Genomic DNA, 72,089 nt, shown 5'->3' on the forward strand with positions numbered 1-72,089 from the left:
TATACTGTATCTGATACTAGGGGGAGACCCTTAATAAATCTGCGAACCCGCTTTCGAACAGTAGCAACTAAGGCTGGTGCATGCCTAGCCAAATCACTTAATCGGACCGCATATTCTGACACGGTCATAGAACCCTAGCGCAGCTGCTCAAACTCCGCGCGCCATGCATCTTTAAGACTTTGAGGAAATACTCCCTTAAGAACATATCTGAAAATTGAGTCCAAGTACGTGAAGCTGCCTCAACCGGACTATCCAACTCATATGCCCGCCACCACTGGTAGGCTGCTCCTCTAAACTGGAATGCCGTGAAAGAAACCCCACTGGAATCCACAATACCCATAGTACGAAGGATACAGTGACATTCCTCCAGAAAACCCTGACCATCCTCTGAAGCTAAACCGTTAAAAGTGGGAGGGTGGTACTTCTTATACCTCTCGAGCCTGAGCTGCTCCCCCTCTGATACTGTTGTCCTAATCTCAGGCTGAACTGAGACAACTGGTTGCACTGGTATAACCTCTGGGGCATGGTCAACTTGGGCCCGTGGCTCTGGAGTACGGGCGGCGGGAGTTTGCGCTCCTCCCCCAGCTTGAGATGTGGCAGGTGCAAGTGGAATTAATCCTGCCTGAGCTAAAGTGCCAAACATGCTCAAAAACTGGGTAAGAGTCTCCTGAAGTGCAGGAGTAGTAACAAGCGTCTCAGGTGCCTGCTCTCCAACTGGAGCTACTGGTGGCTCTGGTGCAGCAGCTCGTCCAGGTGCTCTGGCTGCACCACGTGGTCTTCCTCGGCCTCTGACTCGGCCTCTGCCCCGTCCCCGGCCTCTTGCGGCTCCAACAGGGGGCGTGGGTGTCTGATCATCAGATCCAGTTATGCGTGTCCGCACCATCTGTGAGAGAATAGAAAGATAATTGTTTAGAACTTTGAAATCAACAAAGGCGCACGATAAGGAATCAAAGAAGTAAATATTTCCTAATAGTTCCATAGCCTCTCGAAGATAAGTACAGACGTCTCCGTAGCGATCCGCAAGACTCTACTAAACCTGCTTGTGACTCATAACACCTATGAACCTAGTTCTCTGATATCAACTTGTCACGACCCCAAATTCCCTCTGTAGGATGTCGTGATGGCACCTAGTTTCTAAGAGTAGGTAAGCCTATCAATGCGGAATAATAATAAATATATGAAATAAATAAACTACTATTCAAATAATTTCAACTCCCAAAACCCGGTAGAAATAAGTCACAAGCTTCTAAGAATTTATTCTCAATGTCTCTATATATCAAGGTCTAAAGAAAAATAAGGAAGCAACATAAAAATGATAGAAGGGGACTCCGGAGTCTGCGGATGCTGACAAATATACCTCGAAGTCTCCGTGCGCAGGTAACTCACTGACGTCTAGGCTGGTAAGATGTACCTGGATCTGCACAAAACGATGTGCAGAAGCGTAGTATGAGTACACCACATTGGTACCCAGTAAGTGGCAAGCCTAACCTCGGTAGAGTAGTGACGAGGTCAGGTGAGGCCCTACTGGAATATAATAATGGCATGGTAAAATGTTTAACAATATAGTAAAATAAAATGACATTAGAAATGAATCAAGTAGTGAGTCACCATTTAATTAAGCAAAATAATGGCAAATAATATCTCGTGAAAACAAAACAGAATTTCAAATAATATCTCGTGAAAAAAAAAACCGAATTTCCTTTCAACTTTAAGAAAATCACAACAAATAATCAAGGCAACTGCGGCCATAAATCAATATCAACAAGGACACTCTCGAGGTACCGCCTCGTAGTCCCAAATCATAAACAAATTCACAATATCTCATTTCCTTATCTCACCGCGGGAGCCTTCACAATTTATTTGAAAGAAAATATTTTTTCCAAAATAGCATCCCGCGTTTTAGCCATCCTTATCACACCGCATGACTTCTAGTAGTCCCCCCTACTAGCCACGCGTATCAAGCCACCCTTATCTCACCGCATGCATTTCAATACCCAGACCTTATACCACCGCATGCGTATCAATATCACAATATATCACAATATGCACCTCAAATGCTCAAATAATGTTACTTGCCAAAATAATTCAACAACAATAATTTTCCACAATAAAGAACTCACAGCTCATGCCAAAATAAATCATTAAGAATATTTTTCCACAATAAAGAGCTCACGGCTCCATCACAATGAGTACAAAAATCATACAAAATATTCAAGAATAAATAATTCAGGAAAATAATATTTTAAAATCTTTAATATGTTGCTTCAATATCAAATTTAAAATGCCAAATACTTCATATTAATAATGTTTAATTTAAAGAAAATCACCTTTCAAGTAATGCACATAATAAAAGAAACCAAGTTTTAACTAAACAGGTATAACAATTAGCAGAAAAATGTCAAACAAATTTCAGGTATATATCTCAGATCAATGATGAAGAATATAACAAGATAAAATAATTTAATAAATGCGCAACAATAATCTACACAATTTAAAAATATAATCTTTCATATTTAGCCCGTGTACATACTCGTCACCTCATGTACACGACTTTTAACACATTTTAATAATCACATTAATATCAATTCTAGGGGAAATTTCCCCCACACAAGGTTAGACAAGTCATTTACCTCGACTTGCTCCAATTTAACCAAGTAGTATGCTTTTTCCTCGATTTTTCGATTCCGATCGACTCGTATCTAGTCATAATTAATTCGATATAGTCAACAAAAATTATAGAATCAATTCCATAAGAAAATACTATATTTTTCAATAAAATCCGAAATTAACTCAAAAATGGCCCGTGGGGCCCACGTCTCGGAATCTGGTAAAAGTTACGAAATATGAACGCCCATTAAACTACGAGTCCAACCATACCATTTTTACAAAAATCCGACATAAACTTGACCTTCAAATCTCAAATTCTCATTTTGAAATCCCTAGACCCAAATCCTCTAATTTCACCTCAAAAACATGTAATCTATTAGAAATATTCAATGATAATCCAATATAATTGACTAACAATGATCACATGTGACTTTCCTCAAGTTTTCCCGTGAATTCTCTCTGAAAAATCGCCCAAAACCGTGTTGAAAATGTCCAAATGACAAAAATATTGGAACCCCTCTGTTTTTGTAATCTGGTCAGTGCTTTCGCACCTGCGGACAAAATTCTTGCACTTGCGGTCCTGCATCTGCGGAAATTGCTCAGCCCAGCTGCCTTCGCTTCTGCGAGCTTTGGACCGCATCTGCGCCTTCGCAGGTGCGTAAAATTCCATCGCACATGCGGACCTGCCCGCACCTGCGCCCTTTCTCTCGCTTCTGCACAACATGAGCCGCATTTGCGGCTCCAACTGGGCAGCCCTTCGTCTGCTTCTGCGAGCCACAACTCGCTTGTGCGAGTCCGCACCTGCGGTCAGTCCCTCCGCAGGTGCGATGACACTAGAAGCTGCAAATTTCAGAATTTGCTAAGTCCAATAATTGATCCGATTTCGATCCGGATCGCACTCGGGGTACTCGGGACCCCATCCGAAAATACCAACAAGTCCTAAATCATCATACAAACTTAGCCGAGTCTTCAAATCACATCCAACAACACTAAAAACATGAATCACACATAGATTCAAGCCTAATAAATCTTAAAAATTTCCAACCTCTTTATTCGATGTCGAAACCTATCAAATCAAGTCCGATTGACCTCAAATGTTGTACACAAGTCATAAATGACATAACGGAGCTGTTAAAGTTTTCAGAACTGGATTCTGACCCCGATATCAAAAAGTCAACTCCCCGGTCAAACTTAAATTCCTATTTTAGCCATTTCAAGCCTAATTTCACTACGGAATTCCAAATAAAATTTCGATCATGCTCCTAAGTCCAAAATCACCATACGGAGCTGTTGGAATCATCAAAATTCTATTCCGGGGTCGTTTGCACATAATTCGACATCCGGTCACTATTTGAATTTAAACTTTTAATTTTTCTTCAAAATTCCATATCTCGGGCTAGGGACCTCGGAATTTGATTGCGGGCATACGCCCAAGTCCCAAATCACGATACGGACCTACCAAACTGTCAAAACATTGATCCGAGTCCGTTTGCTAAAAATGTTGATCAAGGTCAACTCAGTTGAGTTTTAAAGCTCTAATTCACATTTTAATTTATTCTTCTCATAAAAACTTTCCGAAAAATTTTACAGACTGCGTACACAAGTCGAGTAATGATAAATAGTGCTTTTCGAGGTCTTAGAACACAAAATTAATTATTATATTTAAATATAATAATTTGGGTCATCACAACCCCATACCCGTTCTACACCTGCTATTCTTGATACTAGTTTATTACAATTACCGAGACTGAATTTTGCTATAATATTACACCCGGTGAACATTTAGACAATGAATTAATAAATGCTCTCTATTCTAATAATTATAATACTATTGATGAAAACGATGATGAGGAAATTGATCTTGATGAAACTCAACCAGATGATGATGTACCCAGCTCCTGATGTTAACCCAATTAGTGATAACGATGCTAATCCAAATGACAACCTACCAAACGTCAGGAAACATCTCATGTTTGGTCATTTTTTACTTAACTAGTTCCACAAAATAAGGATAAGTGTAAAACTTGTGGTATGGAGTTAGCTTTTAAATATTTTGGATCGCGAAGCGGGACGGGATCTTTGGCTAGACACATAAAAAAAACACCCTAAAGATAACGTCAGATATCAACGTCTGAAAGCTTTGGCCGAGGGGAAAAGTATACCTAGTCCTAGTCGGGCTGACCATAGTACTGGTTCAAATAAATTTCAACTGAGAATTAACACTGTTGCCGGTGGTATTTTATATTATGATCCAAAAATAGATCGGGAAGAATTGGCAAAAATAATAACTGTTATGTGCTTACCTTATAGTTTTTCTTCTGACCCTGTATTTGTGCATTATATTAAAAAATAATTTAATCCTACTTATAAAGATTTTTCTCGTACAACCATAAAGAGCGATATTTATAAATATAAGTATGAATATGAAAAATATTTGCGTTATTTATTTACTCATATAAATTGTCATGTTGCTATTACAACTAATATCGGTAGAAGTAACAACGATTGTGATTACCTTACTGTTACATGTCATTGTTAAATCCTTGTATGAAATTAGGAGGTCCTCAATTTTGGTATGAAACTATTTATAGTGGTTTAGCACTTGAAGATGATGAGTTGCCTAAACTTCCGGAAGCAATAGCCTCAGTTAGAATAAATGCTCAAATCATTTATAATGCTTATCAAGTTGTATTAAATCATGCTAGACCAAATGTTCCAACTCCTTCTTCTTCTGATTCTCAATCATCTAAATGAACTGCAGGAGTAAGAGCACTTAGTGCTTGGGCGTGATTTAGGGGTTCTTTTGGTTTTAGTAGTAATAATTTTTTCACAACTAAATGAGCTTGAAGTTTATTTGTCGCGGCAAATTGAGGAAGAGAATCCCGACGGCTCCTTTAATATTTTGCAATAGTGGAAGGACAAAGAAAAACACTTTCCGGTTCGTTCAAGGATGGCCCGAGACATTTTAACCATTCAAGCTTCAACAGTGGCATCGGAGAGCGCTTTCAGTCAAACAAGACTTCAAATCGGTGATTATAGAGCATCTATGAGGGAGAGCTTGGAAAAATTAATACTTTTCAGAGATTGAATCCATTCAGAAAGAAGAAATTTTGGACTTGCTGAATCACAACCAGAGGAAGACGAAGCTTACGAAGAAATACTAGCTGAACTTGCTGAGGATGCTGCTTCGCCGATAATGGAAGTGGCGATGACCAGGCTACTTTTCCACCACCAACAACGGAAATTCCTCCGAACCTTGAAGGATTTATGAAGTTTGTAAGAGATAGCGTGTAACTTGTATGAACAAAAATTAGTATGTATTATGTAACTTGTATTTTGGCACATCTTGATTAGTTTTTTTTTCTTCTCAATGGTGGTATTAGCAACTTGTTGTACTCATTTCATAGAGGGGAGGAAGACTAAGAAAGATATTTTCATATTTTTTATTGCTGTAATAAAATTACAAGGCATTGTATTTGAAAATCTTATTACAATATTTTTGTCTTTAAATTTGAATTAAAAATTATGTCACAATTCTTTAATAAATTTACAAGGCATTGCCTTAGATATTTTTTTAATATCTTTTTGTCTCTAATTTCTATTTATTTTTTTAAAAAAAATCACAACTTAACCGTTGGGCCCACTTAGTCCACTTAGCACGAGTTCGTGGGCTCGGTCCCGGGCCGGTTCCTATAAAAAGACCGTTTAGTTCAAGACTGCTAAGCCCGTTTATTGAAGGACCGGGACCGGCCCACTTGGCCCGTTTAAGGCCCGGACCGGCCCACTTGCCACCCCTAGTTAGTGCCCTTACCAATTATGAACGATCGTAGAGAATTTTTCATCTATATAATTTGGCGCCCATAGTGGGGCCCTAGCAATGTATTCTCCCTCCTCTAGCCTCATTTTCTCATTATGCTATTTATTCCCTTCCCCTTTAGGATCTTCAAATAGATAAATTCTCTTCCCACGTAGTGCTAAGAAACAACATCGACTCTATAAAGTAGATCTTTCTTTCTCCATTCATTCGTGAATAAATGCACTGACTCTTCCCACATGTATTTTTCTATTATTTTTTATACACGTTGGCTTTTTGGCGTTTTAGGGCAATAAAAAAGAAATTCAAGATGATTTTCAATTTTTCATATGCTACCACGTCATCAGGCGGCGTGAGCTATAACACACGAAAATCAGGGAATCATGCTAAATTTCAGTTATATGGCCCTAAAATGTCAAAAAGCGAGTACCAGTCATGGCGAGGAGATGACCATTGTTCCTTAGGTCATTTTTGATAGGCCAGCAAAATTTTAGGCGATCAGGGTCCGAGCGCCCGGGCCTATGCACGAGGCGTGGATAACACACAAAAATATGGGAATCATGCAAAATTCCAGTTTTATTGCACTAAAACGCCTAAAAATAAGTAACGGTCATGTCGAGGCGGTGATTGTTGTTTCTTAGGTCATTTTTGATAGGCTAGCAAAATTTTAGGTAATGCGGATCCGTGCGCCCGGGCCCATGCAGGAGGCGCGAGCTATAGCACATGAAAGTCTACGAATCGTACGAAATTCCAGTTTTATTGCCCTAAAACATAAAAACGAGTAACGGTCATGGTGAGGGGTGACTATTGTTCCTTAGGTCATTTTGGATGGGATGACAAAATTTTAGACAATCTGGGTCCAGTCACTTGGGCCCATGTAGGAGTCTGGGTTATAGCACACCAAAATATGGGAATCAGGAGAAATTCCAGGTTTATGGCACTAAAATGCTAAAAAGGGAGTAACGTTCATGGCAAGGTGGAAACCATTGTTCCTTAGGTCATTTTTAATGGGCCGAAAAGTTTTTAGACGATCGGGGTCTAGGCACTAGAGCCCATGTCGGAGGTGTGGGCTATAGCACACAAAAAATTGAGAATTGGGTGGCGTTCTAGTTTTATGGACCTAAAACGCCAAAAATGAGTAACGGCCATGCTGAGGCCGTAACTATTGTTCCTTAGGTCATTTTTTATTGGCCGGTAAAATATTAGGCGATTCGGATCTGGGCGCCCGACCAATACAGGAGGCACGAGCTATAACACACGATCAACCATCAATCGCTCCTTATGATTCTAGGGGTTTAGGATAGGAAGAGGGCTAAGCTCAACTCAAAGGAAAAATCTGGGAATCAGCCAGAATTCTTGTTTTATGGCCCTAAAACGCCCAAAATGAGCAACGGTCATGGTGAGGTGGTGACTATTATTTTTTAATTTGTTTTTGATGGGTCAGTATATTTTTAGGCGATCCGGGTCCCGACACCCGAGCCCATGCAGGAAGTGTGGACTATAACACACGAATATTTGGGAATCAAGTGAAATTCCAATTTCATGACCCTAAAACCCCAAAAATGAGTAACGGTCATGGCGGGGTGGTGACTATTATTCCTTAGGTAATTTTTATGGTCCGGTAAAATTTAAGGCGATCTGGGTCTGGGCGCCGTGACCCATCACGAAAATCTGAGAATCGGGCGAAATTCTAATTTTATTGTCCTAAAACACCCAGAAATGAGTAACGGTCACGGCGAGGCAGTGACTATTGTTGCTTAGGTCATTTCTGATGTACGGAGGTAATTTTAGGCAATCCGTGTCCGGTCGCCCGGGCTCATGTAGGAGGCATGGGCTATAAGCACACGAAAATTTGAGAATCGGGCGAAATTTCAGTTTTAAAGGCCTAAAACTCCAAAAAATGAGTAACGGTCATGGCGAGACGGTGACTATTGTTCCATAGGTCATTTTTGATGGGCCGGCAAAATTTTAGGCGATCGGTTAACACACAAAAAATTTAGGAATCGAGCGGAATTCCAGTTTTATGGCCTTAAAAAGCGAGAAAATGAGTAACGGTCATAGCGGAGTGATGACTATTGTTCCTTAGATAGTTTTTGATATGCCAGCAAAATTTTAAGCGATTCGGGTCCGATCGTCTGGGCCCATGCAGGAGGCGTGGGCTATAACACATAAAAATCTGGGAATCAGGTGTAATTCGAATTATTTGCCCCTAAAACGTCAAAAAATGAGTAACGGGGCGAGGTAGTGACTATTATTTCTTAGGTCATTTTCGATGGGCTAGAAAAATTTAGGCTATCCGGGTCTGGTCGCCCAGTACCATGCAGAAGGCATGGCTATATCACATGAAAATTTGGGAATCGGATGAAACTCTAGTTTTATGACCCTAAAATGCCAGAAAACAAATAACTGTTCCGGCGAGGCGGTGACTATTATTTCTTAGGTTATTTTTGATAGGCCGACAAAATTTTAGGCGATCCGAGTTCGGTCGCCTGGGCCCATGTAGGAGGTGTGGACAATATCACACGAAAATCTGGGAATCGGGGCGGAATTCCAGTTTTATGGTCCTAAAACGCCATAAAACGAGTAACGGTCATGGCGAGGCGGTGACTATTGTTCCTTAGGTATTTTTTGATGGGCCAGCATAATTTTAAGCGATCCAAATCCGAGCGCCCGTGCCTATGTAGGAGGCGTGGGCTATAACACACGAAAATTCGGGAATCGGGCGAAATTCTAATTTTATGGTCCTAAAACGTCAAAAACTGAGTAACGGTCATGGCGATGTGGTAACAATTATTTTTAGGTCATTTTTGATTGGCGACAAAATTTTAGACTATTCGGGTCTAGTCACCCGGGCCCATGCAGGAGGCATGGGCTGTAGCACATGAAAATCTAAGAATCGGACAAAATTCTAGTTTTATGGCCCTAAAATGGCAAAAAACGAGTAACGATCCCTGTGAGGTGGTGACAATTATTTCTTAGGCCATTTTTGATAGGCTGGCAAAATTTTAGGCGATCCGGGTATGGTCGCCCGGGCCCATGCAGGATGCGTGGGCTATAGCACACAAAAAATCTGGGAATCGAGTGAAATTCAAATTTTATTGCCTTAAAACGCCAAAAACGGAGTATCGGTCATGGCTAGGCGGTGACTATTGTTCCTTAGGTCATTTTTTATGGTCCGACAATATTTTAGGCGATCCAAGTATGGTCGTCCGGGCCCATGCAGGAGGCATGGGCACACATGAAAATGTGGGAATCAGGTGAATTTTTGATGGGCCGATAATATTTTAGGTCATTGTTTATGGACCGGCAAAATTTTAGGCTATTTGGGTCCGATCGCCTAGGTCCATGTAGGAGGCTTGGGCCATAGCGCAAGCAAATTTGGGAATCAGGCGAAATTTCTATTTTATGGCCCTAAAATACCGGAAAACAAGTAATAGTCCTAGCGAGGTGGTGACTATTGTTTCTTAAATTATTTTAAATGGGCCGGCAAAATTTTAGGCGACCCGAGTCTGGTTGCCCGAGCCCTTGCAGGAAGTGTGAGTAACGATCATGGCGAGGTGGTGACTATTGTTCCTTAGGTCATTTTCGATGGGCCTATAAAATCTTAGGCGATCCGGGCTCGGGCGCCCTGCCCCATGAAGGAGGCATGGGCACACTAAAATCTGAGAATCAGGCAAAATTATAGTTTATGACCCTAAAACGCCAAAAAATGAGTAACGGTCATGGCAAGATGTTGACTATTGTTCTTTAGGTCATTTTTATGGGCTGGCAAAATTTAAGGCAATCCGGGATTGGGGGCCCTATCCCATATATGAGGTGTGGGCTATTGCACACAAAAATCTAGAAATCGGGCAGAATTCCAGTTTTATGGCCCTAACATGCCTAAAAATGAGTAATGGTCATGACGAGGTGGTGACTATTATTTTTTAGGTCATTCTTTATGGGTCGACAAAATTTTACGCGTTCCGAGTCCGGGCGCCCGACCCCATGCAAGAGGCGTGCGCTATGCACATAAAAATATGGGAATCACGCGGAATTCTAATTTTGTGGCCCTAAAGCCCCAAAAAAATGAGTAACAGTCATGGCGAGACAGTGACTATTATTCCTTAGGTCGTATTGATGGTCCAATAAAATTTTAGGCGATCCGGGTCCGGTTGCCCGGATCCATTCAGGAGGCTATAGCACACGAAAATCTGGGAATCGGGCGGAATTCCAGTTTTATGGCCCTAAAATGTCAAAAATCGAGTAACGATCATGGAAATGTGATGACTATTATTTCTTAGGTCATTTTTGATAGGACGGTAGAATTTTAGGCTATCCAGGTCTTGGCGCCCAGTCCCATATAGGAGGCATGGGCTTTAGCACAAGAAAATCTTAGAATCGGGCGGAATTCCAATTTTATGGCCTTAAAGCGACAAAAAACGAGTAAGGTCATGGCGAGGCGGTGACGACTGTTCCTTGGATTATTTTTGATGGACAGATAAAATTTTAGGTGATCCGGGTCCGGTCACCTGGGCCCATACCGGAGGCGTGGGTTATAGCATATAAAAATCTGAGAATGGGGCGAAATTCCATTTTATGGCATTTAAACGCCAAAAAATGAGTAACGGTCATGGCAAGGTGGTTACAATTGTTCCTTAAGGTGGTTTTTGAAGGAACAATAAAATTTTAGACGATACAAGTTGGGGCGCCTGGGCCCATACAGGAGGTGTTGGTTATAACACACGAAAATCTAGAAAGCCGGCGGAATTTTAATTTTATGGCCGTAAAATTCCAAAACACGAGTAACAATCCTAGCGAGGCGGTGACTATTTTTTCTTAGGTAGTTTTTGATGGGTCAGCAAAATTTTAGGCGATCCGAGTCCGAGCGCACGGGCCCATGTATGAGGTGTGAGCTATACACACGAAAATTTGGGAGTGAGGCAAAATTTCTGTTTTATGGCTCTAAAATGCCAAAAATGAGTAACGGTCATGTCAATGCGGTGACTATTGTTCCTTAGATCATTTTCTATGGGTCGACAAAATTTTAGGCGATCCAGGTCCCGGCGCCCGGGCCTATGCTGGAGGTGTGGGCTATAGCACATGAAAATCTGGAAATCGGGAAGAAATTCAATTTTTCGGCCCTAAAATGCTAAAAAACGAGTAATGGTCATGGCGAGACAGTGACTATTGTTCCTTATTTCATTTTTGATAGGAAAAATTTTAGGCTATCCGGGTCTGGTCGCCCGGGCCCATACAGGAGGCGTGGGCAAATAACATAAGAAAATCTAGGAATCGGGCGGAATTCCAGTTTTATGGCCTAAAATGCCAAAACGTGAAAAAGAGTAACTGTAACGGCGAGGGGGTGACTATTGGTCTTTATGTCGTTTTTGATGGGCTGACAAAATTTTAGGATATTCGAATCCGGACGCTCGGGCCCATGCATAAGGCATAGCACACGCAAATCTAGGAATCAGACGTAATTCTAGTTTATAACATTAAATTGCCAAAAAATGAGTAATGGTCATGACGAGGCGGTGACAATTGTTCCTTATGATATTTTTTATGTGTCGGAAAAATTTTAGGCGTTCCGGGTCTGGTCGCCTGGGCCCATACAGTATTCATGGGTTATGCAAACGAAAATTTAGAAATTGGGCAGAATTTCAGTTTTATGGCCCAATTGTTACTCTTTGCCAAAAAATGAGTAACGGTAATGGCGAGGCGGTGCCTATTGTTCCTTAGGTCATTTCTGATGCTCCTCCAAAATTTTAGGCGTTTCGGGTCCGGTCGCCCGGGCCCATGCAGGATTCGTGGGCCATAGCACATGAAAATCTAGTAATCGGACGGAATTTCAGTTTTATGGCCCTGTGTTGCCAAAAAATGAGTAACAGTAATGGCGAGGTGGTTACTATTGTTGCTTAGGTTATTTTTTATGGGCCGACAAAATTTTAGGATATCCGGGTCCGGATTCCCGGGCCCATGCATGAGGCATGGGCTATAGCACACGAAAATCTGAGAATCGTGCGGAATTTAAGTTTTATGACCCTAAAACGACAAAAAATGAGTAACGGTCATGGCAAGGCGGTGACTAATGTTCCTTAGGTCGTTTTTTATAGGCGTGGGCTATGGCACATGAAAATCTGGAAATTGGCAGAATTCCAGTCTTATGGCCCAAAAACGCCAAAAAATGAGTAATGGTCATGGCGAGGCGTGGACAGCATACGAAAATATGGGAATTGGGCGAAATTTCAGTTTTATGGCCATAAAATGCCAAAACACGAGTAGCGGTCTTGGCGAGGTGGTGACTACTGTTTCTTAGATCATTTTTATGGGTCGGTAAAATTTTAGGTGATTCGGGTCCGGGCGCCCGAGCCCATGTAGGAGGCGTGGGCTAACCCACAAAAATCTGAGAATCGGGCGAAATTCTATTTTTACTGCCCTAACACGTTAAAAAATGAGTAACGGTCATGGAGAGGGGATGACAATTATTCCTTAGGTTGTTTTTGATAGGCCGGCAAAATTTTAGGCGATCTGGGTCCGGTCGCCCGGGTTCATGTAGGAGGCGTGGGAGTACACGAAAATCTAAAAATCGGACAAAATTCCAGTTTCATGGCCCTAAAACGCCAAAAAATAAGTAATAGTCATGGAGATACAGTGACTATTGTTCATTTGGTCGTTATTAATAGGCTGACAAAATTTTAAGTGATCCGGGTCGGGCACCCAGGCCAATGTATGAGTTGTGAGCTATAGCACATGAAAATTTAGAATCGGGTGGAATTCTAATTTTATGGTCCTAAAATGCCAAAAAACGAGTAATAGTCATGGCGAGTCGGTGACTATTGTTAATTAGGTCATTTTTTATGGGCCGTCAAAATTTTAAGTGATCCAAGACCGAGCACCCAGGCCCGTGCAGGAGGCGTGGGCTATAGCATACCAAACTTTGGGACTTAGGCGGAATTCAATTTTTATGGCCCTAAAATGCCAAAAAAGGAGTAACGGTCGTGGCGAAACGGTGACTATTGTTCCTCAAGTCATTTTTGACAGGCCAACAAAATTTTAGGCGATCCGAGTCCGGGTGCTCGGGCTCATGTAGGAGGCGTGGGTTATAGCACTCGAAAATCCGGAAATCGGGTGGAATTCCAGTTTAATATCCCTAGAACGCCTAAAAATGAGTAACGGTCATGGCGAGACGGTAACTATTATTCCTTAGATCATTTTTTATGGGCCAAAATATTTTTAGGCGATCCGGGTACAGGCGCCTGGACCTACACAGGAGGCGTGGACTATAACATACAATAATTTAAAAATCGGGTGGAATTCTATTTTTATGACCTTATAATGCCAAAAAAGAGCAACGGTCATGGAAAAACAGTGAATATTGTTCCTCAAGTCATTTTTCATGGCCCAGCAAAATTTTAAGCATTCCGGGTCCGGCCGTCCGGGACCAAAAATCTTAGAATCAGGCGAAATTTTAGTGTTGTGGCCCTAAGTTTCTAAAAATGAGTAACGGTAATGGCGAATCGGTGATTATTGTTCCTTAGATCGTTTTTGATGGGCCGGCAAAATTTTAGGCGATTCGGGTCCGGTCTCCTGCGACTATGTAGGAGGTGTGGGCTATAATACACTAAAATCTGGGAATCGTACGGAATTCCAGTTTTATGGCTATAAAACGCCAAAAAATGAGTAACGGTCATGACGAGGTGGTGACTATTGTTCCTTGGGTCGTTTTTTATGGGTCGGCAAAATTTTAAGCGATACGGGTTAGGCGCCCAGGACCATGCAGGAGGCATGGGCTATAACACTCGAAAATCTGGAAATTGGGCAGAATTCTAGTATTACGGCCCTAAAACATCAAAAAATGAGTCACGATCATGGCGAGGCGGTTACTATTATTCCTTAGGTTGCTTTTGATGGGCAGGCAATATTTTTGGTGATCCGGGTCCGGGAGCTCGGGCCATGCAAGTAGCGTGGGCTCTAGCAAACGAAAATCTAAAATGGGGCAAAATACCAATTATATGGCCCTAAAACACCAAAGAAAGAGTAACGGTCATGGAAATATGGTGACTATTGTTCCTTAGGTTGTTTTTCATGGGCCAGCAAAATTTTAGGTTGTCCGGGTGCCCAGGCCAGTGGGCAATAGCACACGAATATCTGGCAATCAGGCAGAATTCTATTTTTATGGCCCTAAAACGCCAAAACATGAGTAACAGTCATGACGAGGCGGTGACATTGTTTCATTGGTCATTTTTGATGGGCCAACTAAATTTTAGGTGATCCGGGTCTGGCTGCCTTGGCCCATGCAGGAGGCGTAGGCTCTAGCACACGAAAATCTAGGAATCATGCAAAATTCTAGTTTTATTGCCCTAAAACGAGTAACATGGCTAGGCGGCAACCCTTGTTCCTTAGGTTATTTTTTATGGGCCAGCAAAATTTTAGGCGGCCCGAGTTCGGCCGCCCTAGGTCACCTAGGCCCATGCAAGAGGTGTGGGCTAGAGCACGCAAAATTCTAAATCTCGCAGAATTCTAGTTTTATGGCCCTAAAACTCCAAAAAATAAGTAACGGCCATGGCTAGGCGGTGACTATTATTCCTTAGGTCGTATTTGATGGCCTGACAAAATTTTAGGCGATGGCGCCGGGGCCCATGCAGAAGGCATGGGCTATTGCATACAAATATTTAAAAATCGAGCTGAATGCCAGTTATATAACCCTAAAACGCCAAAAAATGAGTAACGGTCATGGAGAGGCGGTGACTATTGTTCCTTAGGTCAGTTTTGATGGGCCGATAAAATTTTAGGTGATACGGGTTCGAGCTCCGAGCCCTTGCAGGTGACGGAGCTATAACACATGAAAATTCGGAAATCGGGCGGAATTTCAATTTTATGGCCTTATAATGCCAAAAATCGAGTAGCGGTCATGGAGAGGCAGTGACTATTGTTCCTTAGGTTGTTTCTTATGCGCCAGAAAATTTTTAGGTGATCCGGGTCCGGTCACATGGGTCCATGCATGAGGCATGGGAGCACACGAAAATCTCAAAATCAGGCGGAATTCTAATTTTATGGCCCTAAAACACTTAAAAGCGAGGAACGGTCATGGCGAGGCGATGACTATTGTTCCTTAGGTATTTTTTGATGGCCTGAAAATTTTCTAGCGATTTGGGTCCTTTCGCCCGGACCCATGTCAGGAGGCTAGCACACGAAAATCTGAGAATCGGACGACATTCTTGTTTTATGGCCCTAAAACTCCAAAAAATGAGTAACGGTCATCGCGAAGCAGTGACTATTGTTTCTTAGGTCATTTTTGATGCGCTAGTAAATTTTTATGCGATCCGGGTCTAGGCGCCCTAGGCCATGCAGGAGACGTGGGCTATAGCACACGAAAATCTGGAAATCGGGCGAAATTCTAATTTTATGGCCCTAAAATGCCAAAATATTAAGGAACGGTAATGGCGAGGCGGTGACTATTTTTCCTCAGGTCATTTTTTATGGGTCGGCAAAATTATAGGCTACCCACATCCCGGCGCCCGAGGCCCATGCAGGAGGCGTGGGTTATAGCACAGGAAAATCTGGGAATCAGACAGAATTCTAGTTTAATGGCCCCAAAACGCCAAAGAAGAGTAACGGTCATGGAGAGGCGATGTATATTGTATCTTAGGTCATTTTTTATGGGCCGACAAAATTCTAGGTGATCCGGATCCGGGCGTTCAGGCCCATGTAGGAGGCGTGGGCTCTAGCACACGAAAATCTAGGAATCAGACAGAATTCTAATTTTATGTCCCTAAAATGCCAAAAACGAGTAACAGTCATGGCGAGGCGATGACTATTATTCATTTGGTCGTTTTTGATGGGCCACCAAAATTTTAGGCGATCCGTGTCCGGCGGCGCAGGCCCATACAGGAGGCGTGGGCAATAGAACAAGAAAATCTAGGAATCAAGCGAAATTCTAGTTTTATGGCCCTAAAACGCCAAAAAATGAGTAATAGTCATGGCGAGGCAGTGACCTTTTTTCCTTAGGTCATTTTTGATGGGCCGACAAAATTTTAGGCGATCCAGGTCCGGTCGCCTGGGCCCATGCATGAGGCGTGGGCTATAGCATACGAAAATCTAGGAATTTAACGAAATTCCAGATTTATGGCCCTAAAATACCCAAAAAAAATAACGATCATGGCGAGGAGGTAACTATTATTCCTTAGGTCGTTTTTGATCAGCTCGCAAAAATTTAGGTGATACGGGTGTGAACACCTAATTTTTGACTATATTTGAATTTTTATCCCCTTCTACTATGTAAATATTTTCAGAAATTGAATATATATTTTTAGCTTTGTTACATTATTTTTATATATAGGGTAAAAATTAATAATAATTTAATAGGTCAATTATTACTAATAGTATTATTTTTATTTTTATTTTAAAATAGAATAAATTAAAAAAATCGAATTTTTTTTTAAAATATTTTTTTTATTTATTTTTTCATATGGGATTAAAAAAATAGGAAAAGTAGAAATATAGAATTAAAAAAATATAAAAGTAAAAGTAGGTGGAAATTGTTTAATAAAAAAAGAAAAAGAAAGTGAAAAATTAAAAAAAATAAAAGTAAAAGAAAGTGGAAATTTTAAAAATAAAAAGTAAAAGAAAGTTGGAATTAAAAAATAAAAGTAAAGGTAGCTGAAAATTTAAAAAAATAAAATAAAAGTAAGTGAAAATTAAATAAAAAAAAGTAAAAAAAGTGAGAATTTAAATATAATAAAAGTAAAAAATGGAAAATTAAAAAATAAAAGTAAAGGAAAGTGGGGAATTTTTTTTTTTTTAAAAAAAAAAAAAGAAAAATGGGAAGTGAGAATTCTTTTTAATTAAAAAATAAAGAAAAATAAAAATAAAGAAAATGAAATCTGAAAAATTTTGAATTTTTTTCTATAAATAGGAGAGAAAGGAAAAAAGAAAAGTGAGAAGGAGAAAAAAATAGAGAGGAGGGAATTGAGAGAAATATATTTTTTTGTTTCTCCTACGCTAAGGAAATTTTTATTCGTGTCATTCTTTCTTCCTCTTTCTTTCGAAAATCCAGCCTAAATTTCCAATTGAAAACCAACACCTAACACCTCATCTTCTTCCATGAACCATCAGCTGAAACTTACCCAAACACTAAAACAAAAGAGTTCAGTCGAGGTTCGAAGTTTCGTCGAGGTTCTTGGTACCGTTTTCGGTTGTGGTTAATTCGTACAAAAGTCCAGCAGAGCTTTGTTCCTATTGTACCGAAGAATATTTAGCTATTGAAAGGTCCATTTCTTGTTCTCCAGTTTTCGGATTCCAATTCATATTATATTTGCTATAAGTTTGAATATATTTTTTCCCCTGTTTTGCTTAAGGATTGATTCACGATTGGTGTACTATTTCACATATTATTTTTGACGGATATTTTAGCCTAGTTGCTTACTGTTTTTAGTTTTAGTTAACTAGCATGCCTTGAATTCCTTGGTTAATTCTTTTGGTGTTAAGACGTGAGTTTTGCTTTACTTGTGTCGTTATTTTGGAATGATTGTTAGTGCAAAGAATATGGGCTCAAAGCTTAATTGGTAAATGAATTATTTTCTAATTGGGCCATACACTAATATCTTGAAAGATGAGTTGGATATTCACATAAAATGATTGGGCTTTAGGAATAACTTTTTACTGATAAGAACGATTGGATTAATTAATGTATTACTATCAGTTGGGACATATTTCTATAGATTATAAGATGAATTGAAAGAGCCTTTTGGTCATCAAGTCCTAAATGATCCATTAGCAATTAAGACATATCATCCACAAATAAATTTCATAATCTATGGCTTTCACAATAATATCAAATTAGTTTAGGAAGATAGAGTCATAAATATTTATAGCATGTTTTAGGCGTGATTAATAAATCATCGTGACTATGGGTATGGTTCCCGTGGCATAGTCATGATACATAAATCTCAACTCAAGTGTGCGTTTCACGTGACTTGACTTCAATTTAAAATAATAATAATAATTAAAATAAACATGTTGTGAATCACGAGTACGTTTCATGTGGCGTGATTTACAATATGTACCATAACAACGAGTGTGCGACATCATGACTTGTTCAAATAAATTTCATAAATACTAAAAGGGATAAAAATAATTAAAACGGTTAAAAAGTAAAAAATGCAGAATAGGTTGTAGACATGTAATAAATCAGATAATTAAGTCAGGTATTAATTGTTAAGCGACCGTGCTAAAATCACGGAACTCGGGAGTGCCTCACACCTTCTCCCAGGTTAATAGAATTCCTTGCCCGGTCTTCTGTGTTCGCAGACCAGAAATAGAGTCAAATTTTTCCGATTTGGGATTTAAAATAAACCGGTGACTTGGGACATCATAAATTATTCCAAGTGGCGACTCTGAATCAAATAAATAATCCCATTTCGAATAATGTCACTTTAATTGAAAAAACTTCTCATTCCCTACCCCTCGAAAAAAAGGAGGTGTGACAACGGGTCCGGGCATCGGGCCCATGAAGGAGCTGTTATCTATAGCATACGAAAATTTAGGAATCGGGCGGAATTCCAGTTTTATGGCCCTAAAATGCCAAAAAACGAGTAACGTTCACGGCGATGCAGTTACTACTGTTCCTTAGGTTATTTTTATGGTCGATAAAATTTTAGGCGATCCGGGTCTGAGCGCCCGGGCCCATGCAAGAGGCATGGGCTATTGCTCACGAAAATTCGGGAATAGGGCAGAATTCAAATTCTATGGCCTTAAATGCCAAAAAACGAGTAGCGGTCATAGAGAGGCATTGACTATTGTTCCTTATATCATTTTTGATGGGCCGCAAAAATTTTAGGCGATCCGGGTTCGATCGCACGGGACCATGCAGGAGGCAAGGGCTATAGCACACAAAAATCTGGGACTCGGGTGGAATTCCAGTTTAATTTCCCTAAGACGCCAAAAAAAAGAGTAACGGTCATGGCGAGGCGTTGACTATAGTAACTTAGGTCGTTTTGATGAGCCGGCAAAATTTTAGGTTATAGCACACGAAAAGATGAGAATCGGGCGGAATTTCAGTTTTATGGCACTAAAACGCCAAAAAATGAGTAACGCACATGGCAAGGTGGCGACTATTGTTCTTTAAGCCGTTTTTGATGGGTTGGCAAAATTTTAGGTGATCCGGGTCTGAACGCCCTAACCCATGCAGGAGGCGTGAGTTATAGCACACGAAAATCTAGGAATCGGGTAGGAGGCGATGACTATTATTCCTAATATGATTTTTGACGGGCCGGCAAAATTTTAGGCGATTCGGGTCCGGTCGCCCGGATCCATGCCGATGGCGTGGGCTATAGCACATGAAATTCTGGGAATCAGGCAGAGTTCTAGTTTTATGGCCCCAAAAATGAGTAATTGTCATGGCGAGGACTATTGTTCTTTAGGTGGTTTTTTATGGGCCGAAAATTTTTAGGCGATTCAGATCCGGTCGCCTGGACCCATGCTGATGGCGTGGGCTATAACACACGAAAATTTAGGAATCAGGCGGAATTCCAATTTTATGGCCCTAAAATGCCAAAAAACGAGAAACGGTCATGACGAGACAATTACTATTGTTCCTTAGGTAATTTTTGATGGGATCCCAAAATTTTAGGCGATTCGGGTCTGGTCATGAACAACAGTCATTGATTTATCATGATTGTTCCTCGTTTTTTGGCGTTTCAAGGCCATAAAATAGAAATTCATGTAGTGCCTTATCTTTAAGTTGTTGCACACTACATTTTACAATTAGACCTTTCTATAATAACGTTGTCGTAAGGATACTTTTTGGTCATTATACTGAATGGTGTTATACTCTTATAATAGCATTTGATCTTTAAATCTTGTTTGGATGTTATAGACAGTTAGGCAAAAAGTCATTTGTTAATAAAAGAAAATAAATTGTTTAAATTAAAAATCTCAAAAAATGTTCACGTTTCATTCATTAATTTTTTTAAAAACAAAATCTAATATTTTGTTAATACTGGTTGTATTTGTATTTAAAGAAATACACTCCCTAAAGCACATATATACGTATTTTAAAACTAATTGAAAATTAAAATTTGTAATTTTAATGAAATAGACTTCTATAGTGAAATATATTAATAGAGGATGATTGTTATAGAGATGACCGACTATATTGATTTTACGTTTTCTGGGCAAGTAAACTCAATTTTCTTATTCTTTTTTTTACTTTTGGTAAGATTGTTTTACTCTCTTCGTGAGTCTACCCGGCGCAAATTTAAATTACTCCCGTCAATAGGCTTTGGATACAAGATGGTTAAATAAAAAAGAACTTGGTTTTCTTATAATGTCTCTGCAGGGAAGGCACTCTAGATAAACCCCTCTAAGGGTAGAGGGAAATTGGTAATTAGGTTAATGTTTTTTTACATATTTGCATGTCACTGGTCGACATATAGATCTTCAGGCAAATAAACAAACAAAGATGCCAATCGTTTTCGTGCTTGGAAAAGACATTCAATTCGATCAGAGCAAGCATAAAAGAACACAGTCTGACCATTTAATTAACTCTAACAGATCCTTCAAGAGAAAATTATTCAACAAATTCTTTCACATCTAGGTTGTACGAGATTTACGATTTAACTAAACCTCTTCTAGCTCATGTATAAATCTCTCCAACTTGCGGCTTAATGGGCTTGATATCTCGCAAAACATTAGAGGTCTAACACATGATCCCTAATGTTTTGCAAGATATCAAGCCCATTAAGCCACATGTTAAAGAAATTTACACAGGAGCTTTAAGAGGTTTAGTTAAATAAAATGCAGTAGATGTGATAGAATTTGTCGAAGCCTTCCTTCATTTTCTCTGGAACGATCTTTCAATGTTATTAAATGGTGAGGAATGTTCTTTGATGCTTCCTATTGTAAGGGATCAAATCGCAAGCAACTTCAAGCATCATAGCAAATGGTGACTTTGCTCATGTATCCGCCTGCGGATCTATATGTTGACCGGGAAAATTGAGTGATATGAATATAGTAAACAGTTCTCAACTACTAAGAGTTGTCTCAAACTAAAGAGTTCTCTACTAGTAACAGTCACCTCCAAATCTCCTCCTTTTCTCGCTGCTTCCTCCTCCTGGTTGACAAGTAGATGGTTGCCTGCCAACATTTACAATATGCTGTTTAACTCACATTATTAAACACCGCTTGCAGTCTTGCTTAGCAGAATTCTTCTAATTCTTGAAAACACAGGCAAAGGCGTCTGTGCTCTGTAAGGCAAACTGTCAAGTCATGCATAGAATGCTATATACTCATTAAGGAAATCAATGACGATAATATTTGGTGAACAATATATACCTCACCAAAACTGTCATGTACACTTAAGACTTTCAGTGAGCAGTTACTAAGGTGAAAGCTTACCAGTCCAACCGCAGATATAACCAAGCATCGCCAAAACATTATATCCTCTTGACTTTTAAGGCCGAAGAGATCAACCAAAGAATGAGTAGGAACTGCAGCATTCCCTCAACATCGCATTCAGCTACATTTAAGTTCTTAAGCTTTGAGGAGTGCGCCCTACATGTCCATCGCTAAATAATTGAAGTTCCAGGGCTGGTTTTCAGTTCACCAGGTCTTTTCAAATGAGAAGCATCCTTTCAGCACGAGAAGAATCATAAGATGCAATGCGTGCACCCTACACAATATACACATGTATAAATACTCACGGGCCTACATACCATGTCTTCGACAATTTGACAAGCAGGTCTAAGAAGCAGTTGGGGTAATGGCAGATCATTTGCAGTAGAGGAGAGTTCGAGAGGATAAGCATCTTAATTCTTAGTATGGGGAGCTTCATGTAGAGGAAGAGGAAGGGAGACCAACATCGTCAGAAACCATGTTTTCGTTTTTTCTGACCTCTGCCAGCAGAGAAAGAGCCAACAGAATGCCGTGAATTAGCAAGCTCACGTGGAATAGCAGCACCAGATGTTTTAAGAGTTTCAACCAACTCGGGGAACAATTTCTTATTCTCTTCATTCACAAAGACAATTGCTGTACCTTCCTCTCCCATTCTAGATGCCCTTCCAACCTGGTGCACATACTCCTTGATGGAATTTGGCATATCAAACACAACAACCTGTTTCACAGTCAACAGATCGATTCCTCGACCCAACACCCCTGTGGCCACAATAACAGGAACTTCTCCAACTAGAAATGACCTTACAATTTCTCTCCTATCCTTCATTGATTTCTCACCATGAATTGGCAATGCTTTTAGCCCTGTACTAACTGTTATTGCTTCAGAAAGGAGATCTGCTCCAAGTCTAGAACCTACAAATACAATAACTGGTGGCTTGTAATGCTGCTTGCTCATCAAAATATCGAAAAGCTTTTGCTTCTTCCGCTTCGAGTCTACCCAAATCGCTAACTGCTTGACAGCCTGATTAGGTTTATTTGGCTTCCCAACAGAGATGACAGTGACCTTTTTCACCATTGAGCTTGCCATCCGCTCTACTTCTTTAGGAATTGTTGCAGAATACATTAAAACTTGAGGTTGAGACAGAGCCGTAAAAATCTGCATCACCTGCTCACGGAAACCTCTTTGGAGCATGCAATCTACTTCATCAAGAACAAGAATTGAAATAGTATCCAGTTCAATCTCGTGCTTCGTTAAAAGGTCAATGAGCCTTCCAGGAGTTCCCACAATTAAAGACACTCCCTGCTGGATGCGGTGGAGCTGTCCCGCCATGGCATCACCACCTACCACCAATGCAGTTTTGAAGGGCAAACCCTTCCCTAGCACCTTGGCTTGATCCTCTACCTGTAAGCAGAGTTCTCTAGTAGGTGTGAGAACCATAGCTAATGGTTTCTGCTGGTTTTGGAAATGCTCTTCATTAACTTTTGCACATCGAGAAACTATAGGAATTAGAAACGAGCCAGTTTTACCAGAACCAGTCTCCGCTGAAACAAGCAAGCTTTTCCCTGCTAAAGCAGCAGGAATTGCTTGCATTTGGACAGGAGTTGGCATTTCATAACCAGCAACTTCAATATTCTCGAGAAGCTTCTGAGGTAGCTTGCAGGAAGCAAATGACAAGACGGGAGGTGGTGTAGTGTCTCCCTTCACAACAATATCAAGTTTCCTTCTCAAAAGTTCAGTCTGGTCAGTTGTTAGTGGTTTCACTTCAGATTTATCATTATCCCTAACATAATAGCACTCATCAGTTGCTGGTAACTTCACAGGACATGGACGAGCAGTTGGTTGCCGCGATATTGCAAGCCGCGACAATAATATACCTTTGCATTCCAAGCTGCAAATATCATCATCAGTCTCATCGCAAATGTACTCACCATAGCGGCCACATATAACACATCGAGGCTCGCCCGCTAACGCTTCCCTTTGGTCCCAACACCTCTCCTTTACATCATCCTCTGAAACAGACATCAAAGCAGCAGTCCCATAAGCACTTAAACCATTCTTTTGCTAACATCATCATACGAATAAAAGGGTAAAACAATTACCAACAAATAACCAAAAGAGAAAAAGGGAAAAGAAGCTGTATAGTATTCTTTTCAGCTTATTTTGCAGCTTTCTCTTGAAATCTCAAACCTTTACAGCATTTCCTTACATTCTTTCTGTTAGACTAATGTTAGCCATAGTACTTTCACACAAAGCTTCAACTCAAGATCTTTAACAGTAAATTGCTTCCAATAAGTAAGCCTATCAACACATAGTCAAGGAGCAGAATCCCCTAATTGGTAATTGCTACGCTAATTCAGCAACTAAAGCTGATGAACAAATTTTTTAAGAAAAAAACGATTTCGGGTTTGTTAGGAAATTACCTGCGGCATTACTATCATTTTCTGCAGCTACCGAGCTTTCCATGGCTCAAATACTCCAAGTACGAAGATCCTCAATAAATCTGAGTCTTGTAAAATTAGAAAATACTATTAACCAACTCGAAGAAAAAAAAATTCCAAATCATGCAGATTGAAAAATTGGGAGAATTGGAAGAAACTCAAAAATCTACAGACCAAGAACGTACTTCTCTTCTGGATTGCTAATAACGATTCTTTTTTCCTTTTTTTCAGCTTCTGGGGCAATCGGGAACTATATATGTTTTCCGGGTTATCGGATCTTAGATTGGGCCTTTCGGGTTGGAAGTGGAGCTAAGTTTGGGAATTATCGCTATAACCCCTTTGTTTTAGATAAAACACAAAAGAATCCTAACATAGGAGGTTAACATTTTAGCAAAATTAACCTAAATAGTCGTTCTCCCAACTGTTTAAACTAAAAATAATCAATAAATATATAATATAAATATAATTTATGTATAATATATGTAAAATTAATGTATAATATAAATATAGTTTATGTATAATATATGTATAATTGAATATATTCAGTGCATAACCTATATATACCAATTAGAAAAAGTAAAAAACAAATTTGTATCGCTATTTGTGTAAAGATCCCAACATTTAATAGGTTAATATCATTATTTATATATTTATTAGTTTGTCCACATGTGCACCACATTTGTTAATTGCCTAGTTATGGGAGAACAAAAAACTAATTTAGACATGATGTTTATACAAAACCAATATACACACGACATGTGTTTCATATATAAACTTTTATCAATTAACCGGATGTGCTTAATTTTTTCAAGGAAAAGAAATGAGGAATATTATAGATACAAGTATACAACATTAGGTCAAGAGGGTGTTTGGATTGGCTTTTGAAAAGTAGTTTTTAAGCTAAAAGCCAAAAGCCATAAGTTGGTTAATATCCAACTTTTGGCTTTTGGCTTATTTTTGTACTTTTTATGCTTAAAAGTAAGTGATTTTAAGCATTTTTTATCATTGTCAAACACCACACAAACTAGAAAAGTGCTTAAAAGCGAATAAGCACTTAAAATACGCCAATCCAAATACTCACTAAGAGTATGTTTGGATTGGCTTTTAAAAAGTAGTTTTTAAGCTAAAAGCCAAAAGTCATAAGTTGGTAATACCCAACTTTTGGCTTTTGGCTTATTTTTGTACTTTTCATGCCTAAAAGTAATTATTTTTAAGCACTTTTTATCATTGTCAAACACCACACAAACTAAAAAAGTGCTTAAAAGTCAATAAGCACTTAAAATAAACCAATCCAAACATCCTCTGAGTCAGAGACTATTTTCTGTACCATCCAATTGAGGTTCGAATGGCAAAAGGTAAAGGATGAATAAAAGAGTTTATATTAATGACATAAGTGGTGATCTCTCGTCTTTGCTGATAGAGAAGAAGCTTCCCGACTATCTTTCAAAATAAATGAGCAATCACTCAGCAATAAATACAAACTAAAAGGGGTCAAACACTGCATTTTGGAATGTATTTCTGATGATTAAGAGCACAACAAGACCATCTGCCAATGACGAAGTTCGTGATGGGCTAAAACGGCCAAAAAATACTCCTAACATGGTATGATATTGTCCGCTTTTGGCCAAACTCGAACGGTTTTTCCCAAAAGGGCTCACACCATTAAAAGATCCCTATATTATAGGTAGGCTCCCAATCTTTTCAGATACCAATGTGAAACTTTGTTCGCATACTCATTAAATCTAACGGTATACTAAATTTAATAAGAGGATGTCACCCTATAAACATCTGCTACTAGAGATCCTTTGGCATATAGCAGTTTTGATTGTATGAACAATTTGAATATAAGTTACAGTTTGACAAGATTTGATTATGATTTAAAGTTTTAACATAACAAATTGGCGTTAATCTGCGTATACAACTCTTGATCACTTCTTTTTGGATCCATCTACGCGTACATGGACGAAGAGAATCTTGTTGTAGCCCCGTGAAATTCTGATCTTGTCATCGGTATATCTGCAGTATACAAATGAAATAACAGGATTTATTAAGCATAACGATCGATGACAAACAATAACAACAACAACAACAAACCCAGTGAGTTTCCATAAGTGGCGTCTGGGGAGGGTAGTATGTACGCAAACCTTACTCCTACCCTGGGAAGGCAGAGAGACTGTTTTCGATAGACCCTCGGCTAAACTAACGATCGATGACAAAGTTCAGGTAAAATAGTTAGAAAGCCAATGTTATGTCTGCAATAGATATCTTACAGTATTTCTATGGTGAACTTGCTTTCCATTTCAACTGGAATTCCATATATTCCGGCCACGAATGCTCCATCATCCATTATGACATCGTACGTGTTACTACCGGATTTCCTGAATTAGAAGATAAGCTATTAAGCTTAATGACATTAGAACCTAGCAGTTTTAACTTCATAATGTCGTATGCCAGAAACAGAAGTATTGGCGCGTGGCATCAGAACCTAGCAGTTGATTCTTAATGAAAATCTTAATATCCTCAGATTCTATAGCTAGCATTGCTTCATTAATTTGATTGGAGACGACAACCATTTGCGAGTAGCATTTACCAGGGAACTTACTCATATTTTCCAGTCATGGAGAACCTAATCCCGAAGAATATCTCAACCAGGAACTTCAACTGTCCATTTGGTTTGACAATCTAAAAATAAGAACATCATAAATTCAGTATAAAACAGAATTAGTAACGATACTAAAGCAGCAGACATAAGAGAAGAATGAAGAGTCTTATGCACCTGCATGCCCATGAGACCATTGCCAGCATTTTCAACCCAACTATCTGTCTCAACCTGACAAGGAATGAACGCAATAATTATATGGCTGAATTAGCTTTCACGAACAACTCAGGCGCTAATGAGTGAAAGCTTAATTCACAAGAAGAGCTTTACTTAGCATATTTAAAAGCATATGTAATGCCCTACTTTAAAAGCCTCAAGCCGCTGACAATAAAACAATGGGGTAGAACTTATCTTTTCTTCATTTGTGATAGGCTTTAACTTAGCCCTGCAGCAGCTCAACCTACTTATGTTCTTCTAAGAGGTAAAGATCTTGTCTTAGAATAGTGTTAACGTAAAATTCTTAACATAATATCGATCATCTTTGTCAGGTTCAGAAGTCCATTTTGCTTAGTTGCACAGCCACCTACATCATTTCCTTGTCTTTCTCAAAATTTTGGGTTTTGTCACGTTCAGAATAGCTATTGAGGAGGAAAATCTCACTATCTATCTCATTCTTTCAACTGTTCGTGTCGGCACTCATTTGTTGCGCTCTATTAGACTGTATCTAATCAGATACTACAGTTTCCATGTGCTATAAATTGCATTGTTTAACCTAGTGAACATCAGTCTTATTCATAAGCAAGTTTAGAATGGTGTGCTTTTCCATTTGTCAAACTTTTAGAATTCGAAAGGAGAAGAAAAGTTTGAGTGGACAGATACCTGTGAACTCCATACCATTTGCCACTCTCCCACAAGGAGTTCCAATTCAGGATTTGCTACATTTTGGTTCAAGGAAATAAATTCCTCAATCGCCTGTTAATTTCACAGCACGAAAATTATTAGCAAATTGCATTACAGGATCGTCGACTATCTATAGCATGATCTTCACCGAAAAGTAACATTTGTACCTTTTCAACACTTGTACCCGTTGAAATTGATGAAAGCAATTTTTGTCTTGGTTCAGCTTCCTTTTGCAGCACAAATGTTGTTCCCTGCACTATAGCAGTATAGCTTGTGGACCTTAAACGCTTAACTGATAACCCGTTAAAAAGGAGCTGTGAGATATAGCTTACTGGCTAATATGCATCACGTATATCATATAACAGTGAGGAATAGCAAAGACGATCATGAGCTAATTATTATGCTCTCCTACCTTGTTTCCTCTTGAAATACGGAGATTTCCAGATGGGGATAAATACGTTGTGTCTAACCAGCCCTTAGCTTCATCTCCCAGAAGTCGAAAAGGTACAGGGTATGGAACCTTGACGGGTAGAAATTTGAATGAAAAGGCTGCTCTATCAAATTGGAAAAGGATTCGTTTTCCATCTTTGATTGTTGCAAGTGCCTGAAGAAAAAACAAGATATATATATTCAGTAAGATATCAATATCAAAGAACCACATTACTTTCTACTTGGATGTTTTCTTCTTTTTAATCTTTGCAGCGTCTCCTCCGCTAACAACCCCCCCCCCCCCCCCCAAAACAAGGCGGCGCGCTTCACCCACCAAAATAAAAATATTACAGTTTGAGCAGAAATGGAATAAATTTGATAGGACAGGCATTGAGTTTTTCTGTAAACTTTAGAACAAAGTCATAGTTATTCAAGAAAATAGGATAAAAGATTCATACCTCTACTTTCAGCTCACCTATTGCTTCAGAAAACTTTACGATGTTGGATACACGTGGATCATTCGTTCTAAGGAACACTTCTTGAAATACACTGAATGAATCTACCCCAACAAAAGTTCTCTGCAAAGTGGTGTTCAAGATTAGGCTCGGATAGGAAAAATGACTATTTAAAAACCTCATTATCGCTATAAAATCTGTTCTTTTTTATCATTTGTCCTGAAGAATACATAGAAAATTTTTGCTGGCTTTATAATGCAAGCTCAAGGTTAACTAATTAAAACTCTTTCATATTTTTTCATACAAAAAGAACAAATTAGCTCAAATGCTTATATTCCATTGTAGCGCTCAATTCAGCCCCATTAGATACGATTAATAATCTAGGTTTCCTGTCATAGTGAACTTTGTAACGTCGCTTTACTTTAATATGTTGTTGGGTTCATGATTTATGAATGGTTAGGTCCAGAATCCATATCACGATATACAGCTATTTAGCATCTCAGTGAAATCAATGTTCACCACTATTTCTTCTTTTGAACTTTCTAGCCTGAAATTTGTCATCAACGACATAAATGTAGACAGTCAATGGTATAGCAAACCAAAAGGTACAGCACTTAACCTGAATAGGAGACGCTGATCCTGGCCTAGTCGTGAACATCAGCTGCCACCGACCCTCAATCAAACTCGAGCTTGTCTATATATGTTAACAAATTTCAACATCACAAGGAAAGTTTAGCGGCAAACTTTCAAGTCAAAATTTCTTTTCCTTAGTCACACATTGCACAACTGGAAATTGCAGAAGAACTTTTCCTTCACATACAGCTAAGATTATTGTATAGAAACTAATAAAAGGGTACAAGGGTATAAGAATTAACAAGTCTAATGAGTTCTCAAACTCATGAAAGCAAAAGCACCGAAAATAATACTCACTGGTTCAGAAACACCATCCGATCCTTCAAGAACTTTAACAGCGCGTTCAACCTCCTGCATAGTCATAAAAATTACTTCAAATTATTAATCTCACCTGACAATCGTGTGTATTTTTATTTCTTGCATTATATCACTATATTATCCTATGGCTGCACCAAATAACCCCTAAAAGATTAAGATTAAAAAGAAATCATAACTCATTTATATGGGTAAGTTTGCTTCTATTTAACTCCATTTCATAATCCATGTACTCCCCTCTATTCCATTTTATATGACATTCTGTAATTTTTGGTAAATTCCAAAAACTTTAACACGTTTCTATATTTGAAAACTCTTCAACTTTAAATTTCTCATTTTGTCCTTGATGACATGGTCTTGTAGCCATAGAGATGTCATAAAAGACCATAAATTCTAAAGGTTATTTATATGTGCCAAACATCTTTCTTTCTTTGTTGAACTTTGCCCCTAATCAAATTACGCCATATAAATGAAAAAAATGGAGTATTATATGATATCCATATTATAATCTATCATTATACTATCTTATCACACCCTGGGATGCGGCCCTTTCCCAAGTCCTGCGTGAATGCGGGATGATTCGTGCACCGGACTGCCCATTGTATTATCTTATCACCTTAATAAACTACATTAATAATAATAACTACGCCTTAGTCCCAAACAAGTTGAGGTCGGCTACATGAATCCTCACTTCTCCATTTAAGCTCAACTCATGTTGTTATCATACAAAATAAAATAAAAGTGGATCAAAAAAGTTCAAACAAACTCATAATTCACGTATATCAATAAACGCTTCAAAATCTATACTAAATAGAGCAGAGTTAGAACTAAAATTCAGAAGAAAAAAAATAAAGAATTGGGAAAAATATGTGAACTGACTTGAAGTTGTTGAGGAGAAGCAGAGCGACCACGACCTTGAATACCAATAAGAGCTTCAATTAGAGCATTTTCTTCATTACTAAATGAAGAAACTTTGGCTTCTTTTTGGTCTACAACAGAGCATAGCAGAATTCTCTTCTTGTTTTGCTTTTTCTGACCAAGAAATTGCTTGCAATAATTGTTTCTACTTAAATTTATGGAAATTTGAGGCCTAAATCGAAGACCCAAATTACCAATTTCCATTCTTGCCATTGTTTGAGAATTTTGGAGGGAGGTGTTTGTGTGAGTGACAATAAACCGGTAAGGACAGCCTCAACGAACTTTTTCAAGATTTTTCATATTTGATTTGCTATTATTGGGATTTTCTTGTCGACGTGGAGAATTCTTGGCTACACACGTGGCATATGTAGGCCATGGCAATATCTAGAGAAATAGTTCCTTTATTTGTATTTTTCAAAAACTATGTTTTTGTTATAAAATAAAAGCAACTTAGTAAAACATGAACAAGACATGTTGTTATGAAATAAAAGCAAGTTAGTAAAACATGAACAAGGAATGGAGATAGAGAGAAGGAAGAGAATTTCTTCTTCAATTGTGTGTATTTTCTTATCTATTACAAGGCCTTTATATAGGCATAAAAGTGAAGAAAAATATGTCATTGAATATGTCATTAAGTATAGAAATATGTCATTGAATATGTCATTAAGCATTTGAGAAAATCATGGAGGAAGAGTAGACATCCACAAAAATTTGATTTTTTTTTATAACACTCCCCCTTGGATGTCCATAGATAATGTGCCTCGTTAAAACCTTATTAGGAAAAAACCCTATGGGAAAAATATCCTAGTGAAGGAAAAAGAGTACACATGTTTAGAAATTCGCCTTTTGGTTGCCTCGTTAAAAATCTTGCAAGGAAAATCCAGTGGGACAAAATCTTGTAAGGAAAAAAGAGTACAACGCGTATTAACTCCCCCTGATGAGAGCATCAATTCACATCCTTGAGCCTTCGTATCCCAATTTTGTACACTAATTTCTTGAAGGTTGACGTCGGTAGAGATTTGGTGAACAGATTAGCCATATTATCACTTGAACAGATCTGTTGCACATTGGTATTACCATTCTTTTGAAGATCATGTGTAAAAAATAACTTTGGTGAAATTTGCTTTGTCATATCCCCTTTATAAATTCTCCCTTCAATTGGGCAATGCATGCTGAATTGTCTTCATACAAAATTGTGGGTAGTTTGTCACACTTCAAACCACATTTATCTCGAATAAGGTGTATTATAGACCTCAACCATATACATTCTCGACTTGCTTCATGAATAGCAATTATCTCAGCATGAAGTAGCCACGATTGATTTCTTAGTCGATCGCCAAGATATGGTAGTGCCTCCATATGTAAACACATAGCATGTTTGAGATCGAGCCTTATGTGGGTCATATAAATACCCAGCATCGGCATAACCAACAAGATCGGGACTACAATCATTGCCATAAAATAATCTCATATCGGTAGTCCATTTTAGATACCGTAATATGTGTTTGATTCCATTCCAATGTCTCCTTGTAGGAGCAGAGCTATATCTTGTTAAGACATTAACTGAAAAAGTTATGTCAGACTTTGTAATGTTAGAAAGATATATTAGTGCACCAATTGCACTAAGATATGGTAATTCGGGACCAATAAGCTCTTCATTATTTTCATGAGGTCGGAATGGATGTGCTTTATCCATATATAATCGCTTTAAAATCATTTTAGTGTATGCTGATTGATGGACAAAAATTCCATCTTTCATATACTCAATTTGTAGACCAAGACAACATTCTGTCTTTCCAAGATCTTTCATTTCAAATTCTTTCTTTAAATAGTCAACCGCTTTAGGAAGCTCTACTGCTTTAGGAAGCTCCCTAGGAGTTCTAATGATATTTAAATCATCAACATACACGGTGATTATAACAAATTTAGATCCAGATCTTTTTATAAAGATACAAGGACAAATTGAATCCTTCTTGTACCCTTCTTTCAACAGGTACTCACTCAGGCGACTATATCACATGCGCCCTGATTGTTTCAATCCGTATAAGGATTTTTGAAGCTTTATTTAATAAATTTTTTGGAAACCTTAATATGCTTCAGAACAATTTAAATCCTTCAATGATTTCTATTATACACATATCATGTTTTTCTTGTATTGCCGGATTAAAACCTGAAATGGCGACATCCACCACAGGAGAACATGTCTCTATATAATCAATGCCAGGATATTTACAAATTTTCTTGTGACACAAGTCGTCTTTATGTTTATCGACTTGACCTTTTTTTCGCACAAGAACGCATTTATACCTCCATTGGATTTATACTTTCAGGTGTTGGGACTATCCGTCCAACTTCATATTTTTCAGGTGAAATCAATTTTCATTGCGTATTTTTCATTTGGCCAATCATTTATCTGTCCAAATTTCATGATAGATTTGAGCTCAAGATCCTCGTCAATATTAATAATATTGAGCGCTACATTATATTAACAATATCGTTGACGATCATTTTATATCGGTTCTACTATTACCCAATAAAGACATAACTTATTGAGATCTCTTTATCTTATTATTTTTAGGTACCTGAGCCTTTCCCATAAGGTCTTATGAAGTGTTATGCCGTGGTGCTCTTCTAGAGCCCTTGCCTCCTTATTATGACCATCTTGAACATTTGCTCCTCTCCTTTTTTAAGGAGTTTTATCTTTGGAACCGATTAGTCTATTATGCTTCATGCATGCCATAGACTCTATTCATTATGAACTTTATTTTATTTGGAGCATTAGCAGCTGAATATGATATTTAACTTTGGGTCAGCAAATACGTCTGGCAATATTTTGCAAATGAATTATCCCTTGAACTTCAAGTTCACATTTTCTCATACGAGGATCTAGATGTACTCATAATAATTCATTACATGCATTACTTTTTCAGCTGCCCATTTTCTCCCCCTATTGTTGGGATTACCGACACATATCCCCAGCCTTATTTGGGGATCCATCTTTGTACATTGTGGTAGAACAATTAAATCATATAACACATTCATATTTCTAGATGAAAATTATTTGGTTCCTGACCCTGAACCGATTGTGATAGGGAGAACTTATCTTAATTTGGCTAGATGCGTACAAGTGCTGTTGTATATTAAATAATACATCACATACCAAATTTTATTTTGGCAATTTTGTTCTCATAACTAATGGTTTAGCTATAATTGGAGGCATACAATTTCTGCTAAACCAACTTGGATTTAAACCAGTATTATCAAGATAAAATAATTATAATTTATATTTTGGAACTGTGCTCTAATAATTTGAGCAATCAATCTTGCAAAAGCCAAACTGCAAGTTGATAACAAATGCACATGTGACCAAAGAATAGATGCATCTATTAAAATCATATAATAGTAAACGGTCGACATGGCAGGTGATTGAGCCCATATATTTATCACCTTTTATTAGTTCCAGAAATCAAAGGATTCAATCCCAACTTTAACTGATATATCATGAGAATAAGCAGCACAAGAGAATTCTTGAAAAATCTTATATTTCTTCAATATATGTCAATGTAATTCTCAATTAATTTTTTGCATTATAATTGAACCGAGATGGTCAACCGGTCATGCCAACTAATATTTATTTTAGTAAACCTCTAGTTTACTTGTGACATATGATTCCATCACCATGCTTATATTTGTGTAGTACAAATAGAAAGAAAATCGGGTAATCTTTCATATTTATCCGTTATGATTATAGAAATATAAAAATATTCAATATTCTTTTCATTTATAGTCTCAATATGCCAACCACTTTGACTTATACATTTGAAACTCAAAAAGTTTCTTTTGAGACTTTACAATATCAATGTCGTGAATACTTTTATTCATCCGGGTAGTAACAAATTAATTTTTTCGAAGCTCTTAACAACTTTTATACTACAAGATCTTTTGTCACATCATTCATATAGTAAATATCTCCTTCATGGAGAAAATTATATCATAATAAATTGTCATTGTCAAAATCATCATAAGCAAAGTCATTTTTTGCTTTAATTTTGCCTTTAATAACCTTCTATAAGGCACAACAAAATATATATTTTTTTGGCGTATCACATGTACGCGATCAATGACATATTCATGTAACCACACAATAATATTTATTCTCTTTATTTCACTCAAACCTCCCTCAGAGGTGAGTTGTGTGGTATTCATCCAATCATGCATTGCATGTCTTTATTCATTATTTTTATCACATATTACAACATTCACCTTTAGGAATGAGTCTGCATTCTCAATGCTTATCACAAGTCACATTCTCTTCTGCGTGCTTTATTATTTTGCATACCAATTTGATGGTAAACATTGCCTTCACATTTTGAAGAACTATTATTATTATTGTGAAGGCAATGTTTACCTCTTGAGTTAAACTATTCATAATGTCATTTGGATATAATTCTCAATAATAGACTTTCATTTACTCAAATCAGCTAAGTAATTAGTGTCAAACAGATATATGAAAATACAAAATAATATTGAAAATTCACATGTGGTCTTTGCTACAATAAGCTTAATTCAAGATGAAAGTGATATGACTAGAACATTAAAGATAAATAATGTATCAAATAGAATAATATAGTACTACTAATTACCATACACTTTTATGGAAACTAAGTATTATGCTCTCTAGAAAAACAAAGAGATATAGCAGAACCTTTAATTGAAAAAATTATTGACAATATTTTTAACATTAATGAAAAAGTCAATACTGGAATGACTCTACCATCTTGTTGCCTCCCACATCAGTTATAAAATAGGAGCAGTTATGTATTTTAAGTCACAAGAAAGTAAACCCTTTTTTTTTATTTATTTAATGGAGTGTACTAAGAATATCGTGTACAAATAATAAAAAATTGGGTTGCAGAGATACAAACTCACTCAATTTTTCAATATACGAGAATTAAAAGTTTTGATCGGCCAATGCTAATTCAAAATATTTTTCCATTTGGATCATATATTTATTTATCAATAACGTATGCTAGTTATGCTATTAAGATTACCCGAGAGAAATTTACCTCACATTACCTTTTCAAAAGTCAGAATGGCGCATGATGGTCAAATATATATTTTATAAGAAAATATTCAGTTAAGGAAAACTTTACATAAGGTTCTTGCTTTTTTTTAACTTAGGAACCAAAGTTCCTCAAATGACTTTGCAAAAGCTGTAGTAGCTCCCCAATTTCTTGTACTTCTTTTGGTCTTTGGTTTAGTACGTAACTCTTGACTGCATCATTATATACTTCTGATTCTTATAATAAGATCTATATAACCAGGATACGAGATGAAAGAGATCAGATCAAACTTACAACAAATATTAAAAACTCGTTCATTGAAATGGATATTGATAATGCAACAAAATAAAATAAGTAAAATATGGAGTAGTAATTAGTTTACATTTAAGTATTTTCCTTTATAAAGTAAAACACTTAAGAATATGAATGGATTTTTAAGAAGAAAATACTTAGGATTGGAAACTTTCATAGCAAATAAAGAACGTATGAGAAAAACGAATAAGAAAATGAATTAATTAAAAAGGATTAGAAAACGTATCTTAGCATTAGCATTATATGCCTTATCACAGTGTACTGGTCTCCTCAACCTTATTGTTACTTCAGTTATGTTTGATACCATTCTTTGAAATTGCTAAATGAGAAAGAAAAGCTTATCTCTTCAAAATGAATATTAGGCATGGCAGGAACATGCCTTTTATGATGTAGGACAATTTTGTAGATGTAAGTAACTCAATTGATTAGGGCATCGTGCGAATAACGTGTTATAAAATAAAAGCAACTTAGTAAAACATGAACAAGACATGTTGTTATGAAATAAAAGCAAGTTAGTAAAATATGAACAAGGAATGGAGATAGAGAGAAGGAAGAGATTTTCTTCTTCAATTGTGTGTATTTTCTTATCTATTACAAGGCCTTTATATAGGCATAAAAAGTGAAGAAAAATATGTCATTGAATATGTCATTAAGCATAGAAATATGTCATTGAATATGTCATTAAGCATTTGAGAAAATCATGGAGGAAGAGTAGACATCCACCAAAATTTGATTTTTCTTATAACAGTTTTAGCCATAAAAATTGAATTATAAACCTTTAGAATACAAAAAAGGAGTTCCTAGAATCTCTTCTTGCTCTTTTAAAAAAGAACTAGAAAGGGAAGTCCGGTGCACGAAATATTTCGCGTTCACATAGGGTTCGAGAAAGGACAGTACCCTAAAGGCAGTACCCAAAAATAACTTTACGTTATTCCAAGACTCACATTCAAAGATCTATTAAAAGGGATCGGATATATATTAGCGAAGCTAAAAGATTAAATACATATATGAATTATTTTTTTGAAGAGGTTAAAACTTTTTCCAAAAATTTGAGCGTCCGAATCAATTGTCCCTATATTTCTCTTACCTATTAATTTAAGGAGAGTGGTGGATAGCAATTTCTCTTACCTTTTAATTTACTCAAATTGACAACAAGAGCAATTAATAACTAACAAACAAACAAACAAACAAATAAATAAATAAATAAATAAGTAAATGACAACGTGCACCCAGAAAGCAAAAGTTGTCGTATTAATTGTATTTAATAGGATACTTCAATGAATTTTTTAAAACGACTACGTTAGGTAGACCTCAATGAATTTTATTATCGACCTAAATTAATTTTTAAAAGTGACTACGTTTCTATCTAATGAACGAAGATCTATCTGTATTTAGAGGGTTGACTAACTATACGCACATCTGTATGGACTGTTGGCTATGTAGTCATTTGAAAAACATAAAGCTAACAGAGTTCATTGAACTTGCCAACAATTTATAACTTGTCTTAATTACTCACGTTCATAATTAGATATTTATATATATTTAATATATTTTTTAATATAAATACAAGATCTAAGCAAAAGTTATTAGGTTCTGCTCCTTAATATTTCACTTTTTCTCTTTTTTTTTATTCAAAGATGTTTTGGTTATTTGAGTAGGAATAGATTCGCAGATAATTGAGGAGATATAAAAGAATGGAATATTCCGATGATATTGAAACTTGCACCAGAGAGTGGCAAACAACACCAAAATTGCTTTAGTCTTAGCTAGCGATTGGCCATAAATTCTCAAATTTATTCTGAAAAATTTAATTTGGGTGAAATTTGGTTTAAAAATGAAAATGTGTTTGGACATATGTTTTGGGTGAAGTTTGGTGTTGAAAAATATGAAACATGACTTAAACCCACAAGTTCTAAAAACTATCACAAATACTCAAAAGTATGATTATCAATAACATTCATTATATTATCGCAAACCATAATCCTAAACATAAATAAATTTGATACAAAATTATCATTTTTATAATGAACTACATGATACACTATCAGATGACCGAGAAGACGAAGCAGCATCGTTACAAAATAATAAATAGTGGACTATTTTATAAAATACAAAAGTTTGGGACAATTTTTTAAAAATATAATAGTGATATTTTAGCCCAAAACCAGCTATTGAGCTGGTTTTGGGATTTGGCATTTGGGACTTGGGATTTGGCCAAAATGTATGCGAAATCTATGGCCAAACATGTGTTTGCCAAATAAAATCCAAATTTATTTTGACAAAATCTAAGGCCGAACGGTCCTTACTTTCTTGTGATGTTCCCTTTTTCCTATTTATCTCTTTTAAAAGTTTGGGTTGCTTCACATTCTTTCAAACTATTATGTGTACTGGTTTTTCGACTTTCGGTAAAAAAAAAAGTGTAAAAGACCTCTTAAGTAATCAGTTGTAATGTTCCAATTGATTAACGTACACAATAAGTGATCAATTTACATAATGAAAAAGGAATTAATTTTATTTTTCCAAAATTTACCCTTATTTACATATTTTAATTAAGGATACTTTAGTAAATACATCTTTTTTTTAAGAGTTCATATTTTCTTAACAGGTGTGCCAAAAATAAAATGATCCCTTATTGTGGATCAAATGGAGTAAAATACAATGGAGTAAGATTGGTAGTATTATTTCATCTTCCATTCAATGGCCTCAGGCAACGTGAATCCAAATTGATTGGATTGGTCAACCTTTTAATAGATCTTACACGGCTTGAATCCGAACTAGAGTAATTATATTTATAGCTGAAAAGATCGAAAAGTGACGATGTGAGGCCTTTTGAGGATAATCGTACGATCTTAGCCCAAAACCAATAATATCACACCATATTAAAAGTATAACTAAACCCAACAATATGCTTTAGTCAGTGGACTATTAAACCAAAAGAACCAAAGAAAGAAAGAAAAAAAAACCATCCAATAATAATTGTTGACAGATAGGAAAATATGAACATTAACCATTGGTATTTCCAGGAAAAAAATCCTTTACAACCGGGAAAGAAAGAATGACAAAAAGTACTCCAACATCCAAATAGCCAAAAACCTACTTCTCCTACATGAAAAATTCAAGAAATTTGTTGAAAACAAACAGAAAATTCAACACTAAATCAGCAAAATACAAGTCTTTTACAACAAGGGAAACCAAAGTAAAAATGACAATACAAATAATGTAACTCCAAAAACCCCAAAACCATAACTCAGTTGTTGTGCACCAGATCTACCTTTATCATCAACTTCAACCTTATTTTCCACAAAATAATTATGTCTCTTAGTATACCAAAATGTAATCTTGTACCTTATTCTGCTACTCACATCAACTCGAAAAATCGCCTTAGATCCATTTGTAACAGCTTTAAGTGCAGCATCCCATGGCATATTATGAGTTTCAATCATCCCACTTTTAAAAAGTTCTTTATCTTTCCCTTGTTTAAATCCTTCAACTGTAAAATTACCAATAGGGTAACTTGTGTTTGTACCATAGTAAAACTTAAGTGTAATATCATTGTAACGAACAGCTTTGTCCTTCATTTCATTCTTCAGATTGAGTTGAAATGACAGATTGTTGTTGCGTCTACTGGCGTTGTTGTTGGAGTTGACTGATTTGTCAAGACCTGGCACGTAAAAATCATTGATGGAACATTTAGGTTTCGTGATACGAAAACTTAACCAAAGAACCAGAGCTACAACGCCTAAACTCCCTATTAATTTCACGCAAGTCCAAGCACGTGAGTCTGACATATTTAAACTCAAAGGCGAATTCAAGATTTAAACTGGTCGCACGATTTTCCTCCTGGCCAATTGGAGGTGGCGGTGGATAACTGCTGCTGTTGTTTCTCAAGAATTAAAAAAATTGGAAAAATTTAGATGAAGAAGAGAATGGAAATGAGAGAATGGAGGAGGAGGGGAACAATTGTTTTTGAGGTTTGTGTATTTTTGGGGTTTAGTAGATGGTTTTTTAAAGACAAAGGTTCTCAACAAGTCATGGGGTTTTCTGCTTATTTAAAGAAGACTTTGGTCAATGACTAGCTCTTAGAATTTGGACCTTATATTGTTAGATATTTTCTCCCTTGCCCTTAACGAGTTAGATAGTGCTTGCAGTGAAATTTCGTGGAACAATTCAACAATGAAGTAGTTTCCATATCTAAAAATGAAAAAGACAATCCAATAGTAGGTATTCATTATAAAAACTACAAACATACATTTGCTCAAAAAAACTTAACTAAATTAAAGATTTAAATTGTTACGTATATGATTTGGAAGTAACCGCAGAAATGTTTAATTTTTTCGTGCACACAAGACATTTAAATTTTCTGTATCAAAGGTTTAAAAACAACTAATTAAAGAGGAAAAAAACAAGAGATCTAGAATATAAAGGCAAAATAAGAACTTAAACTTGATTTTTCTTTTTTTTGGTTTCTCACCCGGTGTCTGGTACTCACATTGGGGCCCGATTAAATTCGGATTCGTGCCGGAAAATCTCACATGGGGTAAAGCGCTCCCTAACAAAGGCGACTTCATACTTAATGACTCGAACCCGAGACATCTGGTTAAGAATAAAGAAGTACTTACCACTCCACCACAACCTTATTGGTAAGTTAAACTTGATCTATTTAAGGTTCTTAGTGTATTTAGAATTTAAGCATTCAAAATTTAAAATTTACACTAATAGTTTTTGAAAATTTGACGTGTATATTTATGGTGAATCCCCCGCTAGCCAATGGGGACCAAGTGGTAAAGCCATTATTCGCAAGGGAATAAGTCACTCAAACCTTTCGCCTGCCAACCGTGGATGAAATTTACAGCCCCTTTGGACATAAGAAATTTTTTAGGTTTTTTTTTAAATTTTTTTATTTTTTTAAAATTAATATTTGGTCATAAATTTTTTAATTTTCAATTGAAGATACATTTTAAAATTTTTGAAAATTTGAAAAATTATAAAAAACTGTTTTTCAAAATTTTCACTCACAAAACTTTAAAAACAATCAAAAGTTATATTCATGTCCAAAAATAACTAGAATTTTCAAATATCATTTTTACTTAAATTTTTTTTTTCTTTTTTTATTTTATTTTATAATTCTTACGTCGAGACGCCCACTTAGAATCTCAAGAACATGAACAGAAATATAGAAGCAAGCGTACCATAAGGCTCTCGAGTACCTAAACAAAAATGCCGAAGGCTCTCAGCATAAGTGAAAATTAGTAGATTGTAACTTATTTTCAAAACAACTATAGGTCCTCTCCTTGACTAGAAATTCGTGTTGTGAGGAAAGAGATAGGAATAACAACTCATTGAATTGTTCCACGAAAAGGAAAATACAAGACTACTTGTCCCCATCATGTCTTTTAACAATAAAGGAAAACACCAAGACTTTTTTAGAATCCTGGTCTTTAAAATATTAAATATGGTAAACCCAAGAGCGCACTTCCCAATAACAACAATACTTTAATAACAGACCTCATGTACTCCTATAGTGTAGGGTTGAATTGGTACTATACACATAAATTTTATTTCTACCTTCTGAAGATGGAAATAATATTTCTGATAGACCATCCGTTCAAGAAAGATATTTCTCAGCACCTCTGAACAAAACACTAATGAAGAAGTCATATTGAAAATAATGAACACAGGAACAGTAACAATAACGAAATATCAAAGCAATAAAAAAACTAAAGCAAGGGTGCACTTCTCTGTGTACGGGTAAAATCGAGGCTAACGCACACCCCGATTTTCCGGTGGGTCAAACGAAGTAAGAGTATGAATATAAGAGATCCAAATCAAAGTTGGGAATTCTTTGTATCGAGGCCCGAACGAAATGCTCACCATTGGACCTGATAAAACGATGCACCCCGGACTCGGGACGAGTTATGAGAATCCGGGAAGCACAATGAACGGTTGTAGGCGATAGATAAAGGGTCGTGATATCCAGAACCAACCGGATATCACGGCACGAATCTCGCTCGATGACGATTACGGATTAGTAATTAACAAGAGAAGAGGATTTTTACCTTTTTATACTAGGTATAAAATTCTCCTACTATATAAGGGGAAGTTTTATCTTTGATAGCACACATTGTAACATACGAACCAAGGGAATAAAAATTCATTTTTCTCCTTTCTAGCTATTGCAAAGTTTTTACTTTATTATTGTTCTTCATTCATAATTGGTTTCGAACCAAGGGTCCGATCGAGGGCAAAATTGTCGTTCAACCTAAGTTCGAGCCCGGACATAACATTACAATTGGTTTGATTATTAATTTTATCTTTGACTCATTTATCTAATATTCTTGATTATTTGTGTTGAATCAATCCATATCTCCTTAAAACCGCATACAAATTTAATTGTTATCCGTTTTCAGGGAAAATAGTATGGCGTCCACCGTGGGGCTAAAGATAATAGTGGTAATTTGATCCAATTTTTCTTTAACATACTCTATTTTATGCTTGTTCTAGAAAGTGCGGTTACAGAGATGAAACTGTGGTCCGCATAATTTTTATGCGACCGCACATCTAAAATGCGGACTGCACATTTTTTAGTGCGGCCGCACAGTGAATACCTTAAAATGGCAGCTCTCTGAAGACAGAGAATGCCTCGATCTGCGGCCGCACACACTTTTTTGCGGCTGCGATTAATTTTCTGCGGACCGCATAATTTCAAGTACGGCCCGCATTTTTGCCTAACCAAATGCCCTAAGCACGTAATTCTTCAGACCACACAATTTCTTGTGCGGCCGCACATTTTAAAATTAAATCGGGCACAGTCCTATAAGGTTTCAATATTTTACATAAATTGGGCATAGTAGTAGCAATTAAACATGATAAACCAAATACTCATTCCCCAAATAACAACTAGGAGTTTACCTAACACAAATTACACCCCTCGTATATATGAAATTGACAAATGGTCTAAAATAACTTATAAATTATAAACTAACTAAGAAACTTGAAGAATTCTAGAAATGATTTGAACATACCAGTAAAGAAGTGGTATTAAGGAATGATCAAAGATGTTCAATTAATTGGCAGATAATTGACTCAGTAGTGTGCAAGATTTTAGCCTTTGTTTTAATTTCTCAGAGAGTGTAAAGTCTCAACAGTAGCCTTAGGGCTACTATTTATACTATACGGGTTTGGATATGGGTTCAAGAGATGAGTGCGGCCGCAAAATTCCTTCAGTGATCCGCACTTTGTTACATATTGTTCAACTTTCATCTGTTGATCTGCGGTCCACAGAATTATGTGTGCGACCGCAAGTTTTGATGCGGACTGCAGATTTCCTTGTGCGGTCGCACTTTGACCATTTCTTTGACAGACAAACTTTAGAGAGTTTGCAATTTTCCATCTCAGTTTGTGCGGTCCACACAAGAATTGTTCAGCCGCAGTTGACTTCTGCTATAGCATTCAAAATTGTGTGGTCCGCACAATACATATGCGATCCGCACTTTTTCCATATTTAGTCAATTTTTCTGAGCACAGTTCCTGCAACACACTTCAAAACTAGTTAGCACAAAATAAGACCTATCTTAAATAAAAAGAAATATGGGTTGCCTCCCAAGAAATGCCTGATTTAACGTCGCTGCACGACGCAGATTATCATCACTTCAAACGAATCATTATCACCACGTGGCCATCATCAGCTTTACCAAAATAATACTTCACCCGGTGTCCATTGACTCGGAATACCTCATCACTTTTATTCTTCAAGTCCAATGCACCAAAAGGTGTCACACCTACAATTTCAAGGGACCACTCCATTTGGATTTTAGCTTTTCGGAAAACATCTTCAATCGTGAGTTGAACAATAAAACAAGATCGCCCACCTTGAACTCCCCATTTCGGATTTATTTGTCATGAAGGCACTTCATTATTTCTTTGTAAAAGGACGAACTTGCATATGCATGGTACCAGAATTCATCTAATTCATTCAAATATTAAACCCGTAAGTTAGCAGTTGCATCCCAATCAAGATTTAACTTTTTTAAAGCCCACATGACCTTGTGCTCGAGTTCCACTGGAAGATGACAAGATTTGCCAAACACCAACAGGTATGGAGACATCCTGATAGGAGTTTTGAAAGCAGTCTGATAAGCTCATAGTGCATCATCAAGCTTCTTTGACCAATCCGTCCGGTTAGCATTTACTATTTTGGACAAAATACTCTTTATCTCCCGGTTGGAGACTTCCACTTAACCGCTTGCTTGAGGGTGATAGGGAGTCGTAACTTTATGAGTGACACCATACTTTATAAGCAAGGTGTCAAAAGCTTTGTTGCAAAAATGCGACCCCCCCATCGCTTATGATAGACCGTAGAGTACCAAATCTTGTGAAGATATTCTTCCTCAAAAATGCCACCACACTTCTTGCTTCATTGTTGGATAGAGCAACGGCCTCAACCTATTTAGACACATAATCAACCGCGACCAAGATGTAGATATTTCCACAAGAACTCACAAAAGGTCCCATAAAGTCAATACTCTACACATCAAAAATATCAATCTCCAAAATGGTGATGAGCGGAATTTTATTTTTCTTTAAGATTCCACCGGCCCTTTGACATTCATCACAATGCTTGACTAGATCACTTGCATCATTGTAAAAAGTGGGCCAATAGAAACTGCAACTTAGCACTTTGGCCACCGTTCTTACTCCACCATGGTGACCCCCATATGGCGAAGAATGACAAGCCCCAAGAATTTTAACTTGTTCCTCCTCCGGTACGCATCTTTTAATCACTCCATCCATATAAATTCGGAAAAGATATGGTTCATCCCAATAATAGTCTTGACAATCCCGTTTGAGCTTCTTCCTTTGGTTTGAAGAGAACTCATCCGGGATGATACCACTCACAAGAAAATTTGCTAGATCCGCGAACCATGGCACATTTTTCATTGAAATGGCTAAGAGTTGCTCATCGGGGAAGGAGTCATTGATTTCAAGGCCATCATGCGGACTCCCCTCCTCCTCCAAACGAGACAAGTGGTCCGGCACTTGATTTTTACTTCCTTTTCGGTCTTGGATGTCTATGTCAAACTCTTGCAACAAAAGTACCCATCTCATCAATCGGGCTTTGGAATCTTTCTTGCTCATAAGGTAACGAAGTGCCACATGATCCGTGAGGACAATCACTTTTGCACCCATCAAGTACGAGCGGAACTTCTCAATAGCAAACACAATGACAAGGAGCTCTTTTTCGATCACAGTGTAATTGACTTGTGCATCATTCATTGTCTTACTTGCATAGTAGACCGGATGAAAGATCTTGTTGATACATTGTCCCAAAACTGCTCCAACCACAACATTACTAGCATCACACATGAGCTCAAAAGTAATGCTCCAACTCGGGGCTGTGATAATGCGAGTAGTTCTCAACTTGAACTTGAGCAATTCAAATGCTCCCATGCAATCATCATTGAAGTGAAATTTAGCATTTGTCTCCATAATCTTGCACAAGGGCTTCACCACCTTGGAAAATTCCTTTATGAAATGCCGGTAGAACCCTGCGTGACCCAAGAAACTTCTCACGCCCTTCACGGATGTTGGAGGTGGAAGCTTAGAAATCACCTCTATTTTTGCATTGTCGACCTCTATTCCCTTCTTTGAAATTTTGTAGCCAAGGATAATACCCTCATTGACCATGAAATGGCTTTTCTCCCAATTCAATACCAAATTCGTTTCTTCACACCTTGCCAACCTTATCCAAATTTTCCAAGCAATCATCAAAGGAATCCCCGATTATCGAAAAGTCATCCATGAAGACTTCAAGGTAGTCCTCTACCATATCCGTAAAGATTGCCATTATACACCGTTGAAAAGTTGTCGGTGCATTGCATAAGCCAAATGGTATCTGCTTGAAAGTGAAAGTGCCATAGGGACAAGTGAAGGTTGTTTTCTATTGATCTTCCGGGGCAATATGGATTTGATTGTAGCCCGAATATCCATCTATAAATAAATAGAACGCCTGGACGGCCAACGTATCAAGCATTTGGTCAAGAAAGGGTAGTGGGAAATGGTATTTCCTTGTGACTTTATTTAGCTTCTGATAGTCCATACACACTCTCCACTCAGTCACCGTTCTTGTTGGAATCAACTCATTTTTATCATTGGTGACCACAGTTATGCCCCTTTCTTCGGAACACATTGCACCGGAAAAGTCCACGAATTGTTAGAAATGGGGTAGACAACCCCGGCATCTAACTACTTTATGATCTCCTTTTTGACCACGTCTTGCATGGCTTTGTTGAGTCTCCTTTGATGTTCAATGGAGGGTTTGGCATCCTCCTCCAAGTTAATCTTGTGCATGCAAAATGCCGGGCTTATTCCCCGAATATCCTCCAAAGTCTACCCAATAACCTTCTTCCTCTTGTGGAGCACCGCCAATGTAGTGTAACGATTCAATCGGTCATTTTGACTTTTAGAATTCCGTTCCCCTAAATAAAACTCCCCGTATGTGCTTTTATAAATTTATGACTTGCGGGGATGGTTGGTTCGGGATTTGGATGTGTTCGGGTTGAAATCGGAACACTTGGTTCTTTAAGTTGGCCTTAAAATGCTAAGTTTGACTTTGGTAAATATTTTAAGAAAATGACCCCGGAATAGAATTTTGATGATTCCAACAGCTCCGTATGATGATTTTGGACTTAGGAACGTGTCTGAAATTTTATTTGAAAGTCCGTAGTTAAATTAGGCTTGAAATGGCTAAAATAGGAATTTAAGTTTGGAAGTTTGACCGGGGAGTTGACTTTTTGATATCAGGGTCGGAATCCAGTTCTAAAAATTTTTATAGCTCCGTTATGTCATTTATGACTTGCATGCAAAATTTGAGGTCAATCGGACTTGATTTGATAGGTTCCGGCGTCGTTTGTAGAAATTGAAAGTTTCAAAATTCATTAGGTTTGAATCTATGTGTGATTCATATTTTTAGTGTTGTTGGATGTGATTTGAAGATTTGACTAAGTTCGTATGATATATTAGGACTTGTTGGTATATTTGGTTGAGGTCCCGAGGGGCTCGGGTGAGTTTCGGATGCTTAACGAATTATTTTTGGACTTGGCTTGATAGCTGAAGTTTTGGTTTCTGCAGCTTTTGGTTTCCTTCTACGCAATCGCATGAGAAGGTATGCGATCGCGTAGGGTTAATTGGGCAGCTGAATTTTTTGTGTTATGCGATCGCGTGGGCGAGTCCACGATCGTGTGGGTTGGGCGAGTCTGCGCATCGCGATCGCGTAGCTTTGATATTTTGTGACTTGCAAACGCGTGAAGAAGGTCGCGTTCGCGTAGAGTAATGGAGCAGGAGCTGGGCCACATACTTGATGCTTCACGGTCGCGTGAGAAGGTTCGCGATCACGTATGTTTGCTGAGTCAGTGCTTCGCGATCGCGTGGGACTTTCCGCGATCGCGTAGGGTTATTTTCTGGGCAGAGAGTTTAAGTTCTGAAAATTTTAATGATTTGGAGCTCGGATTGAGGCGGTTTTGGGAGATTGTCAGAGAAAACATCGGGGTAAGTGTTCTTAATTCAATCTTGGTTAGATTACCTGAATCCATCACTATTTTTAACATTTAATTGGTGATTTAAGTTGGAAAAATTTGAAAACCCCCTTGGATAGATTTGAGGATTTGAGGGTCGAATTATTATCGGAATTTAGTCATTTTGGTATGGTTAGACTTGTGGTTGAACGGGCATTCATATTTTGTAACTTTCGCCGGATTCCGAGACGTGGGCCCCGCATGCAATTTTTGAGTTAATTTTGGATTTTATTAAAAAATATAGTATTTTATTATGGAATTGATTCTATAATTTTTGTTGACTGTATCGAATTAATTATGAGTAGATACGAGTCGATCGGAGTCAGAAAATCGAGGAAAATGCATAGTACGTGATTAAATTGGATCAAGTCGAGGTAAGTGACTTGTCTAACCTTGTGTGGGGAAAATTTTCCCTAGGATTGGTATTGAAGTGATAAATTAAAATGTGTTATTAGTCGTGTACACGAGGTGAAGAGTGTATACACGGGCTAAATATGAAAGATTATGTCTTTAAATTGTATAGATCGATGTTGCATATTAATTAAATAATTTTACCTTGTTATATTCTTCATCATTGATTTAAATATTTATACTTTAAATTTGCTTGACCTTTTCCTGCTAATTGTTTTACATGTTTAGTTGGAACTTGATTTCTTTTATTCTGTGCATTATTTGAAGGGTAATTTTTTTAAAATTAAATATTATTAATATGAATTATTTGACATTTTAAATTTGGTATTGAATCAAAGTAATGGCAGTTTAATGGTCAAGTGGGTCATTTTATGGCAAAGGGCATGAGCCATGAGCTCTTTATTATGGAAAAATATTATTGTTGAATTATTTTGGCATGAGCTGTGAGCTCTTTATTATTGAAAAATATTGTTGTTGATTTATTTTGGCAAATTGAAATATTTGGGCACTTGAGGTACAAATTGTGATATATTGTGATATTGATATGCATGCGGTGGTATAAGGTTTGAGTGTTGAAATGCATGCAGTGAGAAAATGGTGGCTTGATACGCGTGGCTAGTAGGGAAAACTACTAGAAGTCATGCGGTGTGATAAGGATGACTAAAATACGGGATTCTATTTTGGAAAAAATATTTTCTTTAAAATAAATTGTGAAGGCTCCCGCAGTGATATAAGAAAATGAGATATTGTGAATTTATTTATGATTTGGGACTACGAGGCGGTACCTCGGGAGTGCTCTTGTTGACATTGATTTATGGCCATAGTTGCCTTTGATTATTGTTGTGATTTTCTTAAAGTTAAAAAGAATTCTGTTTTGTTTTCACGAGGTATTAATTGCCATTATTTTGTGTAATTAAATGGTGACATTCTACTTGACTCATTTTCATTATCATTTTATCTTATTATATTGATAAATATTTTACCATGCCATTATTTATTTTCCAGTAGGGCCTAACCTGACCTCGTCACTACTCTACCGAGGTTAGGCTTGGAACTTACTGGGTACCGCTGTGGTGTACTCATACTACGCTTCTGCACATCTTTTTGTGCAGATCCAGGTACATCTTACCAGCCCAGATATCAGTGAGTTACCTGTGTACGGAGACTTCGAGGTATATTTGCCAGCATCCCCTTCTATCATGATCATGTTGCTTCTTTATTTTCTTTAAACCTTGATATATAGAGACATTAAGGATAAATTCTTCGAAGCTTGTGACTTATTTCTACCGGGTTTTGGGAGTTGTAATTAAGTGAATTATAGATTTATTTATTTCATATTTCAATTATTATTCCGCATTGATAGGCTTACCTAGTCTCAGAGACTAGGTGCCATCACGACATCCTACGGAGGGAATTTGGGGTCGTGATAAATTGGTATCAGAGCTCTAGGTTCATAGATGTTATGAGTCACAAGAAGGTTTAGTAGAGTCTTGCGGATCGGCACGGAGACGTCTGTACTTATCTTCAGGAGGCTATGGAACTGTTAGGAAAATATTCACTTCTTTGATTCCTTATCGTGCGCAATTGTTGACTTCAAAGTTCTAAACAATTATCTTTTTATTCTCTCACAGATGGTGAGGACACGCACAACTGGATCCGATGATCAGACACCCGCATCCCCTATTGGAGCCGCAAGAGGCCGGGGTCGGGGCAGAGGCCGAGGAAGACCACGTGGTGCAGCCAGAGCATCTGCATGAGCTGCTGCGCCAGAGCCACCAGTAGCTCCAATTGGAGAGCAGGCACCTGAGACGCCTGTTACTACTCCTGCACTTCAGGAGGCTCTTACCCAGTTTTTGAGCATGTTTGGCACTCTAGCTCAGGCAGGGTTAATTCCACTTTCTCCTGCCACATCTCATGCCAGGGGAGGAGTACAGACTCCCGCCGCTCGTACTCCAGAGCCACGGGCCCAAGTTGACCATGCCCCAGAGGTTATACCAGTGCAACCGGTTATCCCAGTTCGCCCTGAGATTAGGACAACAGTTTCAGAGGGGGAGCAGCTCAGGCTCGAGAGGTACAAGAAGTACCACCCTCCCACTTTCAGTGGTTTAGCTTCAGAGGATGCTCAGGGTTTTCTGGAGGAATGTCACCGTATCATTCGTACTATGGGTATTGTGGATTCTAGTTGGGTTTCTTTCATGGCATTCCAGTTTAGAGGAGCATCCTACCAGTGGTGGCGGGCATATGAGTTGGACAGTCTGGCTGAGGTGGCTTCACTTACTTGGACTCAATTTTCAGATATGTTCTTAAGGGAATATGTTCCTCAGAGTCTTAGAGATGTATGGCGCGCAGAGTTTGAGCAGCTGCGTCGGGGTTCTATAACCGTGTCAGGATATGCGATCCGATTCAGTGATTTGGCTAGGCATGCACCAGCCTTAGTTGCTACTGTTCGAGAGCGGGTTCGCAGATTTATTGAGGGTCTCCACCCTAGTATCAGATTCAGTATGGCCCGAGAGCTAGAGATGGATATCACATACCAACATGTGGTGTCAATTTCTAGGAGATTGGAAGGTATGCGGACTCGGGAGAAGGAAGAGAGGGAACCTAAGAGACCTCGAGATTCTGGCACATATAATAATTCTCGTGCCTTAGTTGCAGCTCGTCATGGTAGAGGTTACGTGAGCCGCCCTATTCATTCAGCACTTTCAGCTTCCAGTGTTATTTCGGCTACTCCCAGACCTCAGGTTCCATATTATACACCTCCAGTGTCTACTGTACCTTCTGTACGGGGTGCTTTCAGCGGGCAGTCTAGTCGATCAGGCCCGAGCCAGTCCCAGTAGCCACGTCCTCCGGGGGCTTATTTTGAGTGTGGTGACACTCGTCATATAGTAAGGGATTGCCCCAGATTTAGGAGGGGTGCACCTCCATATATTTATCAGGCCCCACCTATTCCACAGGGCCCTCAGGCTTCTCAGGCCATGATTACTGCACCAGTTGCCACTCCACCTGTACAGATAGCTAGAGGTGGAGGTCGGACAGGTAGAGGTCGCCCTACAGGGGGAGGCCAAGCCAGATATTATTCCCTTCCTGCTAGGACAGAGGCCGTTGCATCTGATTCTATTATCATAGGTATTATTCCGATTTGTTATAGAGATGCATCGGTCTTATTTTATCCAGGCTCCACTTATTCTTATGTGTAATCTTATTTTGCCCCGTATTTGGGCGTATCACGTGATTCCTTGAGTTCTTTTGTTTATGTATCTACACCCGTGGGTGAATATATTATTGTGGACCGTATGTATCAGTCGTGTTTAATTGTTATCAGTGGTTTTGAGACCAGAGCTAATTTATTATTGCTTAGTATGATGGATTTCGATATTATTTTGGGCATGGACTGGTTGTCGCCCTATCACGCTATTCTTGATTGTTATGCCAAGACGGTGACGTTGTCTATGCCAGGTCTACCGCGGCTAGAGTGGAGAGGTACCTCGGATCATGTTCCTAGCAGGATTATTTTATTTCTTAAAGCTCAACGAATGGTTGAGAAGGGGTGTGATGCGTATATGGCCTATGTGAGAGATGTTAGTGTTGATACTCCTACCATGGAGTTAGTTCCTATAGTAAGGGATTTTCCTAATGTATTTCAAATGGATCTCCCGGGTATGCCACCCGACAGGGATAATGATTTTTGCATTGATTTGTTATCGGGCACTCAGCCCATTTCTATTCCACCATATCGTATAGCCCCAGTAGAGTTGAAAGAATTAAAAGAACAATTACAGGAATTGCTTGATAAGGGCTTCATTCGGCCCAGTGTATCACCTTGGGGTGCTCCTATCTTATTTGTAAAGAAGAAGGATAGTTCTATGCGGATGTGTATTGATTACAATCAGTTGAATAAGGCTACAGTGAAGAACAGGTATCCATTGCCACGTATTGATGACCTATTTGATCAGCTTCAGGGTTTTAGAGTGTTTTCTAAGACCGACTTGCGTTCAGGCTATCATCAGTTGATGATTTGGCAGCCAGATATCTCGAAGACTGCTTTAAGGACTCGATACAGTCATTACGAGTTCCTTGTGATGTCTTTTGGGCTGACCAATGCCCCAGCAACATTTATGCACTTAATGAATAGTGTATTTCAGCCCTATCTTGATTCTTTCGTCACTGTGTTTATTGACGACATTCTAGTGTATTCCTGGAGTCGGGAAAATTATGAACAGCACTTGAGGACTGTGCTTCAGACTTTGAGAGAAAAGAAGTTATATGCAAAACTTTCAAAGTGTGAATTCTGGCTTGATTCAGACCGTCCTCAGCTACGGAAATCCGGAGTTTCCTTGGTTTGGCAGGGTATTATCGCCGATTTTGTAAAGGTTTTCACTTCTATTGCTGCATCTATGACCAAATTTACCCAGAAGGGTGCTCCGTTCAGGTGGACCGAGGAATGTGAGGAGAGCTTCCGAAAGCTCAAGACAACTTTAACTACAACCCCAGTATTGGTATTACCTACAGGTTTAGGGTTTTATACTGTGTATTGTGATGCGTCACGTATTGGTCTCGGCGCAGTGTTGATGTAAGACGGTAGGGTGATTTCCTACGCATCCAGACATTTTAAAGGTACATGAGAAGAGTTATCCGGTCCATGACCTTGAGTTAGCAGCTATTGTTCATGCCTTGAATATTTGGCGGCATTATTTGTACGGTATCCATTGTGAGGTCTACACTTATCACCGGAGTCTACAGTATCTGTTTAACAGAAGGATCTTAATTTGCGTCAGTGGAGATGGTTGGAGTTGCTTAAGGATTATGTTATCACCATTCTCTATCATCCCGGGAAGTCCAATGTAGTGGCCGATGCCTTGAGTCGTAAGGCGGAGAGTTTGGGTAGCTTAGCATATTTACCGGTAGCAGAAAGGCCTTTAGCCTTGGATGTTCAGGCCTTGGCCAACCATTTTGTCGGGTTGGATATTTTCGAGCCGAGCCGAGTTTTGGCTTGTATGGTTTCTCAGTCTTCTCTTTATGATCATATTAGAGAGCGTCGGTACGATGACTTCTATCTGCTTGTCCTTAAGGATACAGTTCAGCACGGTTATGCCAAGGAAGTCACTATTAGAGATAACGTTGTATTAAGGATGCAGGGCAAGCTATGTGTGCCTAATGTAGATGGGTTGCGTGAGTTGATTCTCTAGAAGGCTCACAGTTCGCGATACTCCATTCATCCGGGTGCTGCAAAGATGTATCAGGACTTGAGAAAGCACTATTGGTGGAGGCGGATGAAGAAAGACATAGTGGAGTATATAGCTCAGTGTCTAAATTGTCAACAAGTAAAATATGAGCATCAATGACCGAGTGGATTGCTTCAGAAGTTAGAGATTCCAGAATGTAAATGGGAGAGGATCACTATGGATTTCGTTGTTGGACTTCCACGGACTCAGCGAAAGTTTGATACAGTTTGGGTGATTGTGGATAGGCTGACCAAGTCAGCTCATTTCGTTCTTGGGATGACTACCTACTCTTCCGAGAAGTTGGCTCGAATCTATATTCGCGAGATTGTCAGACTTCACGGTATACCGATATCTATCATCTCTGACTGGGGTACACAGTTTACATCACAGTTCTGGAGGGTCGTAGAATGTAAGTTGGGTACTCGGGTAGAGTTGAGTACAACATTTCACCCTCAGACGGACGGGCAGTCCGAACGCACTATTCAGATACTGGAGGATATGCTTCGTGCGTGTGTGATAGATTTTGGGGGTGCTTGGGACTAGTTCTTACCACTTGTGGAGTTTTCTTACAATAACAGTTATCAGTAGAGCATTCAGATGGCTTCGTATGAAGCCTTGTATGGTAGGCGGTGCCGGTCTCTAGTGGGTTGGTTCGAACCGGGCGAGGCTAGGCTATTAGGTACAGACTTGGTTCAGAATGCCTTGGAAAAGGTTAAATTGATTCAGGATCGACTTTGTACAGCCCAATCTAGACAGAAGAGTTATGCGGATTGGAAGGTTTGTGATGTTACATTCATGGTTGGTGAGCGGTTCTTGCTCCGGGTTTCGCCTATGAAGGGTGTAATGAGGTTCGGGAAGAAGTGCAAGTTGAGCCCTAGGTATATTGGGCCTTTTGAGATTCTTGAAAGAGTTGGAGAGGTGGCTTACAGACTTGCACTACCACCTAGTCTCTCTACAGTTCATCCGTTATTCCATGTTTCTATGCTCCGGAAGTATCACGGCAATCCGTCTCATGTGTTAGACTTCAGTTCAGTTCAGTTGGACAAATATCTATCTTATGTTGAGGAACCGGTAGCTATTTTAGATAGGCAGGTTCGAAAGCTGAGGTCAAAGAATATTGCTTTCGTGAAGGTTCAGTGGAGGGGTCATCCGGTCAAGGAGGCGACTTGGGAGACTGAGCATGATATGCGCAACTGTTATCCTCATCGTTTCACCACTCCAGGTATAATTCTAAACCCGTTCGAGGACGAACGTTTATTTAAGAGGTGGAGAATGTAATGACCCAACCAGTCATTTTGACTTTTAGAACCCCGTTTCCCTAAATAAAACTCCCCGTATGTGCTTTTATAAATTTATGACTTGCGGGGATGGTTGGTTCGGTATTTAAAAGTGTTCGGGTTGAAATCGAAACACTTGGTTCTTTAAGTTGGCCTTAAAATGTTAAGTTTGACTTCGGTCAACATTTTGAGAAAACGACCCCGAAATAGAATTTTGATGATTCCAACAGCTCCGTATGATGATTTTGGAATTAAGAACGTGTCCGAAATTTTATTTGGAAGTCCGTAGTTAAATTAGACTTGAAATGGCTAAAATAGAAATTTAAGTTTGGAAGTTTGACCGGGGAGTTGACTTTTTGATATCGGGGTCGGAATCTAGTTCTGAAAATTTTCATAGCTCCGTTATGCCATTTATGACTTGCATGCAAAATTTGAGGTCAATCAGACTTGATTTGATAGGTTCCGGCGTTGTTTGTAGAGATTAAAAGTTTCAAAGTTCATTAGGCTTGAATCTATGTGTGATTCGTGTTTTTAATGTTGTTGGATGTGATTTGAGGACTCGACTAAGTTCGTATGATATATTAGGACTCGACTAGGTTCGTATGTAAGTTAAAAGCATGAGGGTAAGAATTTCAGGAAAGAACCTCACCATGAGAACGAGCCTCCCATCTGCCCTTCAAATGCTTGCGTCATGCGCGCTCGAAGTAGGCATCTGCTTACAAACCCCCTCGATCCACTCCTTGAATCGGGGGATTGTATCTGGAACTTGGGCAAAGGCTGCACGACCACAAACACAAGCAATGAGAAAAAGAAATAAAAGGGAAGAAATACCCAAGAAAGACAATACTCACGGGACGTGTTCCACTCCTCGGGGAACGGCAGAAACTTGGGGGAATCAGGTCTTCGGTTTTAACCTGAACGAACCGCCCTTGCCAACCTCAGTCTCGGTCCTCGTCAATGCTGGAGAAAGGAAACTTGCTTGCTCGGCGAACGAGCTTGATTAGTCCCCCTCAGAAGATTCAGGGACTTTACAGGTGGTTGAGGGTAAACCGAGCAGACCCGGTGTTGTTTACGAAGTGGCGTAAGAGGATCACAATTATCCAGAAGGATGGGTGGATTTTCCCAAGGCACACCTCGTACCTCTTGCAGAAAGCAAGAACTACGGGATCCACTGGGGCGAGCGTGATGGGGTAAGTGTAAACACTCAAATACCCCTTCACGTGAGTAGTTATATTGTCGTTAGGCCCAGGGACTACCACATCCTTACCCTCCCACTTACAATCCGCTCGGACTACGGGTAGGGTTTCTTCGGTGACAGAGCATATGTATCTCGATGCTCCATCACCCCGGACTTGTTGGCTAGAGGCCTTCTCGACTTTGAAGTCATCCCCGATAGAGCAGCCCCCAGGTATGAAGCTTTTCATGGGGGACTTTGGATCCATCTTGGCATCTGCGACCGGGTGGGAAGATGAAGGGGCAGCCTACTTAGGTACTGACTTGGAAGTTTTAGCCATCGTGATCTGGGAAATATGAAGATTTGAAGGGAAGTATGAAGATTCGAAGGAAAAGTGTGAAGGTTTGAAGAAAAGAGTATGAAGGTTTGAAGGTGTGATGAAGATATGAATATCTGGGTTAGAAATCTAAGAACAGATATGAAGATTTGACGATAAGAGATGAAGATATGAATATTTGAAAGAGTTGAAAGCCGCTAGAAAATTCGAAGGTAAAATCTAGGATCGGAACGTTAAAGAAGTATAAAAGGTCGAAGCTTTTATAGGGGAAAATGCAATCAATACGCGTCGTTTCACATTCGAAGATAACCAGCTAATGACCGATACATGTCTGAAGTCAGAACGACGCGACTGATGGGACGTTTTGGCTTATCCGTCACCTCAGCTATAATGTACGAAGGAAGGAACCAGGGTTCATCTATCATTTCCTATCGTTTCGGCAAACCTACTCTCTAGGAAACGAGGAGACTATCTATGTACGGGTAAAATCGGGGCTATCCGATCGTCCTTTACATCTTCGTGCTCCCTAGGTGCAGGAAAAAGGTGAGCACGCATACCCCAATTTCACGGTGGATCAAACGAAGTAAGAGTATGAATATATGAAATCAAAATCGAAGGTGGGAACTCTTTGTACTAAGGCCCGAACGGAGTGCTCGCCATTGGACCTGATAAAACGATGCACCCTAGACTCGGGAAGAGTTCTGAGAATTCGAAAAGCGTAATGAACGATTGTAGGCGATAGATAGAGGGTCGTGTTACCAGGAACCAACCGGATATCACGGCGCGGATTTCGCTCGATGGCGGTTACAGATCAATAATTAACGAGAGATGAGGATTTTTCCTTTTTTAGACTTACACTAGGGGTGAAACTCTCCTACTATATAAAAGGAAAGTTTTTTCTTTGATAACACACATTGTAACACGCGAACCAAGACAATAAAAGTTCATATTTCTGCTTTCTAGCTATTGCAAAGTTCTTACTTTATTATTGTTCTTCATTCATAATTGGCCAAGGAACCCCCCGAGGGCAAAATTGATGTGCAACCTAAGTTCGAGCCCGGTCATAACATTACAATTGGTTTGATTACTCATTTTATCTTTGACTCGTTTATCTAATATTATTGATTATTTGTGTTGAATCAATTCACACCTTCTTAAAACCGCATACAAATTTAATTGTTATTCTTTTTAAGGGTAAATATTCTCAAGAATTAATATTGTTAACCCACCTCCTCTCTAGTTTCATTTTCATCTCTTCTTCATCAGTTTTCTCTATTTTGGCTTTAATTTGCGACAGACTTGGCCGTGGCTAATATTTGCAATGAGTTAAGATTTTGTCTCAGAAAATTATTTTTGGGAAAATTTCGCGACGAATTCTGATCCTTCGCTGGCGCTAAATCGATCATTTGCAAATCCTGATTATTTTTTTTCAGTGACCACTTTTCCCAATATGTCAAAATATCCCAACCTGTTGACTAAGATTACATCATTTCCTCCAAAAATTCGCCTCAAATTATCACGAGTTCTATGGAGATTCACAAGAGAATGTAATTTTTATATACAGTATACATTACCTAAAAGATAATTGAAGATAATCATTTATAAAAAAGTAAAATTAATTACTTAAAAATAAAGGCATATTACGTACAACATGTTACAATACAATGATAAGAGAAAAAATTTCTCATTATATATAAGTTAAATAATTCTCCAAAAAATGATTTTCTTTTTCTGGGATATGTTCCTACTTACATCAGCTTGTTGAGTTCGTGTGGTAAGTGAGCTGCATGGAGCCCATGTATAATTTAAGAAATTGGGCTGAAGCCTATGAAAAAAACCCAAAAAAGGGGAAATCTACGCTATATAGCTACTCTTCAAAATAATAATGGAGAAGTATATAATTTTTGTATATATATTTTATATATAATAAATGTATATCTTTCTGTATATTGGGCTAGTGGTTTATTATCGGCCGAATGGCCTAATGTGTTAAAAGCCCATGAAAATTGCGTTCCCCTTTAACCCAATTTGAACTAACTCCAGTTTGAGCTTATACTAAAGTCAAAACAGCACGGATTAGCCATTTTTCGGACTGGTAAACAAAAATAGCCGGTATTTGTGAAGTCATCGAAAAATAGCCAGTACTTGTGAAGTCACCGAAAAATAGCCATTTTTTACTGAAACACGAAAAGTTCCAGCATAATATGCGGGATTATGGAGCTCCTGCGTATAAACTTCCAGCATATTATGTTGAAACTTCAGGACACGGAAAGTTCCAGCATAATACGCGGGATTATGGAGCTCCTGCATATAAACTTCCAGCATATTGTGATGGAACTCTAACACATAATAAAATTCCAGCATATCATACTGGAAGCTCATATGTAAAAAAATTCGAACTCTAGCATATTATGCTGGAATATTTTCGAATTTTTAGTAGTATTTTTTTCAGATTTTATCTTTACATAAAAAGTGAATAAATTTTGATTATTTTTAAAATTATGGCTATTTTTCAATTGCCTGTTATAAATCTAACTATTTTTGAATTTCTCCCTAAACTAAACTAGTTGATTTTGCAGTGGCCCGTTATTTTTTAATCTTAATGGTTCATAAAAGCCTTGGCAAGTATGTCCATGAATCTAGAGCTGTTTTGATAGCCTTGGAGGGACTATTTAATTGGACTAGCCTTCGGGTACGCGCTTTGCGGGTATATCCTATATCAATGAATATATAATTTTAACATAACTATTATTAAATTAGTGTGTTCGAGTTATTGATCAAAAATTTAAAAAAAGGATATAAGTTCCTAAAAATAATGAACATTGATCCAATTTAGCTAGTCCAATAAATTAAAAAATCTGCCTCACAAAAGTTCTTATATGACTTATTGTGATTTCTGAGAGTTTATGTGAAAACTTTTTACTCACATGATGATCTCGAAAAAGAATTGAGTTGAATTATTTTTTTAATTATTTAATTAAAAGACTTAATTATTTATTCTCAATATTAATAATAATTTATTTATTTTTGTGTTGAGGATATAGAAAATATAGATATTTTTGGGATCCTTCCTACTCGAACAACATTTTCTTTCATCGATTTTTGTATAATATTTAAAAATTACAATAAACAATTTAAAAAATATATTTAATTAATTACAAACCTCTCTCTTATAATATTTAGTAAAAATATATAGAAGCTTTCCCTTGGCATTATATAGAAGCTTTCCCTTGGCAACCTAAACGCCAGCCGCTTGCCGCCACCAACCTCCGCCGCCTGCGACTCTCTTTCCTTTGGAATTATCCTTCCTCCGCCGCTACTTAATTTTCGCCAGCCTGTCTTGCGTTCTCTCAACTCAGCAATAACATTTGAAGGTTCTCAATAGGTATCTTCTCTTACGGCATTTCTTCTGCCTTGCGTGTCGGAACCAACAGTTCAACAGGCAAAACCTACTTTCAGCATCACTGTCTCGCTTCTGACCAAGTTCAATCGTTCCTTTTTCCTATTTATTTCTAGTTTTGTGCATTGATTTACTTCGTTAATTCTTCTGCTGCTTCAATTCTTCTACCGCTTATCAATTTTAGGGAATCCTTTCTGTTGGTTATATTCTTGCTTAGTTATTTTAACATTCTTGCTCTGAGTTTTTGAATTTGAGTAGCATTCTTGCTTTGTTATTCATCGTTTCTACTAGGTATTTCGAATTAATTTGCATTGACTTGATTTTCCCATTCTTGCTGTGTCCCTCTATTTAGGTATTTCTGTCTCTCATGCTTTATTTTGAATATTTATTGCCGTAGGTATAGTGGCTGTGGTCTGGGATGGTCGAGTGAGGTCATGTCCTCGGGGGGAATGGGGGGTGGGGTGGGAGGTAGGGGAGGGTTTAGGGGGTGGGGCAGGAGGCAAGGGAGGTAAAGGGAACAAGGGTGTCTGCAGGTTGAGAATTGGGTCATGGAACGTAGGTACATTGACGGGTAAATCTATAGAGTTGGAGAAGATCCTCCATAAGAGGAAGGTCAATATAACGTGTGTCCAGGAGACAAGGCGGGTAGGGTCGAGGGAGAGGGACGCAGATGGGTATAAACTTTGGTACTCAGGAGTCCAGAAGAGTAAGAATGGAGTGGGCATCTTAGTGGATAGAGAACTTAGAGAGTCTGTGGTTGAGGTTAGACGAGTGAATGATAGATTGATGATTATTAAGTTGGTGGTTGGAGAGTGCATCCTAAACGTCGTTAGCGCCTATGCGCCGCATGTGGGCCTAGATGAGGAAGTTATACGGCGCTTCTGGGAAGGATTAGATGAGATTGTGCGCCAGGTTCCGCCTGTTGAGAAGTTATTCATAAGAGGGGATTTCAATGGGCATATTGGGTCGACCGCAGGTGGATATGGCGAGGTGCACGGAGGCTTCGATTTTGGGGGAGAAACATAGGAGGTACATCGTTGTTGGACTTCGCTAAGGCTTTTGGGTTGGTGATTGCGAACTCTAACTTTCGGAAGAGGGAGGGGCATTTGGTTACTTTTCAAAGTGCGGTGGCAAAGACTCAGATTGACTATCTCCTCCTCAGGAGGTGTGATAGAGGGTTGTGCAACGATTGCAAGGTGATTCCGGGTGAGATACTCGCGATGCAGCATAGGCTCTTGGTGATGGACGTTGGTATTATATTAAAGAGGAGGAAAAGGTCTATCCAAGGAATACCGAGAATCAGGTGGGGAGCCTTAACTAAGGATAAAACCCAAGCGTTGGATGGGCGGTTGTCGGCTATGGGAGCTTGGAGGGGCAGTGGTGATGCGAGCACTATGTGGTTAGCGATAACAAACCGTATTAGGGAGGCTGCGAGAGAGGTGTTAGGGGTCTCGACGGGTGTCTCTGGTGGGCACATAGGAGACTGGTGGTGGAATGAAGTGGTCCAAGGTAAAGTAGAAGCAAAGAAGGCAGCGTACCTGAAGTTAGTGGGGAGCATAGGTGAGGAGGAGAGGCGAGCGTGCATGGAGAGGTATAAGGCAACTAGGAATGAAGCTAAGCTGGCGGTCAGGGAGGCTAAGACTGCGGCTTATGATCATATATACGAGGAATTGGGAAAAAAAGGTGGGGGGAAGAAGTTATTCCGGCTGGCCAAGTTGAGAGAGAGGAAGGCTCGGGATTTGGATCAAGTGAGATGCATCAAGGACGCAGATGGTAGAGTACTGATGGAAGATGCCCAAATTAAGAGGAGATGGCAGACTTACTTTCATAAACTTCTGAATGAAGAAGGGGATCGGGATATTGTGCTAGGCAAATTGGAGCATTCCGAGAGTCACCGTGACTTTGGGTACTGCAGGCGTATCGAGGTTGAGGAGGTCGTGGGAGCTATGCGTAAAATGAGTAGGGGCAGAGCGACCGGGCCAGACGAGATTCCGGTAGAATTTTGGAAGTGTGTGGGGAGAGCAGGTTTGGAGTGGTTGACTAGGTTATTTAATGTTATTTTTAAGGAGAAGAGGATGCCGGATGAGTGAAGGTGGAGTATGGTGGTTCCATTATATAAGAACAAAGGTGATATCCATAGTTGTAATAATTATAAGGGTATCAAATTACTGAGTCATACCATAAAAGTGTGGGAGAGGGTGGTTGAAGCGAGGGTGAGGATGACAATGTCTGTATCCGACAACCAGTTCGGGTTCATGCCGGGTCGTTCGACTACAGAAGCTATACACCTTGTTAGAAGGTTGGTGGAACTGTACAGAGAGAGGAAGAAGGATCTGCACATGGTATTTATTGACCTAGAGAAATCGTATAATAAGGTTCCTAGAGAAGTTCTCCGGAGATGCCTGGAGGTAAAAGGTGTATCGGTTCCTTACATTATGGCGATTAAGGACATGCATGATGGGGCTAAGACTCGGGTTAGGACAGTAAGAGGCAACTCTGAGTATTTTTCGGTTGTAATAGGGTTACACCAAGGTTTTGTGCTCAGTCCGTTCTTATTCGCCCTGGTGATGGACGCGTTAACACACCATATTCAAGAGGATGTGCCATGCTGCATGCTATTCGCTGATGACAAAGTTCTGATTGATGAGTCACGAGTCGGTGTTAACGAGAGGCTGGAGGTTTGGAGACAGGCTCTTGAGTCTAAGGGTTTCAAGTTGAGCAGGACGAAGATGAAATACCTGGAGTGTAAGTTCAGCGCTGAGCCAGGGGAAGTGGGCGTGAATGTGAGGCTTGATTCACAGGTCATCCCGAGTAGAGGCAGCTTCAAGTACCTTGGTTCGGTTATCCAGGGGGGAGGGGAGATCAACGAGGATGTTACCTACCATATTGGGGTAGGATGGATGAAGTGGAGGTTAGCATCTGGAGTCCTGTGTGACAAGAGAGTGCCACCGATGCTCGAAGGTAAGTTCTATAAAGCGGTGGTTAGACCAGCTATGATGTATGGGGCTGAGTGTTGGCCCGTTAAAAATTCACATATCCAGAAGATGAAAGTAGCAGAAATGAGGATGTTGCGGTGGATGTGCAGGCACACTATGATAGATAAGATTAGGAATGATGATATTCGGAAGAAGGTGCACGTGACTCCCATTGATGACAAGATGCGGGAAGCGAGGCTTAGATGGTTCGGACAAGTTCAGAGGAGAAGCCCAGATGCTCTGGTATGGAGGTGTGAGCGGCTGGTTGTGGAGGGCACAAGAAGAGGTAGAGGGCGGCCTAAGAAGTATTGGGGAGAGGTGATCAGGCAGGATATGGCGAGGCTCCAGATTTTCGAGGACATGACACTTGATAGGAAGATGTGGAGGTCGAGTATTAGGGCTATAGGTTAGGAGATAGTTGAGTCGTGCCTTACTTCGTACTATTGTGGGACTAGCCATGTAGGGTTTTTGTCTAAGATAGCTAGTGACAATGTTGTGTCTTACAATTTCGCTTTTCAGTGCAGGTCCTATTTAATAGCTATCGCTTTTGCTTTGCATCTTTCTTCTAGATTTCATGATGTCCTTATTTTTCTTATGATTGTTGTGGTGATACTAATATTGTCTCCCTTTGCTTTGCATCTTTCTTCTGGATTTTATGATGTTCCTATTTTTCCTATGATTGCTGTTGTGATACTAATATTGTCTCCTTTTTGTCCTTTTGTCTTTTTGTTTTTTGAGCCGAGGGTCTTTCGGAAACATCCTCTCTACTCCTTCGGGGTAGGGGTAAGGTATGCGTACACACTACCCTCCCTAAACCATATTAATAGGATTTTACTGGGTTGTTGTTGTTGTTGTTGTTGTTTCCCTTGGCATTATACCTGCCCTATAACAACAATGACGTCAAACATATTTCATATGGAAATCGCCTTGAGCAAGTATAAGGAAAAGAGGATGTATTACTCTTACTTCTTCCAAATAATATTTATTTTAAAGTCTTAAAATATACTTTCTATATAATTTAGATAAGGAAAGATTCAATAACCAAATAATAATTGATTTTAAAATCCTAAATATTAGGAAAATAACTAAATTACTATTTTGTCTAACGTGAAATTTATTTTTAAAGGGTAAAAAAGGCTAACGATATTTCGCTAATGACATTCGTGCTTTTAATATATATATATATAGATAGATAGAAATAAATTATACTTAGTGCACAATTAAAAAACTGTTGCAACATCCTTAATTTTTAGTTCAACGGTATTAGTGCTTAATTACGTGAGAGCATGATTATTATCTTTATTATCTTCCCTTAGAGACTACAATAGTTGAAACAATTAACTAGAAACCTTAGCATCATCTAAAACATTAATGGTACTCCACCAAAATGTCGACTTTATATTTTATTTTTCGATAAAAAGAAAATTTCACATTACTGTTCGAACCGGTACTTAGACATTATTATCAATTATTAATGCTAAAAAATATAAAAATAATTTCTGATTGCTAAAAATTAACATAATTATCAATCCCCGATAAGTGATTAATGGGCAAACCTTCCAGAGGCGGCTCAATAGAGTAGTTGGCCTAAAGTCAAATCTTAACACCTTAGACATATTTAATAAAATTCTTATATTTTCTTTTTGAAGATTATTTTTTTAACTTTTTCAGATGCAAAATTGCTAATTATTTTTTTATTATTAGTTTTTATAGAGCAATTATTTTTTCCAATTGATAATGTAATCAATCATACTTAATCTTTATTGAAACTTTGTTAATCTTAAATAAGATTTTTTAATTATAATTTTGATCACAGCCTTCCAAAGCAACAATCTTGTGCTAAATACGTATATTCTAACTTTGAGCTTTTTCACGAGCTAATTTACTTGAATCGAGTCTACAGTAGCCTGAAAAGAAAAAATTATACAAAATTAAAGTTGTAAACAAAGGTGGTTCAAATTAGAGTAAAATAAGTATAAAGTAATTGCAAATTTAATTTATCTACCACTTCTATTCATAATTACCTCAAGCACATCTATTAAAAAACAACATAAAATATATAACTAATGATTGTTTGTTAGTTGGCAGTAAATGATCAAAACAATTCTTATAATTAATCATAACTATTAGTAGTAATTATTTTATATCAATAGATATAAACATATTATACCTCGCCGGGTAGGGGTAAGGTCTGCGTACACATTACCCTCCACAGACCTCATTTGTGAGATTATACTGTATATGTTGTTGTTGTTGTTGTTGTTATAATAGATATAACATATGTTATAATTTATAAACATAAGAAAAGGAGTAAATTTTGGGCCTCGTATTTTTTGGGGCCTAAAGCTTTTGCTTTAATCGCCTGGGACGAGCCGACACTGAAATCTTCAAGGCCAAAAGTCAGAAGTCTTGCCTATGACAAGAAAAATTTGTTAAACTTGAAGTTTTGTCTATGGGACAAGCGGTATCAAAAGTTCAAGACCACCCAGTTCCTTTGTATACTTCACCCATTTTAACATGAATGTATAAGGCAGGCCCACAACATATTTACATAATTGGGCTAACAAGCATCCAATATCAAGCCCAGAATGCTAAGCCTGTTAAGCCTGAATTTCTATATCATTTGAGGGGAACAAAGGATTTTCGGGATCCTTACACAAATAGCTGGTTGGATTCACTGTTTATTTTTTCAAACTGGTATAATAAATTATACATTGATTATATATTATATTTTTTGGGCTATTTTTAGTTTAAATGATTGGGTCATCAACTATTTAGGTTAATTCTCAAACTTTTATTGGTATAAACTAAAGAGAGGAAAGAAAAGTTTAATAGTTTAACTAAAGAATATGATGGAAAAGTTTAAATAAATAACATGCTAAATAGGTTGAATTACATAGAAAATAATTGAGGAATATTGTGTAATTAAGGGAAGCAGCTTGCAAATAACACTACGGTTTTGTTAAAGTAGGGATCAAGGTACTAAACATTATTGAATTTCGAATTGGGATAAAGATGGTAGGACATATTGATGAAGCGTCAAATTGGATAAAGATGATGCAAAAAGAAATATTTTTACACAAACAAATCAATTATAAGGAGGTAATCGGTACATTTTTGTAGTCCACATTAACTGGTAAATTGTCATAATTATGGCAACCATAAAATATCATGACACGCAAAATTACACTTACCGTATATAAATTCGATAGGATAGAGTTTAAGTTTAATGCAGTGACGGTGCAAAAGAAAAAAATTTATACCATCCGATCACTCCGATCACTTATAAGTTAATTATATTATTGGTAAATTTCTATTATAAATAACTATTACTATGTTAAAAATGGAAACTATACCTTGATAATTATCGGAATCAAGCTAAGGCATTATAAAAAAATATTTATACAAGTATAAGGTATATTATAGGTAATTTTTACGATAACATGCATTAACTATTACTATGTTAAAATGGAAACTATATCGTGCGACATATAAAACTACACAGTGATAGTTATCGGAATCGAGCTAAGGCATTATAATTTGCCTATATAAATAAACCATCCATCTTTAACCAACATTTCTCATTACTCAAACCATATTATTTCACATATAATACCAAAGCTACCGAGCAAAACATCTGTTACAATTCTCTTATGGCTAAACTGATTCCTTTAAGTTTGTATTTTATTTTGCTCCTTATCTTTCTTTCGGAGTTTAGCCCAAAGCTACTGGATTCTGCCGAACTCGTAGGCAGTACCGTAATTCCTACCTGCTTAGGGTAACCCTATCTCAAGCTGAAAATGCTCATAAGGAGATTTTAGCCATGAATATAAGTTCATCCAATGAGTTAGGGAAGTTGGCTTGGGCTGATTGCTTAAAGATTCATGAAGATACTTTGTATCAACTTAACAAATCCATCAACAACTTTGGTAAGACGAATGATGTTCAAACATGGCTAAGTGCAGTGCAGCCAGTGGCAGAGGCAGGATTATCACCAAGGGGTTCAAAAAAAGAAAAAAGTTAAAATTCAAAACATAATATATAGAAGTAAAAAACAGATTTTGCCTTACATATACAGTATAATTTTTCGGCGAGGGGGGTTCGGGTGAACACCCTTCCGCCCCTAAATCCGCCCCTTAGTGCAGCTATGGCTAATCATCAAACATGCTTAAATGGATTCCATGGTTGTACAAAATAGACGTTATATTCCAACGGTAACAAAAAAAACCCTCTTCAAGCGGCTGGTGCTCACGCACCCAGTGATGGGGACGCCGACCGGCAACACACTGGCGCGTCCAGATGAAATCCCAACCCCTCTAGCTGGGCATACTACTTCTGGAGAAGTAGATTTATCTAACTCATGTTGTTGCTTTGAAAGCCCTAACGACTCCGGGCCCTAGCCCAAATCGCCATGGAAATCCCGGTGTCAAAGCTCGATACACTACTCATAATGGGATGCCAGCAGTAATATTCAAAGCTAGTGACTATTGTGGAGTGATGGCAAAAGAATGCAAGTTAACAATTGTTGGCAAATTCTTGAGAGCTCGACCTCAAATTGAAAAGATTCGAGCTTCCTTTGCTGAGAAAATCTTTGTTAAAGGTAATGTTAAAATAGGTGTATATGATTTTCGCACCTTATTTATAGATTTCTCTAATGAAGATGACTTCAAGAGTGTCTGGTGGAGACGATCAATAGAAATTGAAGGCCAAATTATGTGGCTAGAAAAATGGTCTCCGAATTTTAAACCCAACAAGGATTGTCCCATAGTTCCGGTGTGGGTACTTTTCCCAGGTCTATGTGAAACAAATACTTGATCCAGTTGGTACTCCTCTATCTATGGATGTTGCCACCGACTATAGAACCATGCCTAGTATGGAAAAAGTAAGAGTAGAAGTTGATCTTACGAAGCCAAAATTAAACTCTGTTTTTGTGGGATCAGAGGAGGACGCAATTCCAAGGAAAGGGTTGTAATATCTCCTATTAAATAATGGATAGTTAAGTAAATTACAAAAAAAAAAGAGACAAAGAAACAACAAATAGATAAATAATGCAAGAAAAACAAAAAAGAAGAAGAAAGAATACAAATAAGTGGGCTTAGCCCATTAACGTGACAAAAGCTAAAAGGGTTAGATAAAGAGAAAATCCCCTTGCTCCAGGTAATTACATATAGTTTTCCTTCTTTTGAAATAATAGTAATTTTTATATACATGATTCATTGCGAGACTAAATAAATATAATGTTGGGATTTGATTCAGAGTTAAAAGGAGGAGGTTAGGGAATTGAGAGAAAATTCATAAGACTTTTCATGAATTAAGCGAGTATATTATATGAATAGGCTAAAAAGTTGAGAGATTAGTAATTATTCATATATGGGTAAATATAATTCGGCGAATTTAAGAGTCAAATATGAAACCTCGAGGGTTGGGTATTCTAAATTAGCTATGAATTAGCCTAAACAAGGAAATTAATATGAGATCGATATTATGTAATTATAGATTGATTGGAGGAATTTGTACGAATTGCTCGAGGTGAAGCATTTGGTATTTCGGCACGAGTACTGTGGGTAGTAATCTTATTGCAATTTGTGTTTTCATAACTTGCATGATTTACACATGATTTTTAATATGAATATGTTACCGATTATTTTGAGTTGCTTGTGGGACAAGTCTTTTACTCGATATGATACCGAAATAGTTATTTGAGATGAGTACGTTGTTTTCAAATATTCTTGTTGTCACTAGATATGTTTTACCGTTACTTAAATTTACAGTTATCGAAATAAAATTACATAATTTGATAAGAGCCGAAATGCCCTATATCGTTTAAAAATATTTTCTTATGAGTATATACGAATTACAGAGACAAGTATAAATGAGAGTAGACTTTGAAGGATTCCGTAGCTAACGATGGGTTCGTTAGACCTGGTGCACCTTGTAATTGCCGATTACCATTATAACCCTCGCTAGTGGGAAGGTAGAACTATCATACCGTTACTGATTTCCTGTAGGGACTACTGTTATATTTGACTTCTTTCGAAGAAGTACACAGTTATATCGATTACATGATCCATTCATTGAAACCTCCCAAACATGAATATTGATATTACACAATATTTACCGAGCTTATTACCAAATTGTCAATTGATTTATATTACATAAAAAATATGATGAGACTGGTTATTGTTTATTGTTTCTGAAAGGGCATTCTTATGATATTTTCTGTTTAATATATATACTAGCATATTTTCTGACTTGTCCCCAATAAAAATGGTTGTGGTTAAGTGTTATTACTCACTGAGCTACCGACTCACTCCTCGCTATTTTTTTTTACAGAGACAACAGTTGATGCAGGCGAGTATTTCGTTAATTAGAGCGCATATGTTGATAGTTCTTGGCGAGCCTCGCACGTGTCCATGTGGGCAGAGATTTTATTTATTATTATGATTTTTTTTTTGAACTCTTAGAATCGCTCCATAGTCATTGTTTTAGTGTCATGAGTATTCTTTTCTTATTATAGACTTATGTTGAGTATCGCTCTTTATTATCAAAGTTTATGATAAATTAATATTTCTTGTTGTTAGTGGGTTAATGGTAGATATTTGTTTAGGTTAATTGATAAAGTTATTATTATTTGAATTGATATTAGGATGTTTGGTTGTTGATTTGAGACAGAGAAATTTTTGGGATAGTCCAAAAATAAGGAAAACTCTATCCGATTTTTCGTAAAATACCGATGAGGCTTACTTGGGGGCACTTGCTCCTAAGTGCCGGTCATGATCCTAAATTAGGTCGTGATAAGGGTACACTAAAAAATTGGAATATAAGAATGTCCCCAAATATTGCAGACATTGTAATATGTTGGGACATTCAATAATCCAATGTAGATTTGCTAAAAACAAAAAGAATGATGATTGTGAGGATACAAAGGAAAATGAGGCAGAAGCTAAGGTTGAAAATCAAAATGCAATATAGAATACAACATGCTCCAAGACAAATAAGGTGGGGATGCAAAAGTTGAGTATTGGAGCAAATAATGCTGGGAAGACCATGTTAGTCATAACAGAACCAGACATAACTGAAAGTAGCAATCAAAATACAAAGGAAAATAGGGCGGGGGGCGATAAGACTGCTTCTAATTCAAAAGTAGCTCAAAAAGACCTACAAACAGTGGATCAAGAGGAAGGCCAAACTACTACAATAAGGAGCAATGCGAAAAAGAAGAAAAGAAGACCAAGAATAAGCCTCCAAAGAAGAAGAACAAAGTGAAATTTTAGAATGCATTTGGGCAACCACAACAACCACAGAGAATGAAGGACAAAACTAAGCAACTGATTGTTGAAGAATATTTTGATCAAACTAACAAAGTTACAAACTTGATTACTACTGATAATACGGGGAAAACTCATATCAATGAAATGGTAGAAGAGAACACAGGACATACTGAATCAGAAAAAATAAAAGCGGAGAAGAATAGGGATTACATTGTGAAACGTGGTAATTGTGAAAAAGGCAGCGAGAATTTACATAAAGTCTAAGAGAGTAACCATACTTGTAGCAAGAATTCAACTGATATGGCATCCACTAGCTTAAGCTCCAGGATTAAAAATCATCCGAGAATTATATTGGTGGTCGAACTAAATGAAGAAGTCAACAATCCATTTGCTGTCGAGGACTGCAGTACAGAAGAGGAAGTTGCAAAAACTCTCATTAAAGGGGACACACCTTATGATAAGAATACTGCAAAGGGAGATTCAGAAACAGATGAGCCAGATAAATCTGCAGAAATACAACTGCAAGAAGTGGTGGAAAAATAAGGATTATCCCCTATAAATAGGGGAAGAAGTAGACAAAGAAAGACAAGAAAAAAGAACAAAGACAAACTTATCCCCTATAGCAGGGGACATAGTTTAAATTAGGATCCTACCCCAATTGTTTTCCGTGATCAATACAATTTTTTGGAATATAAGACGGGTTAGATCCAAAAAAAGCAGTTCATAGATTGAAAAATCTAATTAATATCAACAAAGTTGACTTTGTGGCCATTATGGAGCCATTAGTCAACATAAGTGAGATTGAAGACTACATGAGATTCTTGGGATTCCATAATTGTAACGACCCGACCGGTCATTTTGAGAGTAATAGCCCCAATCCCCTATTTACTATTTTCCCGTATCATTTTATGCTTATGTGACTTGTCGGGAGGTTTTATTTTTGGTTTCGGAGTGTTTTGGGATACTTAGTCCCTAAAACGGGAGCTTAAGTCTTAGGATTTTGACCGTAGTCAAAACTATGTGAAGATGACTCCGGAATAGAGTTTTGTCGGTTCCGTTAGCTCTGTTGGGTGATTTTGGACTTAGGAGCGTGTCCGGATTGTGTTTTGAAGGTCCGTAGCCCATTTAGTCTTGAAATGGCAAAAGTCAAATTTTTGGAGATTTGGACCGGTAGTAAAAATTTTGATATCGGGGTCGGGTTCCAATTCCGAAAGTTAGAGTAGGCCCGTGATGTTGAATATGACTTGTGTGAAAAATTTGGGGTCAATCGGACGTGGTTTGGTTGGTTTCGGCATCGGTTGTCGAATTTGGAAGTTTCAAGTTCTTTAAGTTTGAATCGGAGGATGATTTGTGATTTTAGCATTGTTTGATATGGTTTGAGGGCTCGACTAAGTTTGTATGGTATTTTAGGATTGGTTGGTATGTTTGGTCGAGGTCCTGGGGTCCTCGGGTGAGTTTCAGCTGCTTACCGGATTGAGTTTGGGACTTATGCAATTGCTGGACCTGCTGCACATGGTGTAATCGCACCTGCGCATTTTGGGCCGCAGGTGCAACGCCGCAGAAGCGGCCATGGATCCGCAGAAGCGGTTTTGGACCTGTCCAGCTGGGACCGCTTGTGCGGCCATAGACGCGCAGAAGCGGAGGAGGAGTGTAGTTGCGGGCTCGCAGAAGCGGACCTTGTTCGTAGATGCGGACTCAGTCCCCTTAAGTGATTTTCGCACCTGCGATGGAATTTCCGCAGGTGCGGTTGAAGGCTCGCAAAAGCGAGATTTCTGGGCAGAAAAGAGGAAAAATCGAGGGTTTGATTCATTTCTTCATTTTTGGACTTGGGAGCTCGGAAATTGGCGATTCTCTAAGGGATTTTCAGCGAGATCTTTGGGGTAATGATTTCTAACTCGTTTGTGGTTGTATTCATTAATCTATAGTTATTTTCTCCATTTAATTTCGGATTTGGATTGAAAAGTTGGAAAAATGGGAGAAAAGTTCCCTAACCGAATTTCATAGTTTTGATCGAGATTTAGACATCAAATTTGGTTAATTTTAGTACGAGTGAACTCGTGAGTGAATGTGTGCTCATATTTTGTGCCTTTTACCCGATTCAGAGACATGGGCCCGGGTCGACTTTTTAGGACGGATTTTAGAATTTTTATTAAAATTTTGATTTCATTAATTAGACTAGTCTATTATAGTTGTATTTATGATATGTAATTTGTTTTGGCTAGATTTGGGCCATTCAAAGTAGAATATTCGCGAAAAGGGAATTGCGACTGATTGATTAAGCTTGGTTCGAGGTAAGTGGCCTGCCTAACTTTGTGTGTGGGAACTCCCCGTAGGATTTGTATTGTTTTTGTTATAAGAGCGCCGTGTACGTGAGGTGACGAGTACGTACACGGACTAATTGTGTAAAAACCCGATTTATCTACTAAGTAATAACCTATTTTCTTTCTTATATGAGTTTCATCATCATGTGTAGTATCCTGCTAGATTAGTATAATATGCCTACTTGCCTTAACTGTTTACTTGAAATATGTGCAACATGTTTAGTGAATTTACCTGTCTTTCCTTGACTGGTACTTAGGTTGAACTGTAGAAT

At 38.1% G+C, this 72,089-nt stretch overlaps 3 protein-coding genes across 10 annotated transcripts; all 3 read right to left on the bottom strand.

Annotated features, from left to right (window-relative positions):
* Positions 1-20,699: 20,699 nt before the first annotated feature.
* LOC104107182 (DEAD-box ATP-dependent RNA helicase 41) lies at positions 20,700-24,514 on the bottom strand. Of its 8 annotated transcripts, none has more exons than XR_688740.3 (3): positions 24,218-24,470; positions 22,117-23,806; positions 20,700-22,032 (listed from the first exon to the last, which is right to left on the bottom strand). XR_688740.3 is itself a non-coding variant. In XM_009615918.4 (3 exons), the coding sequence occupies exons 2-3, from the start codon at positions 24,258-24,260 to the stop codon at positions 22,266-22,268; spliced, it is 1,584 nt and encodes a 527-aa protein (XP_009614213.1). In that variant the 5' UTR covers positions 24,261-24,297; positions 24,421-24,514; the 3' UTR covers positions 20,700-22,265. The 8 variants fall into 8 exon arrangements, 4 of the variants coding, with proteins under 4 accessions (XP_009614213.1, XP_009614211.1, XP_009614210.1 ...); XR_688737.3 differs by having other exon boundaries at positions 20,700-21,538; positions 21,800-23,806; XR_688739.3 differs by having other exon boundaries at positions 20,700-21,648; positions 21,800-23,806.
* Positions 24,515-25,949: 1,435 nt separating this feature from the next.
* LOC104107181 (probable plastid-lipid-associated protein 12, chloroplastic) lies at positions 25,950-30,771 on the bottom strand. Its single transcript, XM_009615912.4, has 11 exons — positions 30,446-30,771; positions 29,549-29,602; positions 29,238-29,312; positions 28,622-28,741; positions 28,147-28,338; positions 27,902-27,985; positions 27,714-27,806; positions 27,012-27,065; positions 26,838-26,917; positions 26,506-26,613; positions 25,950-26,251 (listed from the first exon to the last, which is right to left on the bottom strand). The coding sequence occupies exons 1-11, from the start codon at positions 30,695-30,697 to the stop codon at positions 26,164-26,166; spliced, it is 1,200 nt and encodes a 399-aa protein (XP_009614207.1). The 5' UTR covers positions 30,698-30,771; the 3' UTR covers positions 25,950-26,163.
* An 8,080-nt stretch (positions 30,772-38,851) lies between these two features.
* Positions 38,852-39,899, bottom strand: LOC104098576 (protein NDR1-like). The gene has a single exon (XM_009605348.4). It carries the CDS (start codon positions 39,645-39,647, stop codon positions 39,036-39,038), a length of 612 nt encoding a protein of 203 aa, XP_009603643.1. The 5' UTR covers positions 39,648-39,899; the 3' UTR covers positions 38,852-39,035.
* Between the last annotated feature and the right edge of the window lie 32,190 nt (positions 39,900-72,089).

The sequence above is a fragment of the Nicotiana tomentosiformis genome, chromosome 11 (genome assembly GCF_000390325.3).
Source record: "Nicotiana tomentosiformis chromosome 11, ASM39032v3, whole genome shotgun sequence".
Lineage (NCBI taxonomy): Eukaryota > Viridiplantae > Streptophyta > Magnoliopsida > Solanales > Solanaceae > Nicotiana > Nicotiana tomentosiformis.

Bases quoted from the DNA above. Each gene is read 5' to 3' on its own strand.
- LOC104107182 (XM_009615918.4), bottom strand. From the start codon at position 24,260: ATGGAAAGCTCGGTAGCTGCAGAAAATGATAGTAATGCCGCAG. The intron at 23,807-24,217 runs GTAATTTCCTAA...TGTCTGTTTCAG, and splicing joins AAATGATAGTAATGCCGCAG to AGGATGATGTAAAGGAGAGG.
- LOC104107181 (XM_009615912.4), bottom strand. From the start codon at position 30,697: ATGGCAAGAATGGAAATTGGTAATTTGGGTCTTCGATTTAGGCCTCAA. The intron at 28,742-29,237 runs GTTAAGTGCTGT...ACCACTTTGCAG, and splicing joins GATCAGCGTCTCCTATTCAG to AGAACTTTTGTTGGGGTAGA. The intron at 28,339-28,621 runs GTATGAATCTTT...TTTTTTCTTCAG, and splicing joins TAGGTGAGCTGAAAGTAGAG to GCACTTGCAACAATCAAAGA.
- LOC104098576 (XM_009605348.4), bottom strand. From the start codon at position 39,647: ATGTCAGACTCACGTGCTTGGACTTGCGTGAAATTAATAGGGAGTTTA.